The 72,089-nt window shown below is 37.9% G+C and overlaps 1 protein-coding gene across 3 annotated transcripts; it reads right to left on the reverse strand.

Moving 5' to 3' along the window:
* Positions 1-2,208: 2,208 nt before the first annotated feature.
* On the reverse strand, positions 2,209-48,536 carry LOC108709404 (protein MLP1). Of its 3 annotated transcripts, none has more exons than XM_018249194.2 (16): positions 48,253-48,536; positions 38,531-38,767; positions 36,481-36,592; positions 28,870-29,041; positions 28,087-28,233; positions 26,933-27,011; positions 24,525-24,620; positions 23,615-23,775; positions 19,022-21,800; positions 15,706-15,779; positions 11,770-12,575; positions 9,116-9,197; positions 7,540-7,654; positions 5,909-6,010; positions 3,789-3,865; positions 2,209-2,670 (listed from the first exon to the last, which is right to left on the reverse strand). In XM_018249194.2, exons 2-16 carry the CDS (start codon positions 38,741-38,743, stop codon positions 2,583-2,585), a joined length of 5,103 nt encoding a protein of 1,700 aa, XP_018104683.1. In that variant the 5' UTR covers positions 38,744-38,767; positions 48,253-48,536; the 3' UTR covers positions 2,209-2,582. The 3 variants fall into 3 exon arrangements, with proteins under 3 accessions (XP_018104683.1, XP_041439667.1, XP_018104682.1); XM_041583733.1 differs by having other exon boundaries at positions 15,706-15,791; XM_018249193.2 differs by having other exon boundaries at positions 15,706-15,800.
* Positions 48,537-72,089: the final 23,553 nt, after the last annotated feature.

Genomic DNA, 72,089 nt, shown 5'->3' on the forward strand with positions numbered 1-72,089 from the left:
GATTAACATAGAATAAAAGCCCTCTTATTCTGATCATATATCTGTTTTTTTCTTGCTTGAGAAGGGTGCTGGCTTACCATCTAGTCAGGAGATAGGATGATCCTTAAACACAACAGAAAGGCCAGACTTATCTGCATTCTCCTGCCTTAGGGTAGTGGCAGACGGGGAGATTAGTCATCCAGCGACAAATCTCCCCTACTTCATGCAACTAATCTCCCTTAAATGCCTTCCCGTCGGCAAGAACACAAATCACTGGTAGGATGGCATACATTTCCGAAGTTGACTCACAAGGAAGCGATTCATATGCCATCCCGCCGGCGATTCGTATATTGAGAAAATTTGTCGCTGGGCGACTAATCTCTACGAATCTTCATGTGTGCCACCACCCTTAGATGCCTTCAGGTCATGCAAGCGAAGATTTCAGGCAAATTCGGCTTTTTGCATCCCATAGTGCACCATGGTGCTTTTTCCGCCCAACAAGATCAAGAAATGCTTTAAAAAAGGCATTTCCTGCTGTGTACTGTCGCACGAGTATTGTGTGTATCTTTGTATGCGAATGATGAGTGTATGGTCGATGGAACAAGGAATGTGAAATTGTCGCCCTAATACCGCGCACACAAAAATTTGCATACTATCGCGGCTACTAACCTCCTTGTGTGTTTTGCAGATTTTCACTACTTCTGAATAGCCATGCTATTTCTGATAAATCGCTCCAAAAAGGGTCTCTGTGCGTTTTGGGACTACAGGCGATTTCAAATAACATTGTGTGCAGTAGCTGGTAATTTACATTTTTCTCTATGGCAAGACAATATTAAACAATGACGAAACTCGCTTTTAAAAAACGCGGGCAACAAATCTCCTTGTGTGTCACACTGACCAGAGTTCCAGTCACAAAGTCTCTGTAATATAAGGCACAGCCCATGTCTAGTAGTACGCAGCTACTAATTTGATGTTTGTTGTTAAACAACTGACCAGTAAGTGCTACCTTCTGAATGCTTGTTGTTGGTACTAGACCAGCATCTTTTATTAAATTACCCAAAACATTTTCAGAAAAAAATGTACCATAGTGCACTTAACATTGACATGGCACAAAATATCTTCTAAGTAGTGAAGCGTAGAAGTTCAAAAGACTCTAAAAGGAACGTATATTAATTTCATGGGGTTTATTTTATGTACATATATATATATATATATATATATATATATACGTGATTATATAATCTACGTGAATTAGCGTTGTCCAGGCGAATTTACGCCTGGCAAAGTGTTGCGATGTGCGCAAAGGCAACGCTGGCGAATTTTAGCCGGTTAGTGAATTTGCCCCCTAGAGTGAATAGTGAATAATACACGTTTTTAAAATTATATCCTTCAGTTACTGTAAAGATGGTCTTTTTGGAGTGTCTCTTAGGATGAGATTTGGGGACAATGCTGTTTATTCTTCTCCAGACAATCCTGTAATAACTGTAGAATAAATTAGGAAAGTAGGAAAGTAGTTAGCTGCACCTCAACTGACTGCAAAATTTAAGTTTTCTTTGCTGTAGTATGTTGTTTGATATTTACACATTCTAAATACAAACTACTGATGTTTCATCATTGGATTGTTTCTGCACGTATTAAAGATAAAGAAACAAAAAGAAACCCCTTCTCATTATTTAAAGGGAAACAATCATCATATGTTACCCCTACTTTTGGTATATACAGTAAACTTGCTGTCTTTGCAGATTTGCTTAGCAAAAGGACTGGGCCATATTTTGAATAGCATTCTTTTGCTGGAGTTTTGGAAGAAGTGTTTTTTCTTATTGTTTTTACGAATTTGCGACAGGCAAATTTATATTTGCAAAAGTTTTGCTATTTGCGACTTTTATTACATTTCCCCTTTAAGCTTTAAACATAAAAAAAGTTTCAAAAATTTGTTTGTACATAACGAAAAAAAACCACCAAGACACATTTAACTTTAAATTCGCAAAGTCTTTATTAAGAAATAACTTACTTCTCCTCCTCTCCTATAGAAGGCAGGGAGGAGAAATCGAGCTCTGCAGATGGTTTGTTGCCCTGTCGCCTTTTCTGAAGAGGAGTTCAAGTGGAGTATCGGTAAGTTATTTCTTAATAAAGACTTTGCAAATTTAAAGTTAAATGTGTCTTGGTGGGTTTTTTGTTCGTTATGTACAAACAATTTTTTTAAAAAAAAAAAAAATTTCATGTTACTGGTCCTTTAAAAAGTACACTTTATTATCTGGTAGATTATTCATATCATTTTGAAAATGTTGTTCATTATAATGTGAATCAATAGCAAAAAATAGGGTAAGGAACATGATTATGTTTTCATACTTTTTTCAAATTTATTGGCATGTTGTATGCTCTGCAATTGCCACTTAAAATTGAGCCAGTGGCTATGCTTAAGAAAAAAAAAACATACTCTCACATACAAACTTTATTCATGCATTGTACCAGTGCTTCAAGCAAATAACCTGTCCTATATGCTTTCCACTCCAAATAAGGGGGGACATTTTTGGCCAAGGATGTTCCAATAATTTAAAGTTGGCCGAAGGCTGGGGAAACTGTGCCAGATATTCTCTGCATCTTTAGAAACAGCAGCTTTTATTCTTTTCTGTTGGCTGTGTCAGATTTACCACATTATTTTTCATGTCATCCTCATGCTTCTTTAAAGATCTGTTACAAATACACAGAGAGAAGAAAACTGCATGATCGTGGCTAATATAATAGATAGACGAAAAGAGAATTAGCTCAGGGTAGGGGTCACTATCAGCACTTTTATCTGGAATGACATTTGAAAGAATATTCAAATGAAGCAGATTCCAGAGAGCCCTCATTTAAATCAGAAGAAAGCTCTCTACAAGAGCTGTCACATTTTGTAACTGTATTGTTTTTTTATTAATATGGTAAGGACAGTGATAACATAAACTTAGGACTGTTTGATGGGTCACCAATGGGATCGCTGCTCTGGACCAGCCACCACCTTACAATGGATATCATTATATTGTGCAAAAACAATATGGGCCCCTTTCTACATCATGCTGCTGCAACCCCTTTCCTCCAACCCTCCCCATGAGCAAATAGATCAGATGGCAGGGGTACATGCAAGAAAGAGCCTAGTACTACCTTGAAGTGGGTGATTGTGGGTAAGAGGATAAAATTACCAGTGGATATACATTCCAGCAAATGTTTTCTTAAAATATTTTAAAATACAATTAATTGATATAAGCATTACATTTGTGGGCAGATTTATCAGATTCTAATTGAAAAAAATTAAAATTTCAAGCTAATTTTTGTTTACTTTGACTAAGGAATAGTCCAGTTCAATTAGAATTTGAAAAAAAGGGGAATTCCGAAATTATCATGTACTGTTTCTTTAAAAATTCGACTTCAACCATTCGCCATCTAAAACCTGCTGCATTGCTGTTTTAGCCTATGAGGGACCTCCTAGTCAAATGGTGGACTTTGGAAAATCATATGATTCAAATGCTTTATTACTTCAATTCGTACGATTCGAATTTGATTGAAAATGGACCTATTTGGCCAAAAAAAACCTTTTTGAATTTTGAAGTTTTTCAAATGCCAAATTCGACCCTTGATAAATCTGCCCCTAGGTGATGAGTCTACAAGACTGTAGTAGACATCATTTTTTTTTCATTTTAAACACACTTTTGTGTTAAATTGTGTAATTTAATAAAAACTAAAAACCCTGGATATTCTAGATGTAGGAAAAACAAAGTACACAGTACAACTACACAGCTTTCTAAGCTATTTTAGCTTTCTATAAGTTTTACCTGGCCATTTGAATCAGTGGTTCTGTTATGTAAATGCCTGATGCTGCACTGCATTCAGCAAACAATAATTTGTACTCCTAGAGTAGAAAATGAATGATTAGTTTGAAGCATACATTTTCAAAAACAACTATCAATCCCTAACCCAGTTAAGGACATGAATTAATGTTGAACAGTCTGCAGCAAGAAAATGAAAGCAAAGGCTACAATTGGCAACTGCACTCGAGCTGTCTAGTACCTATGTTAGTAAATCCACCCCCATGTACACGGGCAAGTGCACTTACAGTATTCTGGCTGCCACACATGATGATTGATGGGATACTCTTGGGTGATGGCAGACTGGAGATTAGTCAGCCATCGACAAATCTTCTCTACTGTGGGCAACTAATCTCCCCAAATGCCTTCCCACCAGCAAGAATGTGAATCGCCTCACCTGACCTGATGCGGTCCACCCTCACCCTCTCTGCTTATTGCCCCTTAAAGGAAAACCATAAATAATGAACAATGTAGGCCCCTATAAAAATATATACATACAGCAGCTCTTATGTAAAACCCTGCATCATGTAGATAAACTGTTTTAAAAATAAAACACTTTTTTAGTAGTATATGCTGTTAAAAACAAGGGCGCCGCCCCCTGGGATCCGACACACAAACAAGCCAACTAAACCATACATGTTAGTAGTGTCGGACTGGCCCACCGGGATACCAGGAAAACTCCCGGTGGGCTAAAGTGTCAGTGGGCCCTCATGCTGCTAAACTTTTGGCCTATTTCATGGCCATTCCCTATTATATGAGAACAAAGAGGTTAAATAGATGGAATAATAGATTATAGTATATAATGAAAACAAACTAGGAGAATAGAGGTTGATTGAGGAGATGAAGAATATTAGTACTGAGAGTGGGCCCCTGGTCTAAGGTTTGATGGTGGCCCCCTGGTTTAAGGTTTGATGGTGGGCCCCTGGTGTCCCAGTTCAACACTGCATATTAGGTCACATGAGCTAATAATGGACAAAGTTCTGTCTTTTGCTTCCACACTTCTTACTGTTACAGTTAGTGCTGCTGTATTTCTGGTCAGGTGATCTCTGAGGCAGCACAGAGATTGTCATAAAATGGGGGCTAAAGGGAAAATATGTAAAAGGGCAATATTTACTTAAATATATATTCCAACATGGTAAGATTCTTTAACATGCCACATAATATGGAGTGAACTATGTTTTGCTTAAAGGAGAAGGAAAGTTACTTTATATTTGAGGGTGCCAAAAGTTAGGCACCCACAAGTGTTTCTATTTAATTACCTGATACCCCAACAGAAAACTGCACCGGTTAATCCAGCGCACCACAGATCGATCGTCTTCCGGCTTCTTCCTTCCTCTTGAGGCTGCTGATGTGCAGTAGCGTGAAAAGCCGAACTTTAACGAAAAAGCTGGCTATTTTGTTCTACTGCTCATGCATCTGCCCCGGGAAATTTGAAGAAAGAAGAAGCAGGAAGGTGATCAATCCGTGGTGCTTGCTGGAAGAACCCCCTGTCGGTGCAGTTTTCTGCTGATAGGAGAACCGGCCTGGAGTGTGAGGTAAGTAGATACAATGACTTGGGGGTGGCTAACTTTTGGCACCCCAAGTAAAAACACCTTTCTTTCTCCTTTAATATTCATTATGGGGGGAGCAAAGATTGCCAATGCTCTATCTACACTAACAAATATACATTTCCAGTAAACTAGTAAAGGCTTTTAAGTGCCACCTGGTTTAATTGTTTTTTAACAGACTGTTGTATAACAGTAACTCAATTTAAAAAGAGGAGTATGTTTATTAGGGAGGCTAAAACTGATGAATGTATGAAACATATGTCATAAGCAGGTTTTCTAGTTCACCTAGGGTTAAGCTTTGGATTTGGGAATATAGTGGTTCCCTTTTGCACAAATGTATCATCCGCCTGCACATATTGAGCCAGACTTCATTCTATTTTGGTACCATGCAGCATTTATAAATGGACTCTGACTGCCTCTTTCCTCCCTAAATGAGGTATGACTAATTACAGGCCTGTTAAACTGGAATTCTGCACATGGGTGTTAAAAGATCTGAAAAGCAGATTATTTTGTATAAAAGAGCAATCACACACAACGTACTTGGGCCAGCTTTTCTCCATCTGCTGTTGTCACCTCTCTTTCAGCTTCGCAGTCTATTTTATTTCCCATAAGGAGAATGACAATATCTTCTTGTGTTTTAGTCTGTAAGAGAAAAATTAAAGTGTCTGATCTGAATAATGAATAATAAAGTGTAAATGAGGAAAAAAAGTATATTAATGTATAATAATATAATAATAACAATAATAAGAAGAACAATAATAACAATAATAATTAATTATTATTATTATCATAATAAACTGGGCTTACCTATTATAGGATGACAGAGTGCAAAACTGCCATATGATTGTGGCAACATTTGTACTGAAAACTGTGCCTGAAAAGCCCAGTTTAGTGCCTGTATGCATTGAGCTCCAAAACCTAGGAGCCATTCATTTGCTTTTTGAACTTGTTATTTAAATGGTGCTGGAATCACCTTGCAATGTAATTTGCTGTGTAAAACATCCATGATTCTAGGGCGGTGCACTTGTAAGGGGTTAATATTATATTTTAGTGTCATTGCAAGTTCAAATCACTAGCTGGCAGTCTACAACAGAAAACCCCTTTAGAATATTTTGAACCATCCACTTTGATTGATAAAGAAGATATTATGGATTATAACAAGGGGCCAAAAGTGAGCTACCGGAGAGGTGTTTAAGTGTACTACTGATCAATTCTATATATCTGGATTAGATAAATATAGGTCAGATCCGGTAGAGCTCACTGTAGTTGGTGAGCAATAGGGATAGGCCAACTAGCTGAGCAACTGAAGCTCCACTGATGAGGAATGAAGGGGTCAGTACCCTGGGGGTGCCTCACTATTCAGGGACACAGTGGCAGGGGAAGGACTTGATAAGTTCCCATGCTACATCAGAAGCCTGAGTACAACAAGGGCCCCCTAAATGAAGGGATAGTCTCGGGAAGGCAGACACAAGAACAATGAATGGTTACCCTATGATTTTAATGTTAGGAGCTTTGTGAAACATTGAGAGGACTAGAGAAATTACACTAGTGACCGTGACTAAAGTTGTTACATGTTAGTTCATCTACAAGGTTGTGGTAACCTCCATCTTAATTTATTCCAAGCATTTAAAGGGGTGGTTCACCTTTAAGATAATTATTAATATGTTATAGAATAGCTAACATTTTCAATTGGCCTTTATTATTTCTTTATTTTAAAGTTTTTCAATTATTGCCTTCTTCTTCTGACCCCATCTAAAAAAAATAAATGCTCTGTAAGGCTACAAATGTATTGTTATTGCTACTTTTTATTACTCCTCTTTCTTTTCAGATCCTCTCCTTTTCATATTCCAGTCTCTTATTCAAATCAGTGAATGGTTACTAGGGTTATTTGGACCCTACCAGCCAAATTTCTGAATAAAAAGTTAAATAACTCAAAAACCACAAATAACAAAAAAGAAAACCAAATTCAAATTGTCTCAGAATTTCCCTCTCTACATCATACTCAAAGTCAATTTAAGGGTGAACAACCCCTTTAGCTGCAAGTCTTCCCTTTATCTTTAACAGTAGCGTGGGCACGGAAGGATTAATTGGCCCTGAAAAGATCTCTCAGTTGCCATTGACCTTTTGCAAATGTACCTCTTTATTTTATACTTACTATATTTTGTACTTACTATGATACAGCTCAGCCAGTACTGCACGGCAGCAAACGTGTCTATAGAAGTGACATCATACATAATCACCAGCCCGTCCGCTTTTCTAAAAAAATGCTCTGTGATACTGTGAAACCTGAGGATATTTAGCACAATAAGGACCAATCCACTCACATCTCATTTATATACTGAAATTGATGTGGCGAATTTTAATTGTATGTTACTTGTTTCTGTTGTTGCTTTTGTTTCTAAGACCTCCCTCTTTTTTTTGTTTGATTCTAGGACAAGAAGATGTCAGTTTGTGTCTTACCAACAACTTCTCTCCTTCATTACTTCTCCATTGGGTTCTGTCAATGCATCCATTCTCCATTATACTGTAATAGATACTGCTGTGTCTTAATATTAACCCATGCTTGAACATTTACTGAACTTACCAGCTCAACCTTTCTTCTCTTTCCTGAACACCCTCTTTATCACAATTTCTTTTGCAACACCACCATTAAAATCCATTGAAACTAAAAAACATAAAATGCTGCCTTGATCCCTTCCTTTAGGAAACCTCCTTTCTTTCCAGCCCAAATACTGTAATAGAGGTATGGGATCCGTTATCCGGAAACCCGTTATCCAGAAAGCTCCGTTATCCAGAAAGCTTACGGAAATTCCGTCTCCCATAGACTCCAAATTTTTAAAAATTATTTCCTTTTTCTCTGTAATAATAAAACAGTAGCTTGTACTTTATCCTAACTACGATATAATAAATCCTTATTGGAAGCAAAACCAGCCTATTGGGTTTATTTAATGGTTACATGATTTTCTAGTATACTTTAGGTATGAACATCCAAATTACGGAAAGATCCGTTATCCAGAAAGCCCCAGGTCCCAAGCATTCTGGATAACAGGTCCCATACCTGTACTGTAATTATTCCTTACAAAAATCTTATACCTATACACTTAACAAATGACTATGCCACACCCACTCTTTGCACAGTTAAAGCTCTAGCCTTGGTACATACTATACTTACTGGGCACAGAATGTTAAGCCCCACCCCACCCAGAATGTTAAGCCCCACCCCACCCAGCTGCAACCCCATAACCATCTGTGGTCAAGTTACCAAATTCTGTGCTCGCTGTGCATGTGCCCAGCAGTTGGTCAAAACGGGATTTTGGCTAAAATGACTCCTGGTTGGCTTACCACTTAATTGCCAGGACAAAAGAAATAGGCATTCACCCAAAACATTCCTAGGTCTAGTACTAGGAGTTTATAAAATGTTAGTCCAATGGTTCTTACATGCTAATAATACCTTTACTCCAAAGGTCACCAGCTTTTCATTCAATTGTAGCATTTCAACTCCATTATTTAATGACATTAATAAATCTATATGGGCAGTGTATTAGAGATAAGATATGATTGTGTGCATTGAACAGAGATTGCATGGTGCATAAAGATGTGTGCTTGTGTTAGGGGTAATGTAAAAAAAAGTCGCAAAGAGAAAAACAATTTGCACAAATAAGAATAAAAATTAGTATTTTGCAATGTAACTTTAATTGCGCACTTTTCAGAGGTGCTTGGAATTAGGAAATCCTTGCTTGTTCTTACCTCTCTTGTCCAGCAGTATCCCAGAGTTGTAGTGCAAAACTCTTATCATCTACATTTAAGGTTTTTATACGGCAGTCTATCCCTAAAAATGAGAAAATAAGCCTTGTTAAATTCTATTAACAAAGCTGTTCTGGGCACAAATAAATCCCTTTGATGTAAATCAGAGGAAAGTACACAATATTAACAAACAGTAGTTATTTCATATTTCCTATCTAATTGTAAAGGGACTAAAGGAGTTATTTATGAACTCTTTTTGCAAAATTGCAAAAAAAAGGTTACTGCACTCCCTCTCGGCTGTCCCAAATGCTCCATTGTATTCATAAGAGGTGGGAGGACGTCCACTAGTGTCCCCCCCCCACTCGTACCCTAACTTGAGCGCCATGCAGGATGCAAAGTGGCCCTGTCCTTTATATAGCAGGCGGTTAGGAAAGTGCTCCCTGACACTTTTGCACCTGCACCTCAAACCAGATGTTTTTTATTCAGCATGAGGTGAAACTACAGCAAGACCAGAGGAAGAAGTGTAGCCTTGAGTACTAAGCCTCTGTCGTAAAGGTTTTAAAGAAATTGATGTAATAAATGACATTGCCCAGGTGCAGTAATCTATAGCAACCAATAAATAAGCCATCTGTCTTGGCACCAGTCTTGCCATAGGTTACTGCACCTGAGCAAACTTATTACCTTTTGTTACAAGTTGGGATGTTTGCTAAAATGATTCATGGAGATTATAAACCAACTGGGGGCTGTGGGGAAGGAAGACTGAGTATGCCAGAATATACCAAGCTTTGACTAGTTGACTCCTATCCAAAAAAGGCGATCTAATCTCTGCAATGTGTTCTAAGTCTGCCCATGTGCTTTTTCTTGAGAGTATAACTGGTATAAATCTCCCAGGGCCCATCTTCCAAATATGCCTAAACAACATTAGGTAGCATATACTGAAAAGGGAACAGCAACGCTCAGGGCCACTCCCAGATCACTAAACTCCTCACTATGTAATGGAAATTAGTCCAGCAAACCTGCAGATAAACAACATTGAATCTGAGATATCTTGGTCAATTCCTATAGTTTACAACAACAGTGAGTATGGCTACATAGCTCAGTTGGTTCACTGTGAACCTTGCCCAAAACATCAGCTTGTACATCCCTTACATGAATCAGAAAATGTTCACTAAACTGTAACTGCTGTCCCAAAGTGTTTATCTGTGCTACATTATCTTTAACTTCTTCCCTTATGGCAGAGTATTCCCACAAACCTGAAGAGAGTACCAACATCATTCATTCCTGCCATTATACACCGGAAAGTTTATCACTCTGGTGTGAGCTTGTGTTCACAGCTGCTGAAGCAAAAATGGAAAGCTTTTTATGCAATAAAATTTAATTTTTTCAACTTTCTACATCATAGGGATCATTGATGATTTGGAAGGCAGTGCAAAAATATGGGAACATTTTTCTATTGTAATTACGTTCTGACGCATAGCACACTATTTAAGGAAAAAACAGAAGCAAATCTATGACTGGTTATTAAGGTGTATTCCTGAAGCCTAGCCTGCTCCTACTATTGTTATATCCAGTTGCCATTCCTGCCTGTTACTGAGCACAAACCTCTGCCGCCTGTCTTGACCTTCTGCTTGTGACCCGACTCTGAACCTACACTGTCTGCCCTTGACCTGGACGTGTTTGACCAAGCCTTCTCTCTCAACCCAGTACCTTGCTTCTTTATTATTAAATAGCCTCACTGGTTTCTCTCCACCACAGTCCCCCTGTTCAACCTTCAGTTGGGATTTGCATTGTGTGAGTCGCTTGTGGGTCATTATCATCTTGATTGAGTCCATCTTCACTGGAATTTCCGGTAAGCCTAACAGGTGTGAGTAAGTGAGATGGTGGTAGGGTAGATTTGGTTGGAGCTCAATGTCGGTGGTGAGAGGTAGAGAGACGAGCAGCTGAGGCTCCAATGAGGAGGAAGTGAGGGATCAGTGTCCCATGGTACTCTCCCAATTAGGGACCCAGATGGATAGGGACTAGAATATGTAGGGCCTAGTGTACCTGGAACATTAAGCTGACACCTCTGCTAAAAGTCTGCAATAAGGAGTGATGTCCCTGTTAGGCAAGGAGGGTTTGGGAAGTAAGCAGGAGGCTGGGGCTCTTGAAGTGGTCAAAAGTGTGTTGAGGAGAATACGTAGTTGTGCTGAATCACTAGTGGCTGATAATATTTGTTGTTGAGTTTATCTCCAGTTTATTCATATTTATATATTACATTGTGGAAAAGGATTCCCAGAGAAAGGAACCTTGGTGTGAGTTACTCAAGTAACTATCCCAACTGGGGACATGGGACACCATGTAACAAACATACAGTTGCTTTTTATTTGACACTTAACTCAATCACTGCTTCTTTTCTGGCTCTCATCTCAGTCTCTTAGCATGCCCTTGGAGCTCTCTCTGAAATCTCTCTTTTCTTCCCTGTCCTTTCCCTAAACCAATCAAAGATTTGGGACTCCTCCATCTCCCTTTGCAGAAACTCTCACCAATGTAAAGATGCAGATCTGAGAAGCCCAATGTTGTTTTAACCTCCTTACATCTATTAAAAAACAATATCAGCATTTCTAATAATATTGTGGGATATTATGTCATTTGGCAAAGAGATTTATTGAGGTTCTTACCTACTGTAGCTGAATAACCTTGGTGAAAAGATCCATCATGCACTCTGTGTAAAAATGATGTTTTCCCAACACTTGAATTGCCCACAAACAATATCTTGTAAACATGGTCTTCCTGTTCTGTTGGATGAGATAGAGAGCTTTTCTCTTCAGCGCTCTGTGTTGGGTCTTGGATGTCTTGCTTGCTTTCATCATTTTCAAATTCTGAAACATTTTCCTGGATAGTCACTTTGTTATTAATCTGAATTTTCATATCTTCTGTGAGGGTATCACTTTGCAGTGCGTTAATAATCTGGGAGATTTCTACTTGCAATGGGTTTTGGCTTGATTTATCACTGCCCGTCACTGAAACACTCTTCAAAGTCTGCTCTTGTTTTTCAAAATTATCTAGGTTACTGAAAGCTGAGTGTGTAGTTTGGACAAGAAAAATATCTTTTTGGGATTTTGATATTCTTAATGATATTTCTGGCTGGTCTATTGATACATCTGGATTTTTTTCATATCCAAGGGGATATTTATCCATTTCTATAATATTCTGTTCATTCATCAGTTTGTCAGAGTTTTTTTCTGTTTGCACATTATAATGAGAATCGCTTGATTTATCATGTATTTCTGAAATTTCAGCTTCACTATTGTCTTTAATAAAGAATTCCGGTATTGGGTCTTCTTCTGTGGAGATGACTCGTGTTACTGACAGTGACGTTTGGTCAAGTAAACTGTCACCTTTGTCCTTGTATGTGATTGATGTTGTCTCAACATTATTGTGTTCAGATGAGAAATGTTCTTCTGTATCTAAGGCACAGGAAAACCTTTTTGGGAGGTGAAAAAAACATACAATATTATGTAGAGCATTGTATATAATGCAATATTTACTTACATTATTATATCAATGTGATCAATACTTGTTTCATTTGTTAAATAATTGACAAATAAAAAAAACATATGCACACATATTATTGTAGGTAAAGAACACAATACAGTAGTTGCAAAAATGACCCTAACATAAGAAATTTACAACAAATTGTGCTAACTACCTTTTAGCCAATAGGTGTCAGGACTCTCCCTTTCTATATAACTATGGCCAAGCAGTGACTATTTAAAGTATATATACATAGAATATTTATCATTTATTATTTTAAAATAGGTTTTACTTACATTTCAAACAAAATTTAAGTTCCATATTTGAATTTTTTTCCCAGTGAAACGGTTAAAAATCAGAACAGAAAATTTTTTTTTACTCTATATTCATGCTGATTTATTAAATCAAATTAAAATACATAGCATTTTCCCTCATGGAGCCTATGCTATGTGTTTTAATAAATTACTTTTTATCAACATGAATATGGAGTAAAATTCTCTTGTCATGTTTTACCTCAGTTTGGTCACTAGAGGTCTCTAACATGCTGTTTTCTATATACTTTACACTTACTAATATAGTATTTATCTACTTGATTCCTATAGTCCATTTTTTGAGTATAAACATTCTATTTGTTGTTTTGATAAAAAAAAAATCACTGCTGGAAATATGTTGCTGCAAATCTTAACCAGGCAAAAAATTATGGGTATGTCTTCTAACGGATTTGTGTAAATATTGCTTAACTTTCTTAAAAAACAAAATCTTCATGTCTTGATAACACAGTGCGTGTATGGTGGGAGACGAGTCAAACGATTTTTGGCACAAGACTTGGATATCGGTCGGCTCGTTGATCGGGCTGGTCGGAAAATTTTTTTAGGCTCTTTTGAAGGCACCCAAACATCGTACACTGTTTTGCTGAATCGTAATCGTAACACCTTAAACCAGGAGTTGAATAGAATTTGATTTCTGCCAGTAACTCAGGATTAAAAAAAAAAAGGACAAATGTCCATCAAGTTTAAGCTTTATTTCCAGGAGGAAAGTGAAAAAAAATCTGGTTTTAAGCAACCTTTAATTTGTCTGAGATGGGGAAAAAAAATATTCGTGAAGGGCAATTAGATCAGTCACTGTAATGTGTTTGACATGATCTGTCTTTCATAACCCCATGCTAATTACTATGTATAGTGCTATTCTTCAGAACATCATACTATATATGTAGCAGACAATATAACAGAAGTCAACCTCATGCGCCTCTTTACAGGTCTGTTTACTCAGTTTCTTTCTGTTTCTATTCTCAGTCTCAGACTTGGCTTTTGCTCTATTGCTTCAGAACCACCAAGACTAAGAATAGAAACAGAAAGAATTTGCGTTCAATAGCAAGTCATGTACCGGTATATTGGAAATTTCATGGAAATACAGTTTCATTTAGGCAAACTTTTGTTTTGGAGGTTTACATGATCTTTAAGACCTACTAAAATTTGCAGCCTTTTCTACATTTAAATGAAGAGTTATATAGAATATTATATAATATAAGTGAAAATTGCAATTCAGCCTATAAGTGTTTCCATCCACAACTCCTTCTTTAATGCAGAGCACTGTGTTGAACAAAATGACACAGATCACTGCTGGGCAATACCATAGCCTTTATAATTCTTGAAATACGAATTATTATAGTTAGTTACATTAATTTATATAGCACCAATATATTCCACAATGCTTTATGGAGATTGTAATTATTGATATATGCAGTGTCGGACTATGCCGTTGAGACACAGAGAAAAAACTCGATAGGCTCTGGCCCTCGTGGGCCGATCCAGACCTAGTGGCCCTTGATGTGGTTGAAAGAAAAAGAATGTTCAAAAAGGAAAAGAAAAGTTCAGCTTTTCACTCTAATGCACATGCCGGAAGTGCTCGCTGCAATAACCCCAGGCGAGCTGAACTTTAAATAAAAGTCAGCTTTTTCATTCTACTGTGCATGCGTCTGCCCTGGAAAATTTGAAGAAAGAAGAAGCCGGAAGAGAAGCGCTCCTTGGTGCTCGCTTGAATAACCCCAGGCCAGTACAGTTTTCTGCTGATAGGAGCATCAGCCCGGGGTTTCAGGTAAGTAAATACATTCACTTGGGGGTGCCTAACATTTGATACCTCCAAGTGGTAAACAACTTTCCTTCTCCTTTAAGGCAGACCTTGCCGCTAGGCTGTGTAAGGTATGATTTAGATATTCTTCCATAGACTGTAATAGTTGTATTACAAAGTGTCCCAGCATATTTAATGGAGAAAGAAAGGGGGGGCTGATTAATGTAAGAATAATGTGATACTCTATTAAAAAAAATGTTATTAGCAGTTGCAAACAAGGTACATTATACAGAACTTATACTATTTCTCATTACTCTGGCAAGGAGAATGAAGATATATTCTAACTAACCCAACTCATTTTCTCCAGTGTTTCTACTACATGCAGAGCAAGGGAATTGAAAAAAAAACATTAAATATGACTCTTCCTAAAACTATGGATTATTTTTGATGGGCATTTTCATACAAGACAACAGCTGTATTCACTGACGTGGAGGCCTATTTTTTGAAAGGTCAGATTTTAGTGGTTTTAGAGCTTTGAAACCACAATTAAACTCGATTTCTCTAAAACCACAAAGGTCATTTAAGTTATTAAAAGATCTGAAAATAAAAAGTATGAATGGAAAAAAATGCGCAAAACAATATGAAACCCTCAAAAAATATCGGATTTCATGCCTATACTGCAATATTCAGCCCCAGTCATATTACTAGGATTGCTCAATGCACACAAGCATTATGCCAGTGAATGCTTAGAATGGGTGCAAAGGACTTTGCTTCCCTTTTAAATGTGACTTTATTGTTTACATTAAAGTACAAGTGCCTAAAAAGCAGCTCCCTGCCACAGGAAACTCTGAACCGTTTCCCATTCAGACATCAAACACTTGTCAGACTAACTGCCAGCGTCTGAGCTTTTCTGAATGAGAGTTTTGAAGTCCAGTGACATCACATAGTAACAGTACAGTGTTCCAGCTTTTTCCTTTTATTTAGAAAAAACAAAACACAAGTTGGTGACTTACATTTCTTCCGACTCCACAGTTGGTTCAGGCATCATTTCTCCCATTTCAATATTTTTATCCTTCTGGGATTCTTCCTGGAAAAAAAGCTGATAGAACTATATTATGTTCGGACATTGCAAGTGTAACGAAAAGGACTACGAGTAAAGTATTATGAGATATAATTTTTTTTAATGAATTATAAAAGTTTTATTTTTCCCTTTAAACTGTTGTTGCCTACATTCAGTATTTTATTATTTAGGGTCAGGGTGCACGCTTAGATTCGGGGAGATCTCCTCTGCTTCAGGGCAACTAATCTCCCCGAACTGAGGCAACTTTGGGTGGCTTTGGAAAACGAAGCACTCCAAGTGCCATCCTGCTGGCGATTTACATTCTAGCCGATGGGAGGCAGTTCGGGGAAATTAGTCACCCTGAAGAAGAGAAGATTTGTCGCTGGGTGTCTAATCTCCCCGAATCTGAGCATGTGCCCTGACCCATAAGTTCCCTGTGGCTTGGGAACAAGTTCTAACTATTGTCTTGCAAACAAAATGTGTATTTATCAATCATACTTTGCATCACAGACAAAAGCCAGTTTTTAACCCAATCATTATTTTTTTCCCTCGTGCCACATGGATTCCTTGCACAGTGTGGTTCTGTTATAAGGTGGTTAAACAGCAGGCATAGAAAATACTAAAAATTAAAGCAGCTAACATCAAATTAAGGAATTTGACATTAGGGATGTAGCGAACGGCGGAAAAAATGTTCGCGAACATATTCGCGAACTTGCGACAAAACATGCGAATAGTTCGCGAACGTCGCGAACCCCATAGACTTCAATGGGAAGGCGAATTTTAAAAGCTAGAAAAGACATTTCTGGCCAGAAAAATGATTTTAAAGTTGTTTAAAGGGTGCAACGACCTGGACAGTGGCATGCCAGAGGGGGATCAAGGGCAAAAATGTATCTGAAAAATCCATTGTTGACACAGCGCTGCGTTTTGTGCTGTAAAGGGCAGAAATCACACTACGTCACTCAGGTGATGTTTCTGGACACGGAATGTGAAAAAGCTCACACAGCTAGGTGGCACTTGGTTAAAGACTGGGCAAATAATGCCTGCAAGGTCAACGTATACACTACAGCCGTTGGATACGGAATATATTATTGCTGCTTGAAAAACGTCACTCGGGAGGTGTTTCTGGAGACGGTATTATTATTGATATTTAGACAGCTAGGTGGCAGTTGTTTGAAGAACAGATGCAGATGAGAGATCAGCAGCAGGACAGCTGCCCACAGCAGCTACATACAGAGCACTGCAGTAGAAGGTAGATTACTAGCCAGCAAAGCTACCTAACCTAAAATGTCCCTCAAATCCCTGCAGAGTTCTGTCCCTACAATACAGAGCAGTATCAAGTAGATTACTAGCCAGCAAAGTTACTATCAACTGTCCCTCAAATCACTAACAGCTCTCTCCCTACACTAGCTCTTCCAAGCACACACAGGCAGAATGAAAAAACGCTGCAGGGCTTCAGTTTATATATGGAAGGGGAGTGGTCCAGGGGGTGTGGGGGTGGTCCAGGAGGGAGAGCTTCCTGATTGGCTGCCATGTATCTGCTGGTCTGGGGTGAGAGGGCAAAAATAAGCGCCAGCTAAGGCGAACCCAAATTGGCGAACGTCGCGCGACGTTCGCGAACATTCGCCGAACGCGAATAGTCGATGTTCGCGCGAATTAGTTCGCGGGCGAACAGTCCGCGACATCCCTATTTGACATTACAGTGACTTCATGACTGTCCCTAATATCGTATTTCAAGTACTCCAGACATGAGATCATGTCAGTAGAGAATTCATAGCAATGCTGGAGCTTTATTTATGATTTGCCAGAACAGCAACAAAAATAAGATTTACCTTCTGTCCTGCTGCTGCCTTACACTGTCTGGAGTCCCAGTGAGTAACAAATGAGTGTCTCAGGTGTGGCCCTAATATGCTGAATAATATGCATGTGTTCCCAGGTGTGGCCCTCATATGCATGGGTCCCAGGTGTGGTCCTCATTTCCATGGGAATGTGCATATGTTGAAAATATGTATTTGCATGAACTATTGTTTCCCAATTATCCATTGCAAACCATCAGATCTTTAATTTCCTTCATCACTGATTAAGAGCCCAAGAGCTGATTGCCCAGTAACATCAGAAGGTTTCAGCACGTCGTCATCCCAAACTGACTTCCCCTTCTCATACTTAAAGCATTTCCTTATCACCAAAGTACTTCCTATCTTAGAACAGTGTCCATAGTACTTGTGCGGCCCTAAGCAGGAGCCAAGGATCCTTGTGCATAATCAGTAATGCTACCTTACCTGAACCTTACACCAAATCTCAATAGAAGTTAAAGTAATACTAATCACCAAAAACTACTGTACTCCTCTCTACCCAAAGCATTACTCTATCACCAGGGCACTTTCTCATTAGCACACAAAAAAGCTTGTTGTTAAATGATATAACATCTGTATGTATCAGTATGATTATGAATCCGTTTAGGACATGTGTAGGCATTGTTACCTAGTACATTTGTTCTCATTGAGGTACAGTATAATATGGTCAGATTGCAGTGCATTAAAAGGGCAGTATACCCTTTTGTGCACATTTGAGTTCATTGAATATGGCTTGTAATCACAAAAAAATATGGTCTTTATTTATTGATCTGAACAGGAAGATTGAAATGACTCCATGTTTGGTTCTTGCAAGGCAGATAATTTGTTTACTGGTGTACAGATAACCCCTGACATCTCACATGGTAGAGTTAATTATTTGCAGTTTAAAGAGTGAAATTTAAAAATAAAAACTACACCATAAAATCATGACAGAATCCCTTTAACTGAATATAAGTAATTTAAGTCAGCCATACATCTGCTGACTAGGTATGCTGTACAACTGAAAGGACCACAGTTTCACAATATGCATCAGCAGATGAAACTGCCCAATCACAGAACCAACCAGTATCTAAGTATGGTAGTAGAACGTCAGACACGTACCAATACTATTGTAAGAAACTTACAATAATATTGGTATGTGTGTGTGCCCAGCTTTATAAAATAAAACAAAATTGAAAAGGAAGTGTTTGGCTGAAGTCAGGCAATATATATGGTACATAGACAGAAAAATAGTTAAGTAAAAAAAATTCAAGTGGCAGTATTTGGCTTTGATGTGTAAGTGTCATACTTTGGACCATAAATACAACAAATGCAAAGTTTTGCACATAATTCGAGTAGCATGTTAAAACAGTAAAGCATCATCCAACATGTCTAAGTATGATAAATACAATTTTAGATTTCTGTTAATAAAAAGGTTACCTGTGAACTTGAAGGGGTAATTGGTTCATCATTTAATCGTTCCCTTAAGGCTTGCTTTGAGCTTGAAAGGGTAATTTCCTCGTCTGGATCTTTTTGGTCCATTAAGGCTTCCTTTGAGCTTGCAAGGTTAATTTCTTTATTTGGATATATTTGGGCCATTAAGGCTTCTCTTGAGCTTGGAATGGTAATTTCTTTATTTGGATCTATTTGGTCCATTAAGGCTTCCTTTGAGCTTGTAAGGGTAATTTCCTCATCTGGATCTATATGGTCCATTAAGGCTTCCTTTGAGCTTGGAAGGGTAATTTCCTCGTCTGGATCTATTTGGTTCATTATGTCTTCCTTTGAGCTTGGAATGATAATGTCTTCATCTGGATCTATTTGTTCCATTGAGGCTTCCTCTGAGCTTGGAAGAGTAATTTCCTTGTCTGGATCTATTTGGTCCATTAAGGCTTCCTTTGGGCTTGGAAGGGCAATTTCCTTGTCTGGATCTATTTGGTCCATTAAGGCTTCCTTTGAGCTTGGAAGGGTTATTTCTTCATCTGGATCTATTTGGTCCATTAAAGCATCCTGTGAGCTTGGAAGGGTAATTTCCTTGTCTGGATCTATTTGGTCCATTAAGGCTTCCTTTGAGCTTAGAAGGGTAGTTTCTTCATCTGGATCTATTTGGTCCATTAAGGTTTCCTTTGAGCTTGAAAGGGTAATTTCCTCGTCTGGATCTATTTGGTCCATTAAGGCATCATTTGAGCTTGGAAGGGTAATTTCTTCATCTGGATCTATTTGGTCCATTAAGGCTTCATTTGAGTTTGGAAAGGTAATTTCCTTGTGTGGATCTATTTCGTCCATTAAGGCTTCCTTTGAGATTGGAAGGGTAATTTTCTCATCTGGATCTATTTGGTCCATTAAGGCTTCCTTTGAGCTTGTAAGGGTAATTTCCTCATCTGGATCTATATGGTCCATTAAGGCTTCCTTTGAGCTTGGAAGGGTAATTTCCTCGTCTGGATCTATTTGGTTCATTATGTCTTCCTTTGAGATTGGAATGATAATGTCTTCATCTGGATCTATTTGTTCCATTGAGGCTTCCTCTGAGCTTGGAAGAGTAATTTCCTTGTCTGGATCTATTTGGTCCATTAAGGCTTCCTTTGGGCTTGGAAGGGCAATTTCCTTGTCTGGATCTATTTGGTCCATTAAGGCTTCCTTTGAGCTTGGAAGGCTTATTTCTTCATCTGGATCTATTTGGTCCATTAAAGCATCCTGTGAGCTTGGAAGGGTAATTTCCTTGTCTGGATCTATTTGGTCCATTAAGGCTTCCTTTGAGCTTAGAAGGGTAGTTTCTTCATCTGGATCTATTTGGTCCATTAAGGCTTCATTTGAGTTTGGAAAGGTAATTTCCTTGTGTGGATCTATTTGGTCCATTAAGGCTTCCTTTGAGATTGTAAGGGTAATTTTCTCATCTGGATCTATTTGGTCCATTAAGGCTTCCTTTGAGCTTGGAAGAGTAATTTCCTCGTCTGGATCTATTTGGTCCATTAAGGCATCCTGTGAGCCTGGAAGGGTAATTTCCTTGTCTGGATCTATTTGGTTCATAAAGACTTCCTGTGAGCCTGGAAGGGTAATTTCCTTGTCTGGATCTATTTGGTTCATAAAGACTTCCTTTGAGCTTGGAAGATTAATTTCTTCATCTGGATCTATTTGGTCCATTAAAGCATCCTGTGAGCTTGGAAGGGTAATTTCCTTGTCTGGATCTATTTGGTTCATTAAGGCATCCTGTGAGCCTAGAAGGGTAATTTCCTTGTCTGGATCTATTTGGTCCATGAAGACTTCCTTTGAGCTTGGAAGATTAATTTCTTCATCTGGATCTATTTGGTCCATTAAAGCATCCTGTGAGCTTGGAAGGATATTTTCTTTATCTGGATCTATTTGGTCCATTAAGGCTTCATTTGAGCTTGTCAGGGTAATTTCTTCATCTGGATCTATTTGGTCCATTAAAGCATCCTGTGAGCTTTGAAGGGTATTTTCTTTATCTGGATCTATTTGGTCCATTAAGGATTCCTTTGAGCTTGGAAAGGTAATTTCCTTGTATGGATCTATTTGGTCCATTAAGGCCTCCTTTGAGCTTGGAAGGGTAATTTCTTCATTTGGATCTATTTGGTCCATTAAGGCTTCCTTTGAGCTTGGAAGGGTAATTTCTTCTTCTGTATCTATTTGTTCCATTAAGGCTTCCTTTGAGCTTGGAAGGGTAATTTCTTCATGTGGATCTATTTGGTCCATTAAGGCTTCCTTTAAGCTTGGAAGGGTAATTTCTTCATCTGGAACTATTTGGTCCATGAAGGCTTCCTTTGAGCTTGGAAGTGTAATTTCTTCATCTGGATCTATTTGGTCCATTAAAGCTTCCTTTGAGCTCAGAAGGGTAATTTCCTTGTCTGGATCTATTTGGTCCATTAAGGCTTCCTTTGGGCTTGGAAGGGTAATTTCTTCATCTGGAACTATTTGGTCCATTAGGGCTTCTTTTGAGCTTCGAAGTGTAATTTCTTCATCTGGATCTATTTGGTCCATTAAAGCTTCCTTTGAGCTTGGAAGGGTAATTTCCTTGTCTGGATCTATTTGGTCCATTAAGGCTTCCTTTGAGCTCGGAAGGGTAATTTGCTCCTCTGGATCTATTTGGTCCATTAAGGTTTCTTTTGAGCTTGGAAGGGTAATTTCTTCATCTGGATCTATTTGGTCCTTTACAGCTTTCTGTGAACTTGATGGGGTCAGTGGTTCAGCAACGTCTGTCCTCTCCCTTTGAATAAACATATACTCATAAGCCAGAAGATTATACAGGAGACAATAAGACTTTACACATGTCCACGATTTCTTAAAGTAATCACTTTCAAATCACAGTGCAAAAGCTGGTATTCTGTATTAAGCAACTGTATGGATGTGCACTAATTTGTCATTCTAAAGTTCTAATAGTACGTTTCTGTATTTTAACTGTACTGACGCTCCATACTCCTAAAATCAGACAATAAGCTCTGTATAAGTCTACTTCCCCTGCCTTAGGTTTACAGATAAGAAGAACATTATACTGTGAACAGTAATTTGAAAATCTACAGTACTTTCTCCCACTTATGTGTTAAAGGGGACCTGTCACCTTAAGAAATAATTCCAAATCCTATTTTATCATATTACCCAAGCAGAATATACTTTACTTATACTATACAATGTATTTAAATCTTGTTTCCTTTAGCCTGGGAATTCATAATTATAGCAAACAGGCAGCTGTCATAACACTGTTGTTAATGCAAGCCTTGCATCATCTAAAAATCTTATTTCTGTGCCAGAATGGGGGACCTGATGGCAATCCCCATGCAGGGATGTAGGGAGGGGGAATGCAGGGAGGGGGAATGTAGGGAGTGCAGTGACATCTAGGAGGTGCTGAATGGAAAGTGAAAGTAATTGCCTGCCCCCCCCATGCCTAAGGCATACAGGAGGGGCAGGCAATATATAATTGACAGCTGAGATTTTTAAATGAGTTTACAACAGGTATGGATGCAGAAATTATGTTACCTTTCCCTTTATTTCAAGCTGCAGACTGATTTGTGCAGCAAATTCAAAGTGTTAGGTGGCAAAACCCTCCCTTTGTCAGGAATTTGAAGGTTTGTCCCCCACTGAAACACCGAATTCACTGCAAAAGTACCACAATTTCTATGTAAATGCTGTTCACATTAATCACTGACATGGTTATGTTTAGCCAAACATCCAGATAACTAAAAGCACTGACAAAGAACCGAAGAAGGGCACAGGTGTAAATTCTCTAAACAGGTCTAAATATCAACATTTTTCTTTTTTATATCTTAAATGAAATCTAAATTTGCCGTAATCTGGCAGATATGATCAGACCAGCAACTAGAATTTCTGCATCGCACCTCAGAGTCTCCCTCTCCTCTGGAAGTTATTCCCACTTAGGGTTGCCACTTAACCGGTATTTTGCCAGCCGGTAAAAATGATGGTTGATCCCAATGTTATTAATAGGGAAAAATGATAAATATATAGGAAGGCTGGTATTTTTTTCTGGAAAATGTGTCAGCCCTATTCCTACTACTTATCTTGCATTATCTCTCCCAGTTTTAGATCATGCAGTGTCTGCTATAAAATGCTGGCGGGCCACCATGCACTGTATCATGAAATGCTGAGGGGGAGGGGGGCATTGCACTGTGTCTGTCATGAAATGCTGAGGGGCCATGCATTGTTTCTGAAATGATGGTGATCCCTAGCATCAGTTGTGATGTTGCCATTCTGTTCATGTAAAAGGGTGTGCTTTGGTAATTGGGGTCCGGCTCAAAAGTGGGCATGGCCAAAAGTTTTTCCGCTGTGCAGCACACAGTAATTATGCACCACTTACTATTATTTAAATGTTGGGAGGCATTTAAATAAGTTATAGGTCGAATATACAGGTATTTACTATGTATTAGTAGTACGGTAGTGACCAATGGGTAATCACGGATTTAGCTTGGTAGTCAGTTTTATCAGTTTTATAAATAAATGTCCCATACACATCCAGTGCCCTTACTAAAAAAATATTTTGCTGCAGTTTATTTCATAACTTCCTCATACCTTAGAGAATCACTGTAGGCCACTTTGTGCTTCATCTCACTCAAACAACCTTGAGCTTCAGACAGTTGGTCACGTATCTTTTCCAGTTGGTGCTCTAGTTTCTCATTCTCTGTCTTTGCTATTTGTTGAGTGCTTCTTAAGTTTTGAAGTTCTTTCTCCAGCTTTCCATATACATAAAAACAACCAGTTTGAAAGCAAAGCCTATGAATGTATATTGATTTACATTTCATTTCAGATATTTACTAACTTTTAATTACATAGGAATATATATCAGCTAGGGAAACCTAAGTTACAGATGACATACATTTTCAAGACATGTAAAAAGATTCTTACTTCCTAAATGATTGTTAAATTAATCAAAAAAATTACCTGATCAATTACTCATTTTCAAATATGATGCAATGTGCAAAGTGCAATATTCAGATGTGGAATAACCAAAACACAGCATTTTCCCCCAAAATTCCAGCATCGCTGCAGACATCTGCAATGTAGCGGTCATTATAACTTGTGCATAATTCACTGATGCTAATACAAATTAGCGTTCAGATTGGCAATTCACAAGCAATTTGCAGCACACATTTTTCATAGTTTGTATGGCATCACTTCTGGCATTCCAATACACTTTATATCAACAACAGCATCAGCATCTGATTCACTTTTTGCAAGATGCTTAGGCACTGCTAGAATTATTGACAAGGCAAGGCTACCGGTTATTCCAGGGTGCCATTAAGGCAATGCACACAGTTCATCTGAGCAGGTTATGTGGGCACATCGGTGATGCAAGTTGTATGCTGCATGCATAGACACAAGTTACTTTGCACTCAATTTCACCCTTTTTTCTTTGCTCAGTTCTGTGCTCAGTTATTGACCTCAGCTAAAATGTAATTCAGATTCCTTATCCTCTATGTACCTCATCCTGAATGGCAACCAACTGCTGGACTTCTTTGTTTTTCACTTCTATCATTTTGTTTAATTCCATGCTGCGAATGTTGCTTCGGTCATCTCTCTGATTAAGAAAAATCACGAAAAATCATTTTAAAAATGATAAAAATAAGTTCCCCTAAATAAATTCTAAACACAAATGTTTCTATGCATTTGGGATCACATGCAGATGTAGATTACATAACCAATATTTACAATATTTTCTGTCGTATTTTGAGAGGTTATTTCTCTATTAAGAGTCTATTAAATGACAACATATGCATTTCATGCTTAATGAAAATAGATTTTGCTTGTTGTGAATTATCCAATAATTTTTAAGATTTTTTATTTTTGTAACAAACATTGTAGTGATACTGTGGGATGAAAAGAATTTCATGTTCTCCTTTAGTGGTTCATCTGGCATGTCAAGATATTTCGGTTTTTATTCTTTGTTGTAATATATTCACTGAGCGTTGTTCAGTAGATAGGTTGTTTGATTTGGTTTTAATTCATTTTTTAATTCATTCATGTTAAACTGCTCAGGTGGCATCATCAATTAAAGATTCAAATCTATATTTTATTTTTCTTTTAGGCATTCAGCCAAAACAAGTTGTATTGGTGTGCCTCGTTGTACAGCTTTGATCTTTTGTTAAAATCCTGCTTGTTTGATTTGAAATTAATAAAAACATTTTGAAATAAAAAAAGAATTTCCCAATTACATGGCTGCTTTTATCTAAAACCTGTGCACAGGCAGAATTAAAGGGAAGGGTAGGGCTTATATACATAAATTTCTCTTTAAAATAATTATTTTGATCCTAGGAAGGAGTAAAACACACAAAACACAAAAACAACTATCCATTAGAAACAGGTGCAATTTGTATCAGAATATAGACCTAGATTATTAATGAAACTTTAGGCTGGTACAGTGCAGCATATAAAATATGACATGCTAGTCACATTCATTTTAAGAGTTTAATTATCCTTTAAAAGGCCACCCTGGTTGTTTCTAGACCCTTGGTTATGACACTGTATAGCACCATTTACTCAGTGGAGTATCCTCTACTTCAGGGATGCCCAGCTGCATTTTCCAAGCCAGTAGATTTATTTTGCACCCAACTTGCTTAAAGGGATACTGTCATGGGAAAAAATTTTTTTTTCAAAATGAATCAGTTAATAGTGCTGCTCCAGCAGAATTCTGCACTGGAATCAATTTCTCAAAAGAGCAAACAGATTTTTTTATATTCAATTTTGAAATCTGACATGGGGCTAGACATACTGTCAATTTCCCAGCTGCCCCAGGTCATGTGACTTGTGCTCTGATAAACTTCAATCACTCTTTACTGCTGTACTTCAAGTTGGAGTGATATCACCCCCCTCCCTTCCCCCCCAGCAGCCAAACAAAAGAACAATGGGAAGGTAACCAGATAACAGCTCCCTAACACAAGATAACAGATGCCTGGTAGATCTAAGAACAACACTCAATAGCAAAAACCCATGACCCACTGAGACACATTCAGTTACATTGAGAAGGAAAAACAGCAGCCTGCCAGAAAGCATTTCTCTTCTAAAGTGCAAGCACAAGTCACATGACCAGGGGCAGCTGGGAAATTGACAAAATGTCTAGCCCCATGTCAGATTTCAATTTTTCAATTGAATATAAAAAAATCTGTTTACTTTTTTGAAAAATGGATTTCAGTGCAGAATTCTGCTAGAGCAGCACTATTAACTGATTCATTTTGGAAAAATTTTTTTTTCCCATGACTGTATCACTTTAAGAGATTTACAGACATCTTCTGTGAATCATTCCACTATAATACAGGTGTAGGATATGTGATCCAGAAACCCACTATCCAGAAAGCTACAAATTACAGAAAGGCCATCTCCCATATCAGATAATTAAAATTTTTAAAAATGATTTTATTTTTCTCTGTAATAATGAAATGGTAACTTTTACTTAAGCCCAATTAAGATATAACGAATCCTTATTGAAGGCAAAACCACCCTATTGAGATTAATTAATGGTCAAATTAGTGTTTAAGTAAATTTAAAGTATGGAGATGCAAATTACAGAAAGATTCTGGATAACAGATCTCATACCTATATGTAGTATGTCAAATACAGTAATCTGCCCACTATGTGGAATAAGCCCTCTCTACTTTATGATCATTATCAAATCAAGCCTTCTTTATTTAGCTTCCCTAATAAACTCTAATTCCTTTCTTTACTTGGTCAGAACTTGGCCAAGAGGTAATGTGCTATATATCCACTGGGTATATTGGTTGCTTCTACTATATGCAAGGAGCCCAGTGAGCTTGGGCAGGGTAATAATGGGATGAACTTTTGCTGCTCCATATAAACATACTGATTTATGCCTATTTTGATATTCCAGTTTGATACCTCATTTATCAATCTTTCTCTTTCTGCATGTATTTGCTGTTCCAGACGCTGTACCTCTTGGTCATGATCAGATATCCTCCTGTGGAGATGGCACATAGAAATTTAGATGCTCTGAAACAAAGAGTGAGAAAGAAGACACACTGGAAGGAAAGCTTGCTAGCATTCCTTAATCCACTTTTGAGCTGTTTTTTCTGACACAATTAGGATCATCATGCAAAGAGGAAATGGACAGGAGAGATAAATTAACTAACTGCTGCATAAAAGGCACAAATTATGGGGATCTAAATGCATAAAATATGCATTCATCACTTGCTCCAATTCTTGATAGATTCACTGCAATTCACAATTTGAATTCACCCAAATCAATTCTGTTATGTCACAAGATTCATTCTGAATTTCAACTTCACTTGTCGTTAGGTAATATTTACAGCCCAGTAATATATATATATATGTATGTAAACCAGAGATGTAAATCCCTTAAAATCGACATTCATTATACTTATTTTTATTTAAAGCTGTTTGTGAAAGATATTCCATTTTTAGGCTATTTTTAAGGTCTATTTAAGCTAAGTTTAACTTTAGGTTTTAGATTTTTAGACAAGCTTAAATATTACAGGCGCTATAAATGACATAGCTCTGCTTCATTCTGAATTCTGTATTTTGCAAAGGGGATTAAAAAATGCAAGATAAAATATCCACATCTGCTTGGCTTTTCCAATAATAATATTTTAAGAAATCATATTTTGTGAGAATGTAATAGTCTGGTCCAGCCTTATTCATTTAGCGTTTATTCCACTGATTCTGACCTTGGCTCTAGGGGAAACTGAACAATTGTTGAAATTCTTTATCTGCTTTCTCCAATTCCCTTTATAACTCTGCTTTCTTCTTTGTTCTTTGCTTTCACTTTTTTTTTTTTTACAACTGCCCCTTCTGCAACCAAATATAGCTAGGTTGCGGCAGAGAAGTTGCATTGCATCCCGTTGCAACACAGATTCCTTTATTGTAGAATACCAAAACTCCTATATTTCAATTATTAAATTTTCTCTAAACACTGTCATACTGCAGGACAAGAACATTCACTGCTCATTATATTCTGAGTTGTTTTTGCTTGAGGGATAGAATGTTTAATTAAATCACTCTTATAGCCAACTGACTTTTTTAAAACCATCTCTAAAGTTTCTTTCTCTTTTCTGGCTTCCTTTATTTGACTCATGACTTTAGCCAAGAGCTCTTCCAGGTTCCCAAGCAAATGCGGCTCATCGCGGCCAAGTTTAGTCCACAGTTTCCAAATTTCAGTTTCACTGGAAGGAAAAACACAAAAGGCCATTTCTTCATTTAATTAATTTTAAGGTTAAAAAGTCAGTAATGTTTAACAACAGCACAGACATATGATTTTAATTGCCTTATAAATCACCCAGTGTTAAATAGCCACATTTTTGAGTCAGCCGAAATGCAATTGCTCGCACTGCACACACAATGATGTATGAATTTGCTAATTCTCAATATAGCCTAAAGTCTTGGATTAGCAGTCTAATAATACAAATGTCTTAGAAACCGTTAAAATAGAAAATACTAGTAAATTGCAAAAGGACTCTCTTTAATGCTTACCCATAAAAATATTGTAAAGGTACAGTTCTTAATTCTGAATTATCTGTTCCAACATGATCAGATTTGGAGCCTAATCTTTAAAACCAATAATGCAGAAATTTTCCATATTGGGTGATTCTTTTAAAAATCTGATGGAAAATCACCTTATATATACAGTAACTAGCTTAAACCTCAAGGAGATACAGTAAACTGAAGAAGGCAGATAACCAGAAATAAGGAGATATCAACACAGATATCAAACAGAATCTTTGTCAGTTCAGTCCTTCTTGCCTCTTTTCTATACTACATATGCAAATAATGTAAATAAAGATATGTAAAATAATTCATACTCTTCAAAAATGTTATGAGCTCCAAGATGTTCCATGAATGACATGAACTGCTTTCTTTCTTCTGATTCTGCTTCTTCAATGGAGGGCAGATTTGTGATTTCCGATATCCTTTTTGTAGATTTTCTTTTTCTTTTTTGATTCCAGGGATTTTTATCAGAACTGATATGATTTCCTAAAACAGCAATAATATTATCAATTACAACCCAATCTTCCATTTTGTCATTTTTATTTTGTATGTGTGCACAAATATTTCTAAACAACGGGATGGGAAGGCCAATTCCCTAAGACTAGATTTTAAGCGAATAATTAAAATTTTAAAAAATGATTTTCTTTTTCTCAGTAATAATAATACACTAATAAAAAAAAATAATAAAACAGGACCTTCCATATTACTGGCAAAACAGTCCTGTTGGGTTTAAATTGGATATAAATTATGGAAAGATCCCTTATGCAGGGAACCCCAGGTACCAAGCATTCTGGATCATACATCCCATACATGTACAGGTAGCAAACCCACTGTAGGCATGAACCAAAGCTTAGCGGTTTAACAGCAAATTCGTATTTAATGTTACAGCTTTTATATTTTTGAAGTTTAAAAAAAAAAATGTGTATGCAATCATTGTGATGTTTATTTTACAGGGTGGTATTTTTCATGGCCAGAGTGCATGAACGGCAAAGAGGGCATTTGCCCTAAGCTCCATACATCTTGAGGACCACATCCTAAAAGGATCAGGTAGTCTGTCACAATGCCTTGCCTGTTGAGCATGAGTCAGGTGGTGCACAAATTAAAATATCTATACATACTATATATATTTGATACAGAAAACAGTAGTCAAGCTTAAAGGGATACTGTGATGGGAAAAAACATTTTTTTCAAAATGAATCAGTTAATAGCGCTGCTCCAGCAGAATTCTGCACTGAAATCCATTTCTCAAAAGAGCAAACAGATTTTTTTATATTCAATTTTGAAATCTGTCATGGGGCTAGACATTTTGTCAATTTCCCAGCTGCCCCTGGTCATGTGACTTGTGCCTGCACTTCAGGAGAGAAATGCTTTCTGGCAGGCTGCTGTTTTTCCTTCTCAATGTAACTGAATGTGTCTCAGTGGGACATGGGTTTTTACTATTGAGTGTTGTTCTTAGATCTACCAGGCAGCTGTTATCTTGTGTTAGGGAGCTGCTATCTGGTTAACTTCCCATTGTTCTTTTGTTTGGCTGCTGGGGGGAAAAGGGAGGGGGGTGATATCACTCTAACTTGCAGTACAGCAGTAAAGAGTGATTGAAGTTTATCAGAGCACAAGTCACATGACTTGGGGCAGCTGGGAAATTGACAATATGTCTAGCCCCATGTCAGATTTCAAAATTGAATATAAAAAAATCTGTTCGCTCTTTTGAGAAATGGATTTCAGTGCAGAATTCTGCTGGAGCAGCACTATTAAATGATTCATTTTGAAAAAAAATTTTTTCCCCATGACAGTATCCCTTTAATGTTTCCTGTATTTAGGAACCCAATTTTGATTTCAATAATAGAGTCTCTGAGCTCATGTAGTCTAAAAAGGCTAGCCCATAAGCTTACATCTTTTCTGACAATTTAGCTATATAACCAGGGCTAGAGTTAAAAAAGGCCAACCCCTGGCCTAAGGGGGGACGGTCACCCTGTGGTGTGTTAAACTGCAGGTCTCACATTCACCTCTAACGTGTATTTTATCAACAGCAAGAGGGTAAGAATTTGGACATCCATGATGTGGGTGGGCTGTAGATAGGTAAATGTGAGTGCAGGTATGGTAAAGGTTTTTGGGTTGCAAAATAGGCTTCTCAGCATAAGGTTAGGATAAAGCTCTAGGTTCAGACTGAGTAGTGGAAAAGAAAGAGCAGTATAGTCATTATACTGTAAGTTACTCATAGCAAAATCATTTTAGGTTCCCCCTAAACTTTAAGTTTCATAAACCTGCTTAGCAGTCAGTGCCCCACTAGGCCCCCTGTACCTCCTGAGCCCCCTCTATAACTAAACCCATGCAAACAGAGAATAATGCAGGTTGTGGTCAGATAGGTTGCAATAAAATTAGAGCAATGTATTTATTTTGTTAACTGTGGTCTGGTTACAATGTTGAGGAAAGTGTCAAATTCCCACTGACCTACCTTATTATGGAACATACAGTTAGGGGCAGATTTACTAAGCTCGAGTGAATTTTCGAAGTCCAAAAAATTCAAATTTCAAAGTAACTTTTTGGATACTTCGTCCATCGAATAGGATACTGCGACTTCGAATTTACTTCGACTTTGATTCAAAGTAAAAATCATTTGAATATTTGACCATTCGATAGTCGAAGTACTGTCTCTTTAAAAATCCTTCGATTTCAATACTTCGCCAAATTAAAGCTACCCAATTGCTATATGGCCTATGGGGACCTTCCAGTGCAAGTTTTTGGCATTGAATAAAAATCCTTCGATCGATCGTTAAAAAACGTTCGATTCTAAGGATTTAATCGTTCGGTCGAACAATTTTTATTCGATCGACGAATGCTATTTTAGCACTAAATCCTTCGAATTCAATATTCAAATTCGAAGGATTTCAATTCGATGGTTGAATTTCGAGGCTTTTAACCTCTCGAAATTCGACCCTTGATAAATATGCCCCTAAATGTTCAGTTTACTATACACATGGGGGCCCATTTACTTAGTTCGAGTGAAGGAATAGAATAAATAAAACTTTGAATTTCGAATGTTTTTTTTGGCTACTTCGACCATCGAATGGGCTACTTCGACCTTCGACTACGACTTCGAATCAAACGATTCCAACTAAAAATCGTTCGACTATTCGACCATTCGATAGTCGAAGCAGTCTCTTTAAAAAAAAAACTTCGACCCCCTAATTCGCCACCTAAAGCCTACCGAAGTCAATGTCAAGGTCCCCATAGGCTTTTTTGAAAAAAATCGTTCGATCGATCGATTAAAATCCTTCAAATCGAACGATTTTTCGTTCGATCGAACAAATTGCGGTAAATCCTTCAACTTCGATATTCGAAGTTGAAGGATTTCCATTCGGCAGTCGAATATCGAGGGTTAATTAACCCTCGATATTCGACCATAAGTACATTTGCCCCATGATAATAATAATATGATATACAAGCTAAATGTTCAGGTTAAAATACCCAGGATTTTGCCTTAATACCAGCCCATTTATATTTTATCTAGCTTATTGCACGCCACCTTTGGAATGAAGGAAATGTTCTAAATGAATACAAAAGGTATAGACACGAGAGCTTTAGTGATAAATGAAAAGACATTTACATGCAGCCTTGGGGCAAAGAATCACATTATTTTGTTTCTATGAGGAAATAACAGAAGTGGAGCAGAGCTATTTATATAATATTTGTGTTTTTGGGCAATATTAAACATGGTCTTTATCTTCTTATGGAATATATACATATGTGTGTGCGTCTAGGCACATTTCTAATGGTATTCAGGTTGGAAAATGGGCGAATATGTATAGACGTATGGATGAAAGCTCTCTTTGTACTTTCTAACATATAGTGAGTGACATCCAAAAATAAATAGTTTGAAGTGCTAGTGGTTTCAGTCAGTCCTAAAATAGCCAAGGAAAGTTTTCAAAGGCAACCTGCGCACTTTACAGGAAAAGCTTTCATCTACTTTTGCATCTGAGTTTTACCTAAACCTCTTTGGTTTGGGCAGCGGATTAATGGAAAGGTGTGAATCCGGTTGGGAGTTGATGCTTTCATTTTTTTTTATCTTCTAAGAAACTAACATTGGATAACACCTTAAAAAGTGAAATTCCACTTGTCCCTGCCGCTGTCGACTGTAAGCTTGTATAGAATATGTCTTTGATTTATTGTATCCCAGAGTGTTTTATGATTCTTGTGTATTAATTCATGTGTTAGTTCACTGTTAAGAAATAGAAGCTATTAATAAGGAAACAATTGTTATTTATGTCAGCAAATCACAACACTTACCAAGAGAATACTTCACATAGCTATACATTTGTTTTAGGCTGTTGGAGAATTTGGTGAAAACATAATTTTCATAAAATGTATGGCCAAAAGTATATGTACATTACTTTTAAATACTGTGTTTGACTACTTAAGCCAAAGCCATCATTGTTGTCACAGGTCATTCTACATCATGCAATGACATTGCTTTCTTCTTTGTAGCAATAGTTTAGGGAAGGTTCTTCCCTGTTTTCATCTCTGATTTTACCCAACAAAACTCACATAGGATGAATAGAAATGCTCTCATGAACCAGGCCCAAATTCTTAGGCAAAATGGCCCACCACCACTGTTCCAAAATCTAATGGAAGTTTTTCCCAAAAAAGTAGAGGTAAAGGCTGTTTAGTAGCAAGGAGAGGAGAGACTCAATATAAATACTCATGTGAGTTTAGCCAAATAGCGTATGCCCTATTGTATTAATTTTTTCATAAACCAAATTAGTCTTTATTACCTGCATGTATTATGTAGTATTTTGATTTGTCTGGATTTTGCCAAATCCCAAAGCCAAAACCCTCTTCAACAGATCTGGACGGACCGAATCCAAAGCATTGTTGTGAGAAGAAATTGACAATGCATGTGTGAATTGCATGCAGCAAATTTTTTGCATTTTGTTGGGTTTGGATTTGGTTCAGCCAGGATTTTGAATCCATCTGAATCCTAATGCAAATCTAAAACCGAATCCTGGATTTAGTGCATCCAATTACATTTATAGCTATATATCTGCATTTCAGATTATTACATTTGATTTCTCACTCAAAGTAAGATCTTGCTAATTTTCACTGCATCTATAGTAAAAAGGCACAGTGTATTGCTGTGTGAATACGCCTGTGCCGTATTTTTTCAGCCCTGGCCCAAAAGCAAATTTCTTTTCTGGTGGACCCGAAATCACAGGTCACTCATTCAAGAAATAAATGGGGTGTCATGGGTTTTTGACATGAGCATGGGCATGAAATTGTGGGTAACCCATGGCCTCCCCCAACAGACCCCCTATTTGGAAGAAGCAGACACAGGCCTTAATTCTGAGCCCCACTGTGATTGTTCCAAGTCCCTCCAGGAGATTCAGCTGCACAGTTTAAGGCTAAGGCCACACTAGGCGATAGCGCCGCGATTTGACTCGCGGCGACTTTTCGCCGCGACTTTTAAGCCGCAATCGCTGGGGAAACTTTTGCGCTGGCGTCTATGGGGAATCGCGAAAAATCGCCAGCGTAAAAACACACGCGGCGATCTTTTCTCTACTGTCGCTCGAAATTGCCTCGCTAGGCGATTTCGAGCGACAATAGAAAAAAGATCGCCGCGTGTGTTTTTACGCTGGCACACACGCGGCGATCTTTTCTCTACTGTCGCTCGAAATTGCCTCGCTAGGCGATTTCGAGCGACAATAGAAAAAAGATCGCCGCGTGTGTTTTTACGCTGGCGATTTTTCGCGATTCCCCATAGACGCCAGCGCAAAAGTTTCCCCAGCGATTGCGGCTTAAAAGTCGCGGCGAAAAGTCGCCGCGAGTCAAATCGCGGCGCTATCGCCTAGTGTGGCCTTAGCCTAAGAATCACTGAACTCGACAGATAAATAAAATAATTATAAAATAATATTTTATTGTTCTATATTATTTTGTAAAACATTCTGTGAAGTAATCACCATTCTATTATACCAATGTTTTTTTTACAAAATCTCATCTTTAGACTCAAATGAAGCAGAGCTTTTATTTACACATAGTAAAATGATTTATAAGCAATATCATGTTTAACTATAACATGTAAAATATGTCTTAAAAAGTAGAATATATTTATGTGAACAAAACTTTTATTTTTATTATCATTTATTTGTATATATGCTGTTTATAGCTTCGTGACTGAGTATAAATTAACAAGCAATTTGCAAATAAAACAATTAGCAATAAATTAACAAACAAGGGTTAGGAGAATAAAGCAGTAGGATTCTCTGCATTTTACATTTAAAATACCATATGAGAGAATGTTTAGTGCTTAGCTTAGATAATTCTGAAGTTTATTTCTGTCAAACCAAACAATGCAACACCATTTACTTGTTAAAGGAAAATTAAGAGAAATAATGTTCTGTATGCAGATTAAGTTATACTTCTACTATAATTAATTTTGTGTTAAAACTCAGAACTGGCTTAAACAGCTTGTATATGTATATGAGGCCATTGGTATTAGTATATGATATAGGTATGGGAACTGTTATCCAGTTTTACAGATAAAGGATATTTCTGTAATTCGGATTTCAATATTTTAAGTCAAATAAAATATCATATAAACAGTAATTAAACCCGATAGGAATGTATTGCTTCTGGTGAAATTAATTACATCTTAGCTAGGATCAAGTACAAGGTACTGTTTTATTATTACAGAAAAAAAGGAACAAATCTTCAAAAATGTTAATTATTTTGATTGATGTGGAGTATATGGGAGATGGCTTTCCTGTAATTTGGTGCTTTATGAATAATGGATTTCTGGATAATGTATCCCATACCGGAATAGAATATGTTTCAATGTTTCAATCCTAGCCATTTGATGGTCAGCTGTATTCTCTATTTACTGAATTAAAATGTCCCAGTCCACTACCTTTTGTCCAATTAAAAATTATGTCTGCCACATTATTCCTGTATCCATTTCGCATAAGACACTGGTACCGGAGCAACAGATCTGTTATGGACTTAAGTACATTAAATTAAAAGTGGTGTTTTGATAGATTAATACACTTCAGATAGGCTAGAAGGGCCCAGCCGAATAGTCATTAAAGGGGTTATTCACTTTCTAATAAGAGATCATTTACAATTGGTTTTCGTTTTTTATTATTTGTGGTTTTTGAACTTACCCTAGCAACCATTTACTGATTTGAATAAAAACTGGAATATAAATATTAGCATAAGTTAGCATCACCTTTAAGGGCGAGAATATCTAAAGTATTTAGAATACCATATCTATATCATGCTAAAAGTCCATACATAAAGTTAAACACTCCTTTTATGTGAATGAGTAGCAAGTGGAAAGGATAAGAATGATTGAAAAAGCACAGCCAGTAATTGAGACTTACTCCATAAGGTATGAATAGGAGCAGATATGTTTTGTAAATTCAGCAAAAGAGTTGGATTAGTGCAAGTTTGTATCTGAATACAGAATAAGCATGCCAGAGGCAATTGGTAGTCACTGTGAGCAGGGAATAAGGAAGGAAAGGCTATAGCCGAGAGAAGAGCAGCTTGATTAGAAGCAGGCGTATGAATAGCAAGAGTGTAGTGTAGAGAAAGTATGGAATAGATCAATCTTAAAAGCAGAGGGAGAAATGTCTATAGTAATTGGTCTTCCATGTGAGAACCTCAGCACATTCACCACTAGAGCTTCCACAAAGAGGTCAAATGGAGAAAGTGAGAAATGAGAAGAAGGTATGTACAATACAGAAACTCCATCGTCACTGAACTTACAAATGGGGAAAACTATCTACAGTATGTATAAAGCTCCACGCTAATTATTTTACCACTGATTTGAAGAATGTATTTTACAGAAAAATATTGACACATAAAATAAGTTGATACAGCACCAGCTGTGGGTGATGCTTGGGGTAATTTAAGGGAGTTTAGACAATTTTACTTACTCAGTCCTAAAGTGAATTGTTCAAAAGTCAAGTATCCTTTCCCTTCATTGTTAAGCTCATCAAAGAGTAGTTCTAACTCTTCCGTGCTCCAGAAAATGCTATTGCTTACTTTCTGAAATAGAAGAAAAAATATCTATATATCATACTGCCTGATATATATTTAAAGATAGATATAGTATATATTTACTCTCTACCATTACCTCTAGGTTCCTGCCAGCCTTGAGTGCTGTTCTTATCTTAAAGTGTAGCTTCTCACTAGTGATGGGCGAATTTATTCGACAGGCGCAAATTCCCGCTGAATTTCACGTGATTCGCCGCCAGCGAATAAATTCGCGAAACCGCTGTGAAAATTCGTTTGCTTAAAAAAAAGCATCAAATACAGATACCAACGTCTCGTTTCAAGATTTTTTTTGCCGTTTCGCGAATTTCGCAGGAAATTCTCGAATTTTCCAGCAAAGCGAAACGCCCCAAATTTGCCCATTACTACTTCTCACAAGTCTGAATAGACACAGTTGTTTCATGTATACCTTTAATAAATGATAATCTTATAAACCAAGGTACCTAAGTGGAATGTCATTAAAATCCCAAGCGTTGTTTGCCAATGTTTAGCTTAGCTTGCAATGTAAAATAATTTGCTGGTGAATATTACATTGCTCATTATTACTAAGCAAAAGTTAGCGTTAATACCTGCTCTGGAGTTTGTTAAATATTTTGTGTTAAAACCCCTTTTAATACATACACTTTGCATGTTTGTAAAAGCCATTTGTTCATATACTTTGCAAGGAAGTAGTTGAGGTCTCAAATTGGTCATAAAGGATGCAAACAATGAGCAATAAGGGAGGTAAAGATTTTTGAAAGACAAAAGGCTTCTTTAGGCAAGGCAGTATCTTCAAAGAGAGCCAAGCATGGATTTGAGGCAAAGCCACAGAGCCCCGGGCCTAGGGCAGCAAAATATTAGGGGTAGCATGCTGCCCAGCCGCTTTCTGAGGTGCACTGGGGCAGCTCCCCAGTGCTCCAGCACATGCGCATGTGCGCTCGGGGGGAGTGTGGGTGATAGGACCACACACCTAGGGGTGCCCGTGTGGGAAATCTGGCCCTGAAGAGAGCTTAAAATGCACCTACAGACTATGGGAAAAACTTGACAAATGGTATTTAAAGATATATTTTAATAATAAATTATTGCAGGATTATTGTGGGATTGTTTGCCTTAAAAGCAACTGCAATCATACTTACTTTTGTAATAACCAATAATTAACCTCACTAGAGTTTGTAAAAGTGGTAACCAACCTTCCTTGTGGGGAAGCCTCCAGTGACGACACACAAGCAGAGAGTTGTAGTTCAATCATGTTCTCTTTATTTGTCACGACCCTCAGTAGAACAGCAGCACATTCACATGGTTCAATCTCCCGACCTTTTACAGAACATTGCCCGTAACAGCACACTGCCAGGGGGGAAACATGCTTGCAGGCACCCCTCTTGGGCCCTGGCCAGCTCAATCTGGATCTAGCCTTTCCTCTTAAACCCTGGCTGATGGGTGTCCCAATGGGAACACTACGCCATAGCTGTCCATGCTAGTCACCTTTCTAACTTACACTCTCTACAGTGTTCTATTACACCACTAGGCCTCACATTACCTAGGCTCAGTACCTCTTCCAGGAGATGATTCTACTGCTGCAGTGGCTTCTGCTCATCTTGCTTCCCATGACACTTCTCTCAAAATCCCTTCCTGAAACCTTCCCTTATATAACTTGTTATTCTCCACCCACTGGGGACTTTCCATTACTTAAACATTTATATTAAACCATTAACATTTTACCCTATTACATCTCACCCTCCTGAAAACCAGACTCATCCTTGTGTCTGACAATTAAACTATTACTCTACATCTTCCCAATTTGCTACACCTTCCTTTGAGTAAAAACGTCACAATAAAAAATGGGGGAATGATAAGGAAACAACCACAGGCTTCACCATAGACATATACAAACTACTGCACTCCCAAGCACAAGCCCTGTATGTACAATAAGTATTTGCAATATTGCAATATTACCTCCATGTCATTGCGAGTGATGAAAACACTGCTGCCATTGTCATCTTCAAAGAGTACGTTCCTGACCTTTTCCATTATATCGGCAAAGAAGGCATCTTCTTCCTCTGCATTTGCAGTAGAATCAGGCCTTTTTTCTGCAGGGACATGTTGTTGTACTTTACTTCTTCTTGTTGAGCCGAGCTTCCTCCCTTTCCGTTTTTTCTGTTCTTCCATAGTCTTCCAGTAAGTGCTTGTTAGCTGGAGAAATAAGATGCAAGAGTCTTTAACCATACTCAGAAATCCACTGTGCAATGTTCATATGCAATAGAGAAGAGGCAAGCAAGCCAAGCACTCTACAATTTACAATAAAACTTCTTCACGAAAGGGGAATTGGTGTACTTTCCTGTACCCCTCCCAAAAAAAAATACCAACATTAGTAGTTCAGCATAAGGCTACTTTACTAATGCAAAGAGCCAAATTGGACACTTTTATATACCGTTAACAGGGATACCCTTTCAGCTTGCACATAGTGCCAATGCCTGGTTCAGCCTGCTCTAATCAACTAGATGCAATGGTGTGAAAGGTGTGAAAGCATAACATACACCAGGGGTCCCCAACTTTTTTTACCTGTGAGCAACATTCATATCTAAAAGGAGCTGGGGAACAACACAAGCATGGAAATGTTCCTGGAGGTACCAAATATAGGTTGTGATTGACAATTTGAAGACTGGCAGCCTACAACGGCCTCTGTCTGGCAGTACACCTGGTTTTATGCAACCAAAACTTGCCTCCAATCCAGGAATTAAAAAACTAAGCTGCTTGGGTGCCATGGGGAGAAATATCCAAGGGGTCGGAAAGCAACATGTTGCTCACGAGCCACTGGTTGGGGACCACTGACGTACACAGTGCACAGATCCAATGAAGCACCTGGAATTAACACCTGCGTTGAAGAGGAACTTCCAGAGTACCCCAAGTATCAACACAAGAGCAACATTCTTTTATATTTAAAGGACCATTAACATAATTTCTATAATTTTTAATGAAAAAAAAACACCAGCACAGTTTAAACTTTTAATTCGCGAAGCTTTTATTAAGAAATTACTTATCGATTCTCTGCATGTGCTCCACATTTTTTTAAAAAGAAAATTATTGTTACTGGTCCTTTAATTTTGAAATTTGACATGATGCTTGAAATGTTCTTACCCCAGTTCCCTCAGCAATGTCACCTCTGCTCTGATAAAATTCAGTTTCTCTTTACAAGTTGGGGTTATATCACTTTCATCTCTCCAACCCCCCCCCCCCCCAGCACTCTATCAACAGAACAATGGGAACGTAAAGAGATAACTGCTCTCTGACCCCTGCATACCTAAAAATTCTCCCATGTGGTGGGTAAATGGTAGATTTGAGAATAGCACTCAATGATAAAACAAACAAGTCCAGCCATGACACCTCCAGTTACATTGAGTAGGGAAAAAAATAGCTTATCTGAAAGCAGTTCCATTGTACTAGTGCTGGCTCTATCTAAAAGCACAGGATCAGACACAATCATCTGCCTACACACCAATACTACAACTAAAAAAAGACTTTCAATGATTCAAGAATAACATTTTAAACGGTAGAATTAATTATTATAGTAATAAAACTGCAACATAAAATCATGACAGAATCTCTTTAAGCTAGTCTGTATTTGCACTGTGCACCAATATTCCAGTTGCACCTGTTTTGGAGAACAAGGCTCAGCAGGCAGGGTTCATTTTGTGAGTTGTTACTATACTCTTTATCAGGTGCAGAACTCAACACAGAGTGTAGTGATGGGCGAATTTATTCGGCAGGCGCGAATTTGAGGCAAATTTGCACAATTTGCCGCCGGCGAATAAATTCGCAAAACGGCTGCAAAAATTCGCTGGCGAAAATTCCAAGAAAAAAATGGGGGGGTCCAAAAAAATGGACGCAGGTGTCAAAAACAAATTTTTTGCCGTTTCGCGAATTTCGCGAATTTTTAGGCAAAGCGAAATGCCGCAAATTCGTCCATCACTAAATGTGAGACCCTAAAATAGTTAAACAAATACATTGGAGGTGAGAGCACAGGGAGTGTTACTTACAAATGGTTACAAACAGCTAAGAAAGGAACTAAACCCAGGCTGCTAAAATACAGAATAACTAAAATATCAGAAAAACAATCAGATATAATAATAATATAATCAAAATAAAAAATCAGAATATATTTTTCTCTGTTTCGGTAGTCATGAATTTTTATTCCAAAACAAAAAAATAAAAGATTTGGTTAACTAAACTATTTTTTTAAACCCTTACACAATCTGTCACACATATGTTACATACATTAATAAATGAGGAAGTTGCAATATACAAACTGTTGAAATGATGATGTTTATTTTAATACTGAATTTATTCTGACTACGGCTGGGGAGCGGCCTTATTAATTATAATATGATATTGCTGTTAAACTGAGTCCACTTTGTAGAAGTGAATTGCAAAAAAACATTATCTAAAATTAACAGGAAACAAGTATCTTTTGCTGTAAGGCATATTTAAAAGCTGCTCTGTAAAACATGGAATTAATCCAGAATATAATTTTAGACAAGGAAAATTTACCCTAGGCAGCAATTATTTTCTTTCTGCTGGGATAGATTACCAATGGTACAATGGTGTCATTTGCCAGTCTACTGTCTTTAAGCCCATTTCAAAGGAAAAGTAAAATTTGTATTAGTGAATTTTGTTTTGTCCTTTCACGTACATTGTGTGCAAAATGACACACATGATACAGACCATAAACTATGGGATTTGCATTAACCCTTTAAGTGCCTTAGATTGTAACATCTAGGACACTGCCAAGCTTGTTCTTGCATGACTGGGTTGTAGATTCCTTGTTGTGTGACTGTTTCACATTTTCTGTAAATAGAACCTCTGTTTGTGCCTTTTTCAAGGTAAATATTCCTCATTTTGAGTTGCACAGCCCAGTAAACCTGGGTACAAACCCCTTGTCTCATACCATTATACATTATTACGGTATATCAAAGCAATTCTGAAACTGTTTATAAGAAATATCAGTCAAACTTCAAAGGGGCACAGAGCATGGGCACTCTTATACAGCCCCCTCCTGCCTCCCCCCACTCCCTGCCCCCTACCCGCCAGTGTCCAATGGTGGGCAAGATTTCTTTACTATTGTCTTTCATTTCTTGACTATCAAGGAAGCAGACCCCATGTTGTTCCTTCAGGGATCTGAACGACCTACATTTCACTGACTATAGAACTACCCCTCAACCTTAACTCAGCTAGCATTTAAAGGGATACTGTCATGGCAAAAAACATTTTTTTCAAAATGAATCATTTAATAGTGCTGCTCCAGCAGAATTCTGCACTGAAATCCATTTCTCAAAAGAGCAAACAGAATATTTTATATTCAATTTTGAAATCTGACATGGGGCTAGACATTTTGTCAATTTCCCATCTGCCCCAAGTCATGTGACTTGTGCTCTGATAAACTTCAATCACTCTTTACTACTGTACTGCAAGTTGGAGTGATTTCAGCTCCCTAACACAAGATAACAGCTGTCTGGTAGATCTGAGAACAACACTCAATAGTAAAAACCCATGTCCCACTGAGACACATTCAGTTACATTGAGAAGGAAAAACAGCAGCCTGCCAGAAAGCATTTCTCTCCTAATTTGCAGGCACAAGTCACATGACCAGGGGCAGCTGGGAAAATGACAAAATGTCTAGCCCCATGTCAGATTTCAAAATTGAATATAAAAAAATCTGTTTACTCTTTTGAGAAATGGGTTTCAGTGCAGAATTCTGCTGGAGCAGCACTATTAACTGATTCATTTTGAAAATTTTTTTTTTTCCCATGACAGTATCCCTTTAAGAATAAAGGCCCCTTTGGCCCTAGAGGTCTGTCGTTTGTAAGGTTTTTACCTTCAGTAAAACTTTTTACCTGTTAACATATTTAAATTTTACTTAAAATTGTAAATATAAAAGGAACCATATGAAAACATTGCTTAAGCAAACAGCCATTTTTTTTATATTGTATCCTTTACAGATATATACTGTCTATATATTTCTGGTGTCAGCTTAGTAAAAGTGTCTCTTACAACACAGAAAACATAGGCAGTGACTGGCGTTGACTTTTTGGGTGGCAAACTGTCAGCCATACAAATTCATATGCTCTATTTTCATTTTGGCATCTCCACATAACGTTAATTCCATCCATCAAATTGTTTATAAGATTTCTCTTTGTATTTAAGCACATCACAGGTAAGATGCAGTACAATTGAAAATTTGCATAGTTTTTCCAGAAATGTAATAAAAAAAGTTAAAAAAAACTATAAAGTTATTTGTTTGGGTATTTTCAGGCCTTCCAATCTAAAGTACTCTTATATGGTTATTTATGTTGCTGTTCTTTGAGAATTGAATATTGGGAAGCATGGTGGCTCAGTGGATAACCAGTAGTGCTGGGTCCTGAGTTCTTTTTTGGCTTGTCCACTATCTGTAACGTCTCCACATATCTGCCTGGGTTTCCTCCAGGTTCTTCAGTTTCCTCCAAAAAGATACAGGCGGGTTAAAGGCTACTAACAAAATTGGCCAAAGTATGTATGAATGCGATCTGGGCCTTAGATTGTAAGCTCCACTGAGGCAGGGACTGATGTGAATGAGGTATAAACACCAGAAAATAAATAAAATGAGCACTGAATGATTAGCATAATTTTTCCAAAGTTTTAGGAGGGTCATAAAATGATCTTGCCCAGTAATATTTAGTTACACCACAGCAACAAAGCTGTAAAAAAAAGTAAAAAAAGACAATGACAAGGACTCCCAGTCTGAAAATTAATTCAACAAGAACCTCAAATGCAGCAGCTATTGCCAAACAACTACCAACATATAATAATGAAGAAGTGGGAATATGTACTTTGGTCATGTGAATCATCATTTTCAATTTTCTCAACATTGGGTAAGGCTTATGTTTTGGCAAAGCTTAAAGAAATATACATTGCTATATGCCTAGTGCTACCAGTAAAACAAGAAGGAGGATCTGGGCAGCAATATCCTAGTACAGGTATTTGTTCTTGGAAAATTAAAAAACCTGCAACACTTCAAATCATATCATGCAAGGTACAGTGGAATAACAAAACAAGAGACCTAGTATAGCCTGTGTGATTAACAATACAACATGGACAACTTTATTCTTTCGTTCCTGTTTTATACTTCAAGCTGTATAACATTTTAGTAGACTGTTTGTGAAATACTGTATAGCTTAATATAGTAAAGGGAGACAAGAAGTGAAGTGCATTTTCTCATTGTAAATAAGGAGGTTCCTAAAATTAGGAAGTTATAATTTAAGTAATGGGAAATGATTGCACTTCCACCAGAAACAGACACTGATATACACTGGTGTTCCATCTTGGAGATCCGTCCTACCGAGCGCATCCTCTTATGCTAATGCATTCCGATGAGGGTCACAGGGTTGAGTGATGCTCCATGTATCAACTTCAGACTGCTGATGCAAGAAACTATCTCTATTCATCTCAAAGGAGTTGTGTAAAGACAAAATATGCAGCAGTTTTCATGTGAACATTGCAGTCTTATTTTATATGATGAGACAAATGAAAGATGAAGTAGTGGGCCTAATTCCAATATGCATAAGGCTAATGGCCCAGCTTATAGATGTGTAAATGATAGGCTCACTAGAGCATTTGTGATGAATAAAGAGGTTTTTCCCCCTGAGCACAGTGGCACCCAAACAAACTGTGTGCTGTAGATCTATGGACTTAAAGGGAGTCACAGGAAAACATGTTTTTTTCCAAAGCCCATGAATTAATAGTGCTGCTTGAGCAGAATTCTGCACTGAAATCTTTTTTTTTCAAAGAGCAAACAGATTATTTTATATTCAACTTTTAAATTCTGACATGGGGCTAGACATGTTGTTAGTTTCCCAGGTGTCGTCATATGACTTGTGCTCTTCAATCACTTTCATCACTCTTTACTGCTGCACTGAATATTGGAGTGATGTCACCCCTCTCCCTTCCCCACCAGCACCTTATCAACAAAATAATGGGAAGGTAACCAAATAATAGCTCCCAGACAAAAGATAACAGCTCCTTCGTAGATATGATGTCACAGTCGGCAGCCTAAATCCAGAACCAATGCTAAGCACCCTGGTCTCGGCTCTTTCTTCAGCCTCTAACAGCCGCCTTTCACCTCGGGAGGAGCCCTTGGCTAATCGGATGCCACCAGGTCTTATTAAGAGAGGTGCCAAGCTAAGGGGCACAAACGTAAAGCAAAGTCTTTAGGACAGAAGGTCACAGTACAAGGTGTAGGCAAAAAGCGTAGTCAAATCAGGCTGGGTCGGTGCAGGCAGAGTACAAGCGGAGTCAGACAGGCAAGGTTCAAACCAGGAGATCAGTCGGTAGGGATACGGATACAGGAGAGTTGGTTACCAGGCAGGGTCAGGATTACAGAAGTCAAAATTGTCAAAAACAGGCAGGGGTCACAACAGGTATCAGATAACAGAAGCTTTTCAGCACAGAAGCACCAGGAAACTCACGGAGAAAGATCCTATAACAGGCAATGAGAAATCGTACAAAGCCCCTTTAAATAGCATTTTAACTTTCTGCCATTGCGCGCTTATGTCATTACGCCAGCGCCAATGCGCCTACAAGAAGAGGAAATGTGCCGTGCGTGCCCTAAGAAGCCGGCATTTTGGAAGAATAGGAGCGGCGTGGCGGGCTTCCCCGCCGCACCACTAGACCACCAGGGTGAGTTGTTACATATGAGTATAGCACTCAATATTAAAAAGTGCCACTGCAACTCCCCCAGTTACATGGAGTAGGAGTAGTAGGAGAATAGCTTATCTGAAAGCAGTTCCATTATGAAGAGCTGATTCATTCTGAAAGAAAAGGATCAAGCACAATGACCTGAGATGGATGCCTACACACCAATATAACAACTACAAAAATATATTTGTTGGTTCAGGAATAAAACTTTATATAGTATACAACAAATTATTTGTAATGAACACCATGTCATTTAGAAATAAAAACTACACAATAAAAATCACAACCGAAGCCCTTTAACAGAAATGTATAATGCTTGGGATATGCACAACATTATTCTGAAAATAATTGAGACCAGAGCAAGCAGTAACTTTATTCACACCAGCAGACTGAATTAACATATTTATGTGTTTCTGTTTTTAGAACAGATATGGTTATGTCTTATACAGGAACCTGCAGTAGAAGCCTTGGTTTGTTGAGCATGACCTACAGCACTGTGCATTATTAACAATTTGGCACATGGCCACTTTTATTTTGAATAGTTAACTATATTTATGGGCAAAAATTCCTTATTTTGGTTTGCTGAAAATTTTGCTAAAAAGCAAAATGCCTTGAGTCCATAGAAAGGTGAATGTGGGGATTGTAGTCATGGGTGAGTAAAGGAGGGGGAAGGGCTTAACCTATAAAGAGAGGTGAAAAGTGCCCGCCCGCCCATCAGTGAGGGAAGGGATTAGACTGTCACAGCTTTGGCTGTGTGGGGCTGCCCTACTAGGTAGCCAAAAAGGGGGCTGGAGTGTTAAGGTAAGATTGGCCTGGGGCTAGGCTTAGGGGCAAGTGAATTCAGTATAAACTATTGTTAAATGTTATGCAGCCTTAAGCGGCTATTGTTTACAATGTCACAGCTTATTCATTTGTTATTCATTTGTTATAATAATATTTAATAATGTGGGTATGTTGGTGGATAATTTTCCCTAAACTTGATGTGTTTTTAATAAAACAAGCTGCGGCCTTTTCCACCCATAAAATGTTGTATTGTGCTTATTGGGGGGTTAAAGGGTTAAGTGACGACATTGAGTCATACGTAAGTCATGGGAAAATTTTAGTGCAGATTTACACAAATTTTAACCACTGGAAAAACCACAAACGGTACAGTCTATGCTAAAACATCTTTTGACTTGTAATACTGATCAAGAAATATAACATATATATTATGCTTAGGATGTTAAACTTGTACTGTTGTATACTGAATGCTATTCATTAACTGTATTTATTTGCTTATTGTTGCTTTTGAATAAATGAATGTCAGTAATAATGCTGAAAATCCAGTCCTAGTATTGAAAGATGGAAATAATAATCAGATGTAGCATTGAATAACGGTGTATAAAACACCTTGTCATTGCTTTAACATCTGTTACTTACTGAAAATACAGTGACCAAGTATGTATTTATAATCCATTTGCTTTATTTCTCCAAAGATTTACTGACACTGTCTGCAGTTTTAGCTTAGTCTAACAAGCCATTGTCTCACTGCAAGCTGCCCACAAGATCCTTTTTGTCTCCCACAAGGGCCCTATTGTATCAATAATACCATAACAAGAAGCCAAGTTGGGGCATGGCACCATCTCAACAAGGGGGTGTGACCAGCCAAACTGTCTTATAAATGCCATATCAGCAATAATCCCTTTGGTTTTTATATAATCCCAGCATAGCTATTCACCTTTATTAAAGGGGTTGTTCACCTTCCAAACACTTTTTTTCAGTTCAGATGTTTTCAGATAGTTGTGAAATAATGATTTGGTAGCTATGGTGTGTGTGTGTTAGGGCTCCCACCTTTTCTGGAAGAAATACAGCCCTTCCTATTTATTAATCTTTTTTTCTATCAATAGCATTGGGATCAAGCATATTTTATACTGGCCAGGTGCATTCATATACCATACCCCTGGCATCTAGATATGCATAAATTATAATTGCGCAACAAACTAATATGGTAAACAAAAAGCTCGACCACGTGCCTGATGGCCTTGACGTTTTGCTTCCTGCCATTATGAATATGTTAGAGGATTCTACCTATAGACTTTAGTAAATCAAACCTACTAAAGAGCCAGATCCATGCTTTTCAGCTCTATTAAGATCTTTAAGCCATAAAAATACATTTATTTCTAATTAAATCCAAATGAAATGGCCACAATCACATAGAATATGAGAAGAAGACATTTTTCTCCACTTTAATGAAAATGCCTTACAGCTGAGATGTAATTTAGAATATTATTTAATTCCTTGTGTAGTCATGTTTGCCATAAGACGCAAGAATGCATGGAGTATAGAATCTGTGTTTATACAATCTACCTGGCAGAAGGAAAGGAACCTCATTGGCTGTGTTTCTGGTGCCACAATCCAGCCCATAATTGACATTGTTTTTGCAGAGTAGAAACTATAGTATTCCAGTAGGTATTGTTACTAGCAAGTAAGATTAACATTAAAAGCAAAAGAACCGAGCAGTCCCTTACAGGCCTGAACTGGGATTCAAAATAGACCCTGTCATTTCGAGTACACAGAGACCCTAATAGACCACTAAATAGTGACTATCTATGGCATCTTACAGCAGCATGATTTCACATGGGTATGATTTATAGTTCCAGAATAAATGTTCCAGTAAAACCTATTGCATGACTGCCAATAGGAGCATTTCTGAGCCCAAAAAGTATGTATTTTTATTCATTTAACGATACCTGTGTATTAAATCCTGTACTTGCATAAGTAAAAGTTATTTATTTATACTTGTCTGTATATATATACTGAATACGTTTTGGTTCCTAGTGGCATGTTTAAAAAAACAAATCAGCAAGCCTGGAAATCTGGAAAAAAATGACCATTTATTCTAATTGAGCCCATAAACAGCATATTGTTTTTTTTATAGCAAATGCCCTTATCCAGCTGCCTTTAAACCTTACCTTTGCAGGAAGATTTTACTGGGTGTCTGATGTGGCACACCGCTGTGGAACAGACTGCTTTTAGCTTGCTCTTTGTACACATTGCATTGTCGTTTTCTTGCTCAACTAAGTTTTTCCGCTTTGGGCTTGGAGCAGACCTTTGTGTTGGTTTCCTTTGTAAGAGGAAGTCAGACTTGACTGATAAAGTGTTTTCTTTTCTTGAGATGTGAAGTCATGGCTTGTCACTGCATAATCTGACAAAGAAACTGATATTTTGGGTAATATGTACAAATATACATTACTAATAACTTTATTGCACTGAACATAAAAGATAGCTCAGCCATAACCTAGTATAATGTCTCACTATAATAATTTCTAAGAATATTTAGTGTACATTTAAAGGACAAGGAACAGTTCAGTGTGAAATAGATAGTTAGCCAAAAATATAAAATCTAAAGGCTGGAGTGAACGGATGTGGAGTGAATGTAATAGCCAGAAAACTGGAAAACTACTTCCTGCTTTGAAGCTTTCTATCTTCTTAGTTTAACAGTAGGGTTGCCACCTTTCGCATAAAATTTTACCAGCCCAGCATAGGGTGGGGGCAAAACGGGGGAGTGTCATGGAGTCACAAAGGGCGAATGATGTCAAAGGGGGTGGGGCTTTACTGCGACAAGGACCTAGAAGGTAGAGATCGGGGAGTTCTATGCAGACGAGGACTTAGGTGGGTGGGCCAGGGGCTACATTAAAGGGCATTACCGATTTATCAGCAACTTCATTGATGGTCAATTTGTAATACAGGCCCTGGCCTGGCCAGATGTTTTACTGGGTAGGCCGTTAAAATACTGGCTGGGTAGCAACACTATTTGTCAGCGACCTTGTAGGGGGGAACATGTTTTTTGTGGGGGATTGTGACAGCGCCATATAGCTTCAGTTCCTAGGTGTTTCTCAAACAGACTTGGACTGAGAGTATGCATAATACAGGAATTCAGTGCACCGTGCATGTGCCCAGCGCAAGCCCATGCAAGAAACACATAAAAGGTCCTCACTCCCAGCATAGTACCCTGGGTTATTTCATTATTTATAGAAGAATATATAAGAATATATACTGAGAGGTGCCTAAAGAATTGGACCCCCCCCCCCAGTAATTTTAACTTTCCTTGTCCTTAAGACTAATGTCATATTCAGTAATGCTGTGTAGGCTGGCCCTAAATCCGTGGGTTTACTCTGAACCCAGAAAGACACATTTTTAGCAAGTTGCAAACAGACACAGCATTTTCTTACAAGACAGGAAATCTTCTTGTGTGTCAGCAGACCTGAGAAGCATTGCCTGGTGTCTGCTGAGCCGTAGCACCAAGAAAAATGCTTCAATACAGTAGAGTGAGGTTGGCTGTTGGCCAATACACTCCAACCCCATATGTTTTATGTCAAAGCATTACAGGTAAATTCTCTCATTAAAATCATATTCATGACAAGCAGAAAACCAACATAAAATTAATATCTGAAATTCAGTTCAGTTGATACTTTTGCTGGAGAGTCTAACATTTAGACTACATTTCAAATAAGCCCTGCATCTGAATCCTTCTGTTGTGTAAAGTATGAATGTAGCTCCCCCACCCAAGTATTGGCGTATATCTCTACATGGCATCTCCTTCAAGTAACTTAAGCCATTTTAGTTTAGGATTTTTGTAAACAGTCACAGTTATTTTCTATCATACAGACTTAGGTGCTGTGTCACTACAGAACCGTATCTTGGCTTGTGCAATCATCATTTCTTTTCTTAATTTCTGGCTTTCCTTCAGGGCATTCTCTGTCTCACAATAAAGTCTCTGTTCTTCTTATGGTCTATTGCTTTGGTTAATATGGCTGTGAACAGGTTTTCAGGTAAAGTCAGAGCCAAGCCAAGAAATAACTTGCCATTAGTCTGGGGATGGGGATCTGATTTTTATGCTCTGGTTTCTATTCTCTATTATCTATCCAAGTTCACTTTATATAAATCTTACATCTCATAATATATGTATTCATTTCTCTTGTTCAGCAGTAGGAGTTTCATTTATTTTCAAGCCTTCAACTATCTTCTCTCCATAGCTCTGTTGAGAAACTTGCATCTTGAAAATGTTAGTTTTAATTTGCCATGAAGCAAGTAGAACATCACTGCATTCATAAAACATGACAGAGGGTGACACATAAGCATCCCCTTCCCCATCACCTAACTTGCATGTCATTTGATTTTTAATCTATCTCGGTGCAGATATGTCCTGGATGCAAATGCTTCTGGAACATTGACAAAGGGGCAAGATTTTGTGCACCTTGGAGCATTAATTATTGACCTTTTGTATGTCAAAATAATAGGTCTTATATGGTATGGGCCCTATTTACCACATTTCTGTTACAGGTTTAGGACCTGTTAACCAGAATGACCTGAGGCTTCCTGGCCAAGATGTCTTCCATAATTTGATAAATGTCATTCCTTAAGTCTTCTAAAAATCATTTAAACATAAAAATAAACACAGTAGGATTGTAGGATAATTATAGCCTCTGTCCCACCCTTTTTAGCAGGGACAGAGGGATTAAAAAGGGTGGAGGAGTATGTTTGTATGTAAAGCCTAAATCAAAGCCATGCACTAAAGAAATAACCATAGCTTGCACTGGTGAGGGTGTAGAATCCCTCTGGGTAGAGATTTTGACTGGGCAAAAGGTTACAAAGAGAATTATCATTGGTGTATGCTATAAACCAACCCATATAAGTGACGAGTATGAAGCCCAAACTACCCTCTTGCAGATACAAGCGGCCTCACAGCTGGGTCAAGTTGTTGCTATGGGAGCCTTCAATTATCCAGACATTGACTGGGGTAATGGGGTTGCCAAGACAGAAAAATTTCGTAGGTTTGTAAATATGCTAAATGAAAACTTTTTATTCCAGCTCGTTCAAGAACCTACTTCAGGCATGTCCAAAATGGGAAGTCTTCAAAATGCTGCTTAATAAATATACATGTCAGTATTTTCCTCTTGTAAGCAAGGACGTCATTGCAAAGCAAAACCTTTTTGGTTCAATAGAATTGTTGGTGTTGAGGTGGGTAAGAAAAGACGTGCTTTTAAGGCTTTCAAGTTAGCTGGGACAGCCAAATCATTAATAAGGTACAAGGAGGCCAATAAATCATGCAAAAAAACTATAAGGCAAGCTAAAATTGATATGGAAAAGGATATTGCAGCAAGCAGTAAAAAGAATCCAAAATATTTTTTAAAATATTTTAATAGTTTAAAAATGAAGCAGGAAGGGATGGGACCTTTAATATCAGAGCTTGTGGATGAAAACAAAAAAAAGGCACAGATTCTGAACTCATATTTTTCGTCTGTCTACACAAATGAGGAACCAGTTAATGATGGTTTCCTTCTTAACAGTCCCAATTCTAGTAATACAACTAATGATGCATGGTTCGCACATGAGGAAATTCAAAAGAGACTAGAACATGTTAAGATAAACAAAGGTCCAGGGGCAGATGGTATTCATCCCAGGGTACTTAGTGAGTTTAGCTCTGTGATTGCCAAACCTCTTTACTTAATTTTTCAGGACTCATTGAGGTCTGACATAATGCCAAAAGACTGGTGAATTGCAAATGTGGTGCTGCTATTCAAAAAAAGTATCCAATTTTCAGCCTCAAAACTATAGACCAGTTGGTCTGACATCAGTGGTAGGAAAGCTTTTTGAAGGTTTAATAAAGGATAAGATACTGGACTTCATAGCAAATCATAATACCATGAGTGTGTGCCAGCATGGTTTTATGCAAAATAGATCTTGCCAGACTAACTTCATTTCTTTTTATGAGAAGGTGAGCAGGGACATCGATTCTTGGATGTCAGTGTATGTGATTTACTTAGACTTTGCTAAAGCATTTCATACAGTGCCACACAGAAGGTTACTGGTTAAATTGAGGAATGTTTGCCTGGAACATAGTATTTGTACCTGGATAGAGAACTGGCTAAATGATAGATTACAAAGATGGTGGTAAATGGAACATTTTCTAATTGGACCAGTGTTGTTAGTGGAGTACCGCAGGGCTCTGTACTAGGTCCCTTGCTTTTCAACTTGTTTATTAATGACCTGGAGGTGGGCATTGAAAGTACTGTTTGTATTTTTGCAGATGATACTAAATTGTGCAGAACTATAGGTTCCATGCAGGATGCTGCCACTTTACAGAGTGATTTGTCTCATTTGCAGTTGGGAAACTGGGCAGCAACTGGAAAATGAGGTTCAATGTTGATAAATGCAAGGTTATGCAAAAATTATATAGATGCAAGTTGTACACTAAATGGCAGTGTGTGTTGGGAGTTTCCTTAAATGAGAAGGAAATTTCTGTCTTGCATAAAAAAGGACATTAACTCAAGGGGTGAAAACATAATTATGCCTCTTTATAGGTCCCTGGTGAGGCCTCATCTGGAGTATGCAGTGCAGTTTTGGACTCCAGTCCTTAGGAGGAATATAAATGAGCTGGAGAGAGTGTAGAGACGTGCAACTAAACTGCTTGGAGGGATGGAAGAATTAAATTATGAGGGTAGACTGTCAAGGTTGGGGTTGTTTTCTCTGTAAAAAAAGGCACTTGCGAGGGGACATGATTACATTTTACTAGTACATTAGAGGACATTATAGACAAATAGCAGGGGACCTTTTTACCCATAAAGTGGATCACGGTACCAGAGGCCACCCCTTCAGACTAGAAGAAAAAGAACTTTCATTTGAAACAACGTAGGGGGTTCTTCACAGTCAGGACAGTGAGGTTGTGGAATGCACTGCCGGGTGATGTTGTGATGGCTGATTTAGTTAATGCCTTTAAGAGTGGCTTGGATGATTTCTTGGACAGACATAATATCAAAGGTTATTGTGATACTAAACTCTATAGTTAGTATAGATGTGGGTATATATAATTTGTGTGTAAAAAGTATGGAGGGGGTTCTGTGTATTGATGCTGGGTTTTCATTTGGAGGAGTTGAACTTCATGGACTTTTTTCAACCGGATTTAGCTTTGTAACTATGTAACTATATCTTAAAGGAGAAGGAAAGCTACGGAGGCATTTTATTGCCAATAGATTAGCTGCAATAGTGCAAGCTAGAATGCTATATTTATTCTGTAGAATGTTTTACCATACCTGAGTAAAAAGCTCTAGAAACTCTCTGTTTGTTTAGGATAGGAGCTGCAGTATTAACATGGTGTGACATCACTTCCTGCCTGAGTCTCTCCCTGCTCTGGGCTCAGATTACAGTAGAGAAGGGAGGGTGGTGAGGGAAGAGGAGCAAACTGAGCATGCTCTTGCCCAGGGCAATGAGGTTTAAGCTGAAAACAGGAAGTCTGATACAGAAGCCCATGAGTACACAATAGAAGGAAAGAAATGCAGTGTTTCTTTTGACAGGGGACTCAGAGCAGCACTACTTTGGGGGTTTTCTGGTATATTTAGATGGACCTTTCTGATAAGGCTTACTTAGTTTTAACCTTTCCTTCTCCTTTAAGTTGGGATCAAGTAGTAAGGTTTTGTTATTACAGGTTAAACAGAAATATGTTTTAAAATTTTGAATTATTTAATTAAAATGGAGTCTATTGGCCATGGCTTTCCTGTAATTTGAAGCTTTTTGGATAACACGTTTCTGGATAATGGATCCTATACCTGTATACAGAAAACTGAAATATGCCAATGTCATTTCCCACAGTGTCTAAATGAACAATTCTTCATTTCTGACTGTTTTGCTTTAATAATACAGAAACTTTGACTTTATGTCAACTATAATAGTAAAGACCCATGTTAATGGCAAAACAATCCTGTCTGGAAAGGGACAGGTCTCAAGTACGGGGCAGGAAATGGCAGAATGGGAGAGGGTTCATACTATTCACTCTACACTACACACTATCTTGTTTTCTTTGAAATTCTTGCAGTCATGTAAAAAACTAAAGACAATTAGCAAAATGTTAGTGGTCATTTGTTAATGCCCAGGAGTCCACGGGATAGCTGCAAACTGCATCTTCCCCTACTGTGGGCAAGTAGAGAATGGAAGATGCCTTCTTTTTCTCATAAAGTTTGCTTTTAAAGGAATAGTTCAGTATACAAATAAAAATTTGATAAATAGGTAGGCTGTGCAATGTAAAACATTTTTTCAATATAGTTAGTTAGGCAAAAATGTAATCTATAAAGGCTGGAGTGACTGGATGTTTAACATAATAGCCAGAACACTACTTCCTTATTTGCATTACTACTCTCTTGGTTTCCACTGATTGGTTACCAGGCAGTAATCAGAAACTTGAGGGGGAGCCACATGGGTCATAACTGTTGCTTTTGAATCTGACCTGCATGTTAAGGATTGTAACACTAACTTGGGCTATACAGGCCAAAAGGGGTTAATGTCCAGCTAGTGCTTAGAGCATGGGTTACATGTGACTCAAACACTTCACGCTAGGGCCTTCGCTAGGTGGAAGATTGCAGGTGTGGTGTAGTGCAACTACAACTCCCACAGGCTACTGTGCAATAAAACAGGAAAATAATGGGTACCAGGAGGTTCTTGCAGTCAAACAAAGCAACTTTTATTTGTCAGAGACAAATGATCCACAAGGTTGTACTTACATCGTTACAGAGGCATTTGCAGAATATATATGCACACTCCGCTCACACAGAGCTACAGAGGTAGATGCAGAATATATATAGGCACACACACACACCACACAGCTCACACAGAGCTGGCAGGTTAACAAAGAGCTCATAGGCAGAGGCAGAATATATGTAGGCACAACACTCACACAGAGCTTCAGAAGTAGATGCAGGTGCATTTTCCTGCGCATGTAGTCAAGGCAGTACAGCATACCTCCAGGTAGAAAAACCTCACACTTGGTCTGGATCCCAACCAGCGGAGTAGTCAGGAATGAGAACCTAAACCTGACACTCTAACCACTGTGGTCCCTTCACTGTAAGCAAATCTTACATCCTGTGAAGCTACTCCCTGCTACACCTCCTTGTTGGAGCATAAAGCTGCTCTTTATATCTTCCCTCACTGTCTTACTCTCCTAGAGTGTGTATAACATTATATTCCTGCCACTCATTAGCCCACTAGCCTCATTCACGGGGTCCCTGCTCTCCGACTGCTCTCTCTAAAAGTACTGGTCCCTCTAGAGCACATGGCTTTTCTGGGCCTTGCTGTACCCAGGCTCCCCTGGGCACACCCAGCAATGAATCCAGCAGCCAAAAGAGAAAGATCCACCCCTTCTCACTCACTATCCCAAAGTGTGACAGGAAGTGGTCACAGCGCCTCCGGGCCAATAGCACAACTATGCAAATTACATCTCTCAACATGGGCATCTGCCCAGCAACTAGGGATATCAGGAAGTGTAGGGAATTAAAGCCATAGGGACACATTTAACCCTATGGGTCCCTACAGGATCAATTGCAAACTCACTTAACAGTTATGTCCCATGTGCCCCCCTTCAAGTCACTGATCTCAGAGTTAGAGAGCTGAAAAGCAGGAAGTTGTGTTCTGTTCTGTTAGACATCCAGTCACTCCAGCCTTTATACATTAAATGTTTGGCTATAACTATATTAGAAAAGTTTTTTTTATTTTGCACATACTATTTATTTAACCAATTTTAATTTTCACACTGAACTGTTCCTTTAAATACAGAGAAAGTGAGGTTAAAAAAAACACACCCATCAAGTTCAATCTTTTAAGTCTATATTTAAAAACTGCCTAACTGTTAGTTGATCCAGAGAAGGCAAAGTTACATTTTAAAGTTTTGCAATCTTTTCCCAATTAGTGATACTGTAAAAAGTGTGTCTTTCCCTGATTTTTTGTGTCCCCAGGTGAAGCAGAGATTTGGTGAAATATACAGCAGAGCTGCCCAACTCTTACACACTGTGGGTCAAATATCCAATATAGGTTTACTAGTACCTGCTGCATTGTCGGCTGTTCAAGCTGAAACTGTTCAATGCAGCCCATGCAAACATATGGGTCATGGTAGCCTAGTATTGAGAACCCTTCATAAAAATTGAACCTTCTTTTACATCTATACAATCTGAAATATGATATCATGAATGAAAGGAACAATTTTCATATTCAAACCTGTGAATTTAAGGACATAATTAGCACTACCTACCTTAAGTTTATGTTTCTGTAAACTGGATCATCCAAGCCACAATCTCTTACTTTATTTGAACAACACAAATAAAAGGGCTTTAATAACATTTTGGCAAAGAGATCTCAGTACTGGCATGAGGCCATTTTTTCTGTTTGCACATGTTTAATTTGAACCCACCCATTACATAAGCAGAAGCTAAGAACAACTGAGTTAGAGAAGTGAAGTATTCTGAAGCCTCCCAACCAGAAACAGGGAGGAAGACTGCTGCCAGGTGAGATGTACCTGCACATCCCAGGCTGTAGAAAGGCAGTAGTGTCCTCATTGATAGAATGCAGCTAGTGCTGCTGCCTTGTAGCCAACAGCTGGGAAATAGCTCTGGTTGCCACAGTGAATTTTTGGTGATTTACTGACTATATATAATAAAGGGTTTAGTGTCAAAAAGGGGGTTATTTACTGCATGAAACAGGGTATAGGGTGCTAGTCACCATGTATTTTGCACTTTTCCCCCTGCACTACCCTGTAGAAGAATTGCTGTAAGTCTCTGTACATAAAAACCCCATAAACCCCATGTTCGTCACACGAATATATGCAGCTAGCCCCACCGCTAGTCCCCTACCCATCCCCTAACATGTGCCTTATTTCCATTGCAGCAATAAACAGAGCGTGTAGACAGACCCCAGATGCAAGGTGTTTTTAAATTATTCCATATATGTTAACCGACCCCAAATAACAATTAATGGTTTAATTTCACATGGACTAGAATAGCAGTATTTGGGAACAGAGCACAGGTATGGGATGTATTATTCTTAATGCTTGGAAACTGGAGTTTCTCAGATAAGGAGTCTTTCTGTAATATGCATCATCATACCTTAAATTTAATAAAAAAAAACATTGAAATTACAAATTGAAATAAACCAAAAAGGATTGTTTTGCCACCAATATTGATTTATTATAACAAAGAAAAGGAAATAATTAAAACAAAATAACTATTTGCTTAAACTGAACTAAACTCTTAAACTGAACTCTATGCGACATGTATTTTAGATCTTTCAGGTTACGGGAAAATAGATTTCATGTCTGTGTCAGCCCGCCATAAGCCAGTTTTACTCCATTTCAGGCAAGCTCACTTTTATATTGAAAAACGGATTGGGACATTTTAATTAAATCTCAAACAGATTTGTCTATTTATGAAAATCTTCCAGATTCTGAAACCAATTGATACAGTATCTGTACCAGGGCTGAGCACTGTAACCCATCCATATAGGGAGGATTGGGACAATTCTTTTCGGATTTGAAACAAATTGTTCCAGTACAAACAATAAATGGCTAAATAGTAAAATAGTCAACTTTATTTACTAATACTAATCAATAACTATTGTTACTGCTCAGTAAGAAAACATAACATTATAATAAACATCCATTTCTTTTGCATCCTTTCAACCCCTATGAGTCTATAAATCAAAAACACATGTTGCAAGCAATCTGGTATATCCTGCAATATGCCAAAAAATGTTGCCATGCAAAGAATTATGCATTCTGTGCAGGTATAATTCATAAGAAAAGCAGAGAGAGAGAAAGACATTGGGTAAAATAATGGTTAATTTTCACCCTTTGAGTATTACATTAGAAAAAGCATATTAAATGTTTCATCTATCTTTAAGGCATTGCACCGTTTAAACCATTGGTAGTAGTTACCTGCAAACAGAATGCATACAAAAGCTGCCTGTCTCCTTTCCATGACCTATAGCACTAAAGCCACATTAAAGCCTGCCCTACAAGCACTGGAGACCTGCCTAGCTGCCTAGGTTTTTGCTTTGGAAAACACTGCGGCTTGGGTTTCAATGTGTTAATAAACCATGATAGCAGCAGACTACTTAAAAAAGAAACATATTTAAACTGGATAATCCACCAGGGGCATTCATCTAGATACGTCATAACCAATGTGTATTGTAGACTATTAAATTTTTTAACAAGTGTATGATAACACACAAGCCTGTTTTATTCTTATACTAGAAAAAAAATCTTTAAAAAACTGGAATAGAGTTTGCTGTTTTTTAGTTTACGATCAGAAATAACTAATTCCTTTCTCCTGTGCTGGATAATTGAGTTCCATCAGGGCTCTTACACATAGGTGATTTAAATGCGTAGCACATCATGCAAAGCATATGTTAATAGAGACCATACTTGTATGTTGCTAGTACTTGCCGGACAGCGCAGAACTGCCAAGCACAGGTGAGACACCACATGAAGCATCTTACCTTCTCAGTGTACAAGCAATGCAGAAAAGAATGTCACAGTCCCTGCTTCTGCTGATCTCCTGGTTTTGACCTTTATCCTGGTAAATGTACTTGGTATTGACCTCTTGGCTGTCTCACAGACTTCTTGAATATCTCTGTCTGCACCAACATTTGGCTTGATCACAGATCATCATCTTCTTTTGTATTATTAAATCATTATTTAATCTATTCTTATCTATGGTTAGATTTTAGCAGAGGTAACAATAATCTGGTGTTTTTAAGCTGAGCCAATAAAGATATTGTTTTTATTGGAAGATTGGCTGCTGTCCATAAATTTTTGATACATTATTTGATCTCTAACCTTTATTATTTATTTTCACCAAGCACCCAACATCTTTACAACAGTTTACACAACACAGGTTCCTCCCTACTAGCCCTACACCTGTGGTAAATCCTGACATTATCCTAGACACATCTGAGGCATAGTAATATACTGTATATGAGCAATAGCTCTCAGACAGAGAAGGATTATAAAAAGACAACTTCTCAATAAGGCCTAGGTAGAGAAAGCATTGAAAAACATGAGCACTGTTCTAGTTTTCCGATTATCCCTGGCAAAAACCTCTTCTTCTGCCTACAGCTGATTGTTGTTAATAGCGATGAGCACATTTTGAAGCCAGGCATGGAAAAAATATCAATTGACTTGAATGTATTTTGGCAGGGAAAAGTCACAACAAAACTCCCATTGCAAAGAAATGTCCAATGAATTTAGAGTGGAAATAAAGTTGCCATAAAAAAATACCCATTGACTTCAATGCAGAGCAAACTGAAGCAGGAGAGATTTGTTTATCACTAGCTGTTTTTTAATGTAAAAAAATGTTCCTAAGATCTTGTTTGACATTTATTTATTTTTTTCTGCCAAGCTGCTGTGAAGATCTCACTGAGTAGATGTTTGTGTAGAGGACACCTCTTCAAGAAGATCCCACTGAGTAGATGGTTGTGCAGATTACAACACCTCCCTGAGAAGATCCTGCTAAGTAGCTAGTTGTGCAGAGGACAACACCTCTCTGAGAAACTGAAATGAGGAGATGTTTGTGCAGAGGAGAATAATTATCTAACTGCAGAGCAAAACAGAACTATTCTGCGAGTAGAAGATCAAGATAAGGCAGGAGTTTGAAGGCAGAGACCTTGTTATAACAGCTTTCAGGAAAGCAGTTTTAAAAGTTGCTACTACAGTATGTGTATGCAGTAATATATATATCTTTGTCCCTGCAGCAGGAGTTGGAAACAGTAAATGGGTTGTAAATCAAAAATAAGCCTATGATTAAGTGTCCTAATGACACAAAGCGTGTCAGGCAATAAGATGATTGTATAAATAAAATATCCATTATTATGTGAGTTACCAGTGTGCCCTGCACCTACATTTACTTTTTGCTTACGGATTGTCCACTCCCTTGAGCTGAGGGCCTGGGGCTGGAGCACCTGGGCCACGTCTCTATATTGGTAAGTGATTCTACATGAATGATGTTGTCTTATGCTTAAAATGTTTTTGGTCCTGACTATTGTAAGTAGGGTATCAGTGTTTGCAAGATGAGACGAAAAAAAAAGGATGCAGCATCCTTGCAACCGGATCCTGACAAACTGGCAATCTGGGCAGCTAAGTGGCAAATGAGATTAAATGTTGATAAATGCAAAGTTATGCACCTTGGATGTAAAAATATCCAAGCCACTCATACCCTTAATGGGACTGCACTAGGCAAACCCATAATGGAAAATGACCTTGGAGATGAAATGACCTTAGATTCACGGGAGGAGGGGGTAATTTTTCCACTGTATAGAGCACAGGTAAGGCCCCATTTAGAATATGCCATACAGTTTTGGTCTGCAATGCTCAAACAGGACATTACTTAATTAGAGAGGGTCCAGAGAAGGGCAACTAAGCTGTGAAAAGGAATGGAAAATCTTAGCTATGAGGAAAGACTGGCCAAATTGGAGTTGTTCACACTGGAGTCGAGGCGCTTAAGGGGTGATATAACTATGTATAAATATATAAGGGGATCATATAATAATCTCTCTAATGCTTTATTTACCAGTAGATCTTTCCAGCAAGGTCACCCATTCCGATTAGAAGAAAGTAGGTTCCTCCTAAATATTCAGAGGGTATTTTTTTTTACAGTGAGAGCTGTGAAGATGTGAAATTCTCTCTCTGAATCAGTCGTACATGCTGATACATTAGATAGCTTTAAGAAGGGGTTGGATGGTGTTTAGCAAGTGAGGAAATACAGTTTTGGAATACGGGGTTATGGGAGATAGCTCATAGTAAGTTGATCCAGGGACTAGCCATTTTGGAGACAAGAAGGATTTTTTTCCCCCCTCTGAGGCAAATGGGGTTTTTTTTGCCTTCCTCTGGATCAACAGTTAGGCAGGTTAAAATAGTTGAAAGGTTGAAATTGATGGACTTGTGTCTTTTTTCAACCTAACTTACTATGTTACTATTAACATTTTTTAATATTTTACTTTATTTCTGAATATGCGAGTTGCTGGCCAAATATTCAGCTTTGAATAGTTATTGATAATATTTTACAATAATTCTAATAAATATTCTGTCTAATAAGGTGCATAAAGGAATTATATAGGGTTCTTAATTATTCTAACCCAGATTAAATGCATCCACCAGAAATTGTACCCAGAAATAAAAGAGTTAATTGAAGGCAACAACATGCATGACCAAAACTCTCACAAGTGCAAACAGACCTTCAGTACAAATAAAACTGAAACAGGAACAAGGACATTGGTGTTGTAGGATCTTAGAGTGTTCTGAAGGATTAAGATCTGTAATCTTGTCCTCTTTTAACCTGGTCCTCAGTTCCGGCTGAGGTGGTAACATAGTAACATAACATAAAAACACATTTAATCAATGTAAAATACTCATTTGGTGGAATTTTTGAAGGGGAAATGTTGGATGGAAAATATCATGAATGTTCCTTAGTTTGAAAAAAGTGTGAAAGGTCAGAAGGAAATTTTATTCTCAAAGGAAAGCTAAAGCTACATGTCAAAGTTGTTCCTTTACATTTGCAATCTACAGATGTGATGATGTTACTGTTTTAATGAAGGCAGAATAGTCAGATATTCAGTGTATGGTGCAGACCAGCTGAGAACAAGAAGGCTGTAGATCATAGACACAGTAAGCAAGTCTGGACAGTTGTCCTGGAGTATGCCAAACAGGACTGGAGCAGGAATAGTTAGCATGCACAGGCAGAACCAGGCAAGTCTGGACAGGACAAGACCATTCAGGATTAAGCAAACAGAGATGAATTTGGGCAAGTGTGCACAGGACTATGCCAAATAGAACTGGAGCAGGAATGCCTAGCATGCAGAGACATATTCAGGCAAGCCTAGGTTGGACTATGCCACACAGGATTAGAGCACAAATGCATAGCAAACAGGACAGAATAAGTCTGGGCAGGACTATGACAGAAAGAATTTGTGCATGAATGGCAAGCAGAGACAGAACCATACAGTTTTGGACAGGAATACCTAAACAGCACTGAGATAAAATGCATAGGAAGCAGAGACAGCACCAGACAAGTCTGGTCAGGACTATTCAAGTATGACTGGAGCTAGAATGGCTAGAAAGCATAGACTGAACCAGGAAAGTTTGTACAAGACTACCCAAGTATGTCTGGTGATAAGTATGACTGAAGCTAGAATACCTATAAAGCAGAGACTGAATCAGGAATGTCTGGACAAGACTAGCCCAGTATGACTCATAATAGAATACCTATAAAGCAGAGACTGAACCAGGAAAGTTTGGACAAGTCTACCCAAGTATGACTGGTGATAGAATACCTGGAAAACAGAGACAAAACCAGGAAAATCTGGACAAGACAGCCCAAGTATGACTGGAGCAAGAATGGCTGGCAAGTAAGGACAAAACCAGGCAGGTATGGACAAGACTACCCAAGTTTGAATGGAGATTTAATGGCTAGCAAGCAGAGACAGACCCATACATGTCTGGACAAGACTACCCAGATAAAACTGAAGCTAGAATGGCTAGCAAGCAGAGACAAAACCAGGCAAGTATGGACAGGATTATACAAATCAGTAAACAGAGACTACAAACAGGGGCAACCACCTGTATTGTCATTATGATAATCTAGAAACAAAACTCTTTAGCACATCATGTACTTAATTTTCTGGGGTCCTAGCAACCGCCACCTTTTGCATGCACAACCCTTCCATGAGCGTGCACATGCATGCGCCGGATCATTGGGGAGCTGTGGCTCCCCAGTGCTCCCTAGAATGTGGCTGGGTGACATGCCACCCCTGAAATTTTGCCGCCCTAAGCCTTGTCACAAATCCGGGCCTGCTTCTGATTATCAGAACATCAGAACAGTTAATATCTATGTATTGAGAGCATTTAAGCAAAGTGATACATTTATTAAAGGCTTGAAGAACTTTGCTTGGGAAGAGGTAGGTGATGCAGTTTAATGGTGGCACTGAGAATAAAGTATTGAGGGAAATAGGTGATTTGCAGTTTTGCTGTTAAAGCAGACCTGTCACCTACACATAAAAGGCTGCATAATGAAAGTCCATAGCAAATTAAACGTGAAACACAACATTATTTTTTCATTAAAACATCTATACCTGTTATAATGGTTTTTAAAAATCTGAACTGTCAATCAAATATTATATGAGATATAGAGGTAGGGCATTCAATTACCTTCACTTTCCATTCAGCACTTCCTACATGTCACTGCACTTCTCATTGCCCCTTCCCTCCTCAGGCTCTATAATTATCTAGGGCACTGTGCATGGGCATTAGGATAAGCATTCTGGTGCATACACAAAATATCTTAATAACAGTGTCCACAACATGGCTCCTGCCTGCTTGCTGTGATTGTATAATTCCAAGACTGAAGGAAACAAAATGTAAATAATAAATATAGTGTAAGTAAAGTTTATTATACTCAACTAACATGATAGAAAATAATTTGGAATCATTTCTTAGGGTGACAGGTCCCCTTTAATGTTCTGTTCAAGAACTGGTATGTATGCATGGCTTAATATCTGTTAAAGTGACATAGAACACCTTCTACTGTTCCTCTAAAGTGCACAACTTTCTGCAAAGAAGGGTTAACCCTCTCTACTTACCTTGGTTGCTTCCATTATGCAGAGCATGCTTATAAATTATCATAATATTTTCAAACTACGCCCAGAAACTAAATGAGAAAATCATGTCATAATAAGCAACTCCCAAGAATGCTAAAATACTTGTTCTTAATGGGAAGGATTTCGATAGAAGCCTTGTGGCAGAGATTGATTTCATATAGAGAAAAGTAATGATTAGCTTTTAAAAGCAAGTAAAAAAAAAATACCTGTAGCATATACAGAGGATAATCAAATTCATAGGGGAATCCCTGACTGAAAAGCTTTGGAAACCAATGTTCAGGACAGTCTCTATGCACCATAACAAATGCAAGCATGCAAAGAGCATTTTCAGATCAACTTTATAAAAATAAAAACTGGGTAAAGAGATAAGTTGTGTAAAATAACAAATATTTCTAATATAGTTAGTTAGCCAAAAATGTAATGTATAAAGGCTGGAGTGACTGGGAGTCTAACACAATAGCCAGAACACTACTTCCTGCTTTGCAGCTCTCTTGGCTTCCACTCATTGGTTACCAGGCAGTTACCAATCAATGACTTGAGGGGGGCACAAGGGTCATAACCATTTGCTTTTGAAACTGACCAGCATGCTCAAAATTAAAAGCAAACTTACTGAACATTTGTCCCACGTGCCTCCCCTTCAAGTCACAGACTAGCTAAGATGTTAGAGAGCTGAAAATCAGGAAGTTGGGTTCTGTTCTGCTCACTCCAACCTTTATAGATTACATTTTCAGCTAACTATATTAAAAGTATTTTTTTTAAATTTTGCACAGCCTATCTATTTACCCAGTCAATAGATAGTATTTTTTACAATGAACTGTTCATTTCTTAGGAGCTTCCCAACTGGATTCCATTTTTTATTTTGTATGGCTTTTGAATATGCCTCCTAATTCTGATTCCTTGCAGCTTTGAAATGACCGAGCACCCAAAAAACAATTGCTCTATGAGGCCATCATTATTCTTACGTATAGGGTTGCCACATTTTGCCCAATCTAACTCCAGGCAGGAGGTGGGGACATGACAGGGCGGGTCGTGCTGCCAGGGGCTTGGCTATGACATGGAGATCTGAGATTGGCTGATCGCCATGTCAATCATAGGAGATCCTTCTAATTTAGAAAACCGGGGCAGGCAGTGTTGATCCGGGCAGCTGGACTGGGCTGTCCAGGTCGAAACTAAACAAGTGGCAACCTCAGGTAATTTGGACCCTGAAATTCCAAACTGGAGAGCTGCTGTATAAAAATCGAAATAATTAAAAAAACAAGAGTAAAAATGAAGACCAATTGTAAGGTCATTTGGACTGGAATGCAGCTGTGCAAGTGAAACGTGCTGTGACTGTTTACTCTGCTCTTTTACCTGTTGTTGAATCATACACATACTATTGCATGTGCCACACGCCTGGGTGGGGTGACATATACTGTGCTGCATAGTTTCTGTCTCTGAAAGTATTTGTAACATAATCATTGCCAAGGCCTTGTCTACAGCTTCAGTTTGTTTGCTTTTCTACTTTAAGAGATATGTGTCAGCATGGTGTCTGTGCCTAAATTTTCAAAGAAACAGAAAAATAACAAGCCCATTATGCCCAATAATACCTGTAATCTATGTGTCAATTTAAGAGGTTTAAATAATGGACTGTCACAACAATATTGAACCTATGCACATTATAACACAACTCTTTATATATTACTACACGTTTTCACAAAATTTCAACAATACAGAAAGGGGAACAAACATTGTAATAACTGTACATTAATTGCAAGAGAAGATACTCTTAATACTAATGTATTGCTTCAGTTAATAGAGAGGTCTGATTCAATCAGTGCAATTGTAAATAACGAAAAAAGAAAAGAAAAAACCCCTCTTCTGACTACTAAATCATTGGTTTACTACTAAATTTCAAAATTCAAAATTCATCCACTTACTAGATACTTTAATTTAATTCTATAGCTGCAGGATCTTAAAAATATAAATAGTGAGTAATTCAATTAGTTAAAATTAATTAATTTCAAGTGCTTCTTCCGTGCTAATTCATTCACTTGTTACGAAAGGCAGACCAAATCAATTCAATTCTGCCGTTTAATCACTCCTTTACAATTAATCCACTGCCTAAAGTGCATAGGTGTCATAAAAATATTAAATTAGTTAGATACTTAAAGTGCAAGTGCGTTAGTCCAACCAGGGACGTAATAAATAGTGAAGAATAAATAAATAAATTAGTAAACCAAATTAATTAGCAATAAATCGATTACCCAGCAACTCAACCCGATATAAAAGTAGGAAAAGGATATAAAGAAAGGTGGAGTTGTCCCAAAACTTTCTACCTATTGATTTTACTATCACTGGGACACCACAAAGCAGAGATAGGCAGGAAAAACCAGGACTGTGGTCTCGATATTTAACTCTGGCCCTGTCTTATTTGAAGAGCTATTCAATCCTCACAAAACCACAAATCTTGTTCCCTTTGAGAATCCGAGTGCGGGATACAATAGACAGAGAGGAGAAAAGAGTAGGGGTTGAGTGCTGATTTCCACCAAACAACCGCCCCCCCTTAACCAATTCTAATATTATGTTAAAGGCTTAAAGCTAAAATTTTCTGTTAAAAAAGTCTTTGTTTAAAGTCCTTGTTAAAGTCATGTGACTTGTGCTCTGATAAAATCCAGTCACTCTTTACTGCTGTACTGCAAGTTGGACTGATATCACCCCCTCCCCCCCCCCAGTAGCCAAACAAAAGAACAATGGGAAGGTAACCAGATAGCAGCTCCCTAACACAAGATAACAGCTCCCTGGTAGATCTAAGAACAACACTCAATAGTAAAAACCCATGTCCCACTGAGACACATTCAGTTACATTGAGAAGGAAAAACAGCAGACTGCCAGAAAGCATTTCTCTCCTAAAATAAAGGCACAGGTCACATGACTAGGGGCAGCTGGGAAATTGACAAAATGTCTAGCCCCATGCCAGATTTCAAAATTGAATATAAAAAAATCTGTTTGCTCTTTTGAGAAATGGATTTCAGTGCAGAATTCTGCTGGATCAGCACTATTAACTGATTCATTTTGAAAAAAAATTTTTTTTCCCATGACAGTATCCCTTTAAGTTAGTGTTGTCCAGCTGTTTCCTTATAGTGTGTCATCTGGAGGTCTAACCCCACTAGAAGACATGTGTCTTCCCAACGTATTATATTACTAGTGAAACTTAATTAGCAGGGACTCAAAAGCTTGCCTTACCAAAGCCCCTGAATAAAGTATAAGTAAAATAACTATGTTTTTAAATGCACCATAATATTTGTAGGACACAAGTTAATTAGAGCATAAAAGCTTTGCTGCTTGTTTTACTAAAGTCCCTGAATAAAAGCAAAGTGAACATGATTTTTTTTTTACCCATGAGCCACATTCAAATGTAAAAAAATTTGGGGAGCAACACAAGTTTGAAAAAAAGGTATCTAAGGGGTTGACAGGCAGCCTGCAGGAGGCTCTGCTTGGCAATAAACCTAGTTTTTATGCAACTAAAATTTGCCTCCAAGCCAGTAATTTAAAATTAAGCACCTGCTTTGAGCCCACTGGGAGTAACACCCAAGGATTTGGTGAGCTATATGTTGCTTGTGAGCCACTGGTTGCATACCACTGCATTAGGGAATGCTGTTAAGGGGCATCAGTGTTTTTAAATGTACAACAATTTTAATATATCAATGATAACTGTAGGACACAGGTGTACCTAAATAAATTGGGGCCTAAAAAAAGAAGCTGTTTCATTTGAGTTTCTGAATAAAGGGTAAGTGAACATGGTTTTACTGCCAGCTACCCATTAATACACACACTGAGGAATAAGGAATTTAAAAATCAGCATAGTCCACTTATAGGCAGTGTAGTACAAACGTATAATGAGGGAATATGATGAGGCATGTGATCTTAAATATTTTGGCCAAAGTGTTCACAGACACTGTTAATTTAAGTAGAAGGTCACAACCAGGCTTGAATTACTCCCTTCTTTATGTTCTACCCATGCAGTGTATAATCGCTTGTTTAAATAGCTTCATATATGCTGACTGGTTACTCTGCTTTATACGGTTATGTTCCTAGTCAATCCTGAACGGTCACCATCTTAATTTTAGAAGCTAATGGACTTTTCCAACTGGGATGTTGAAGATTGATATGTGTGTATAAAACAATGTCTGTATATTCTTTGGATGATGAGAACCCCCATATGAGCAACAGTATTCAGAAGAATCTTGATTCTGCTTAGGAGTATAGTCAAACCCTGAATCTACTTTTTTCAGTGGACTGGAGAAAAATAACATAACATTTATGAAACTTTAAAATGGGGGTACGTAAGATCTGTAAAAAAAAGGTGTAAACTACAAAAATTTTTTAAATTTGACTAAACTCGCATTTACACATTTAAAGGGGAAAACTGTGGTTTTAAAAGAAATGTATGTAAAATCCAGGAAATGCTCCCACTGGAATTCATTTTCAAATTAAGGGACTGTAAAAAAAACCATGAAATCCAGGAAAACCTAAAATCAGGCTTTGACTGTATATTCCATATTCAGCCTTTAGAAGAAGCATTATCCGTCTATGAACTTTTCCTTTAGTTTAGACTAGACCTGTTGGGCATTGCTTTGATTTAAGAGGAAAGACCCACCCAGGAATGGGAAGTTCCCTGCCCCTATACCTGCCCATATGGCAAATGATAATTGTTTCGGTATGTTTATTCATAAAAGAGAAAAGATACTTTAATACTGAAAGGAAGTCCATGTGTTTGGCACACCTTAAAAACCCACAACTTAAAACAACATGCTCATTTGTGTGATCTTGCGATGATTACAATAATTAACTGTAAATATCTTTGTCACCAAGAAATGCTTTGGCACAGTTGACTGCCAAGACATAAAGGCATCTTTTTTTCTTTCTCTGTTGTCTTTAAGAATGGCTTCTGGTAAAATAAAAGCAATAAAAGTTGCTTTAAGCTGCCTATCTTCTACTGAAATAGTCACATGCAAAGTTATCCTATTTATATGCTGCCTCTCAGCCGGATGAGGGAAGCGACACTCCCTTGTTCACAGCATGGCTCTTATAATTTTCTTTTTTTTTAAATAATGTAGTTCCAGACAGGAAGAAACTGATAAATTATCCAATAACATGATCTCTTTCAATCTTTCAATCCTGACCAACCCATCTGGGGTAATTATTGTCCATATGTTCTCATACAGAGATAAATGGGCTGCTTGGGTGTAACCCTGCTGATTTTAGCAACACCAGCATTCGAGAAGGTAAAAGAGGGTCTGTAATTTGTTATTCCAGAGGAAATAACATTTAGCCCCATTTAGAAGTTGATAATGCATGAAAAATTGTTCCTCTATCTCTATGTTTATATATACATATGTCTATGTTTTTATTTTTCCTTTAAAGATTTAAAATGCTGTATGATCCCTGCATGTCAGTTAAAAGAAACATTGTTTTATTATTATTTAAAATCTATGTTTTGCTCTACTAGTTCTTCCCCTTGTTGTGCCAGTGACTTGTGGATGTATGGAGCAACAGATTCTGAATCTTCTTAGTGCATATGCATTTGCAATTGTGTCACCATAACTGTGCAGGAGTAGAAGAGAGCAATGGAGAGCTGCAAACACAGCCATAAGCTCTCTGCAATAAAATAAACATTAAGGAGGTAACTGCTTCTGTAACTGACATGTACAGTGACTAAAGGTAGCCATAGACACACAGATCCTATTGCACGAATCGAGGATTCGTACGATTTTCGGATCACGTGTGGGGAGTGCCGACAGCTTTCGTCCGGGGGAGATCGGTCGTTTGGTCGATCGGTCAGGTTTGATTTTGACCCGACCAATCCCGCCGGAGCCCATGGCACATCGTAATCGGATCGAACAATCAGATTACCCCCGATATAGCCATGACTGTTAATGGCATATCGATGTCGCCAAACGAGTGGATCTTTGCGTTTATGGCCACCTTAAGGGAAGCTGCCGTCAACTCCAATAAAAACCCGAGAATAGATTTTCTTTTTTACAATAGTTATGTTGAAATAAGTAATAATTATCACCAATAATAAAAATAATTAAATAAATTGCCGTGCTTGTGAATAATGACAGGACACTTGCGTGCAGACATCACTGTTTTTGTATACCAGGGAAAAATAAGGAAACTCAGAAGAAAAACCTTGCTCAGGATAAAAGACTAGGAAGTAAGATTTATATCCTGTTGTTAGTCTCGGTTAAGCTGGCCATAGATGTTGAGATTTTTAAAAGATCAGATCCTGATCGTGAGACCGCGATCTTCTCAGAACGATCGTACGATCGTACGAATTTACCATCAACTAAAAAGACCAATTTACCAGGAAAACAAAGGGGAGCTGCCTGCTTGGCCCTGCAAACATAGAGAGATTGCACTGGGACCGACAAAGATTTTTTGACCTGGCCGATCAATTTCCCGACAGATGTCGGCCAAAAAATCGTAAGATGTACGATCGTTCGAATACCACTAACCACACGATAAAATCGGTCGTTCGGCAAGAAGAATCGTCGCGTTTATGGGGAGCTTTAGTCTAGATAAGATTTATAACTCTGTCCTCGTTGAGAGCATGAAATAAGGTAAAAGAAATGCAATCAACGTCTCAGCCCACAATAATGCAAAAGACTGAAAAATTGTAAAATGCATATAGTATGCAGACAGTATTTCAGCAGACATATATAGAGGAAATTCTAAAAGACTGTAAAAGCAAATGCAAGAGATGACCACAATTCTAATATCTCTTTACAGAAAGCTTTTTACAGAAATCCAAAGCTGGCCTGTGGCAAATACTATCATGATTAAGGCCTTTCATTTTACATCCTTCGATTCTAAGCACATTTGCATTTTCCGTTGCCAGGAGATGGGTCAATTTGACATTGACAAGGACATTAAAATGGCAGCCTTTTCTGTTCAAATGCTTAGAAATGTTAGTAAAAGCTATCCACTAGACAAGCTGAATACTCTAGCAAAGAAATGCTGGCAAAACAGAATAGTAAAATAGTTTGCAGTTGCTAGAAAGTGGCAGACTGGGACACTAAAGGTCCACCAGAAAATCTGATATCAAGGGCCCACCAGCCAGAACCTCAAAACCTTCTGTTCTTATTGAGAAAAACCCTGGTTTTAGAAGATCATTGTTCAAATTTTACTGATTAATATATCATAGAAGGAACTGTTTTTTTACCCACTAGATGCCATGGCCTCTGTCATTTCCCTGACCCTATCACTGACTAAACTAACTCTTCTTTCTCACTGCTGGGGATAAATGAAACACAAGCTGAACCTGGGAAAAGGTAGAAAAGAGTTCATGCTCTTTGTCAGAAATGACCCACTAATGTCAGGTCCCACCATAAAATGTCATGGTACCCTAGCAGGCCAGTCCAACACAGGCTAGACCCCTGTATGCATTTCCTTCCTAACAAACCTATTAGACAGGTGCATAAATGTGGGCACCCAACAGAGATATTACATCAATACTTAATTGAGGCTCCTTTATTTATCTATTATCAGAAAGATAGACAACTCCCAGTATTAAATAACACAGTTCATTAATTGTAAGACACAAGGGATTGTCTAGGTGATACAATGCAACTGTGGCATTGAATATGTAGGAAAGACCATTAGGGAATTCCGGCGCCGCATCATGGAACACGTAGGCAATGTAAAACATAATCGTAACACGTCTGTTGCCAACCATATCAATACCTTCCATAATGGCAACACTAATGCCATGAACTTCGTGGGCGTAGAAAAGATCAGTAAGGCACGCGCATAGGAGATTTAAACATAAAACTATTACAAAAGGAGGCCGAATGGATTTACCTGATGAAAAGCAAGACACCACATGGGTTGAATGAAAGGTTTACTTTCACCCCCTTTCTACAACCCTGTAGACTTTGGGAACATAACCCCTGTATACTTTTCATACACTTCATAGTATTTACTTGACAGGTGATCCCTGCCTATGTGTTACCTCACTGTAACGGTGGAAAGACTTATATACCAATTTATCGTTTATACACATTATGTCACTTTTTATCCTAGTATTTAATTTCTTTCTTTGTTTACAAGATATACCCTGCAATGTTGGTGCTGGCTCCTTATAAGATGTATATTTGGCACCTTTCTATAGTATATAGTGCCACCACAAGTAAAGAATGGTTTATGATAAACAGGCAACTTAAAGGGATACTGTCATGGGAAAACATGGTTTTTTGAAAACGCATCAGTTAATTGTGCAGCTCCAGCAGAATTCTGCACTGAAATCCATTTTTCAAAAGAGCAAACAGATTTTGTTACAGTATATTCAATTTTGAAATCTGAC

This window comes from Xenopus laevis, chromosome 2S, assembly GCF_017654675.1.
Source record: "Xenopus laevis strain J_2021 chromosome 2S, Xenopus_laevis_v10.1, whole genome shotgun sequence".
Lineage (NCBI taxonomy): Eukaryota > Metazoa > Chordata > Amphibia > Anura > Pipidae > Xenopus > Xenopus laevis.

What these genes read in the sequence shown, in the direction of transcription:
- LOC108709404 (XM_018249193.2), bottom strand. Translation starts at nt 38,743, where the DNA reads ATGGAAGAACAGAAAAAACGGAAAGGGAGGAAGCTCGGCTCAACAAGA. An exon ending in TTAGAGATGGTTTTAAAAAA is followed by an intron (nt 27,012 to 28,086) that starts GTCAGTTGGCTA and finishes CCATCTCCACAG; the next exon opens with GAGGATATCTGATCATGACC. An exon ending in GATACTGCTGGACAAGAGAG is followed by an intron (nt 7,655 to 9,115) that starts GTAAGAACAAGC and finishes AAATATCCTCAG; the next exon opens with GTTTCACAGTATCACAGAGC.